This window comes from Procambarus clarkii, chromosome 34 (genome assembly GCF_040958095.1).
Source record: "Procambarus clarkii isolate CNS0578487 chromosome 34, FALCON_Pclarkii_2.0, whole genome shotgun sequence".
Lineage (NCBI taxonomy): Eukaryota > Metazoa > Arthropoda > Malacostraca > Decapoda > Cambaridae > Procambarus > Procambarus clarkii.
The window spans coordinates 7,811,724-7,883,812 of record NC_091183.1 but is presented as its reverse complement, the minus strand read 5'-3'; the positions used below and the strand labels follow the sequence as shown (position 1 = coordinate 7,883,812).

Sequence of the window (72,089 nt, the reverse complement as noted above, 5' to 3'; positions counted from 1 at the left end):
TCTTCAGAAGGAATAATTTTTTATATAAATTAAATTAAAAAAAATCATTCCTCCATGGTCTGACACTCATATATATATATATATATATATATATATATATATATATATATATATATATATATATATATATATATATATATATATATATATATATATATATATATATATATATATATATATATATATATGCAATTTGACGATCACAAAACACTGATCATTTTATGCGGAAAATCCACAGAGAAATATGAAATGAGGTGAACGTTTCGGCTTGTTAAAGCCTTTGTCAACACCAGACTAACGAAAGTCTGGTCAGTCTGGTGTTGACAAAGGCTTTAACAAGCCGAAACGTTCACCTCATTTCATATTTCTCTGTGGATTTTCCGCATATATATATATATATATATATATATATATATATATATATATATATATATATATATATATATATATATATATATATATATATATAATGTGTGTGTGTGTGTGTGTACTCACCTAGTTGTGCTTGCGGTGGTTGAGCTCTGGCTCTTTGTCCTGTATGTATGTATTCATATATATATATATATATATATATATATATATATATATATATATATATATATATATATATATATATATATATATATATATATATATATATATATGTGAGTGTGTGTGTGTGTATGTGTGTGTACTCACCTAGTTGTGCTTGTGGTGGTTGAGCTCTGGCACTTTGTCCCGTATGTATGTATTCATAATATATATATATATATATATATATATATATATATATATATATATATATATATGTGTGTGTGTGTATATCACGAAAATAAACACGTGATTAAGAATGTGACAATGTCAGACCACGGAGGAAAATGAAACAGGAAATTTCCTTAAGTACTTTCGTATATTAAATACATCTTCAGAAGGAATGTAAATTCCTTCTGTTGTAAGGAATGTAAATTCCAATGTTGATGATATCTTGTGTATTTGGCCTTCAGATGTTAACACAGACGAATTTGTAGCCAAACTTAATGACCAAGTCACCTCCATAAAATTTACTATGGAGACTGAAATTGATAAATGTTTGCCATTCTTAGATGTGCTTATTCATAGGGAAAACTCTTCATTAAAGTTTAGTGTTTACAGAAAACCTACGAACAATTTATCTTATGTTCATTATTTTTCAGGGCATAGATACAATGTAAAAAAGTCAATTTTTTCTTCAATGTATCTAAGAGCTCTTCGAGTTGTGAGTCCAAAATTCTTAGACGAAGAATTTAAGAATATTGATTCGATTGGTCTTAAGCTTTGTTACCCACTGAATTTTTTGGAAGTTTGTCGTAACAAAGCACGTCGTACATATTATAATAATGTATGCAGTGAAAGGATTCGCCCAAAGAATGTGTTATGCTTACCATATTTCTCTGGGTTTGAGAATATTGTCAAGGCCTTGAAACTTTTGAATATAGATGTAATGTTTAGCTACGAAAACACTGTTGGTAAGCTATTAGTTAGGAACAGCCCTCGTAGTGATAATTGCGTCATTTATAAAATACCTTGTAAGGAATGTAATAAGTTCTATGTCGGGCAAACATCTAAAGATTTAAAATGTAGAATATCGCAACATAAATACTCTGTAAGACATGGCCAATTGTCTAATGCTTTGTTTGTGCATTTGTCAGAAAAAGCTCACCAAATTGATTGGGAGAGTGGTTCTTCAATAACAAATTGTAAAAGCACCTATAACAGAAACATAATTGAATCTGCTTTGATACAGATCACCAAAGAAAGTAATTTGAATATTAGCAGTGGTCTATATAACTTAGATCCATTTCTAATAGATCAGCTAAAGGGCGATTTAAGTAGGATCATTGAAAAACATTTGTCTCACTAATTCATTGCATATATTTACCTCTTTATGTTATAATTACCTATGTATTATGCTTGTATGTCTGCTGTATCAGATGGGCCATTGGGCTTCATCGGATGGGCCAATTGGGTGCATCTGATGGGCCAATGGGCCGTCTGCGTTGTCCAAGTATTGTACCTCACCCCACTTCACCACTCTCTCCTGCCTATTTATACCCATCACTCGATCTGTAAAATCATTCCTTCTGAAGATGTATTTAATATGCGAAAGTACTTAAGGAAATTTCCTGTTTCATTTTCCTCCGTGGTCTGACATTGTCATATATATATATATATATATATATATATATATATATATATATATATATATATATATATATATATATATATATATATATATATATATAAATATATATATATATATATATATATATATATATATATATATATATATATATATATGTCGTACCTAGTAGCCAGAATGCACTTCTCAGCCTACTATGTAAGGCCCGATTTGCCTAGTAAGCCAAGTTTTCATGAAATAATTGTTTTTCGACTACCTAACCTACCTAACCTAACCTAACCTAACTTTTTCGGCTACCTAACGGAACCTAACCTATTGAGATAGGTTAGGTTAGGTTAGGTAGGGTTGGTTAGGTTCGGTCATATATCTACGTTAATTATAATTCCAATAACAAAAAATTGACCTCATACATAATGAAATGGGTAACTTTATCATTTCATAAGAAAAAAATTTGAGAAAATATATTAATTCAGGAAAACTTGGCTTATTAGGCAAATCAGGCCTTGCATAGTAGGCTGAGAAGTGCGTTCTGGCTACTAGGTACGACATATATATATATATATATATATATATATATATATATATATATATATATATATATATATATATATATATATATATATATATATATTTTATATATCCTGCCTGAAATGTTGCGTGTACTAGTAGCTTTACAAGATAGTTCTTATAAAGATAGCATTTTGTGGTTATTCTCTTTGTCTGGTTCACCTAACAGTAAATAAGTACCTGGGAGTTAGACAGCTGCTATGGGCTGCTTCCTAGGGATGTGTGTGTGTGTTTGTATTCATGTTGAATTTTACAAAGTAGGAAGAGATGTTTGTAAAAAAAAAAATCAAATATTTTTGAAAGTATAAGTAGATTTGATATTTTTCTTTAATTGTTTATGTCTGCTGTCTCGCCTCCTTTATAAAATGGCATCATTCTTGTTTTTTTAAGGATATCAGGAAAAGTAAGGCACTCCAGAGATTTGTTGACTCCTTCCTAGTGTTGCCTAGCCCAGCCTAGACAAGGCAGGCTGGGCATCCTAGCCTCACGCAGCTTAGCCCCAACCAACATGTAGCATCCCAATCCATCCTAAGTGACCATTACCTTACTGGCTGTGTTTTCTCTAAAGCCCTGAATGTAATGTGGTGGAACATAAGCAGATACATATCAGGTCTTAGAGAATCTGTACTTCATACATTTCTTAATAATGTCTCACAAATATTTAAATAATTAAAAAAAATTGTATAATAACTTCATATTATTCTTGCAATTTATTTTTGCATTTTTTTATACAAAATTTACATTTTAAAAGATTACCTCTATTTTTAGATTGATGACTTGAAGACTACAGTGCCATCGACAGCAAATCATGGTCTTAAAATATCTCCTAGCAATGACGAGACCAATTTTCACAGAGATCAAATTTTTGCTAAGCAGTAGTCACAGGAAAATATATATTATATATATATAATATTATATATATAAAATTAATTACTTCATTGCTCAAAGCACCTTTAGACATTCTGAGAGTTGTGCTATTTTGTTAATTAATTAATTAGGCTATATTTTAATGTTTTGTAATGTTTTCATTACTTTTTTTGTTTTGAAATATAAATTGTTGAGTTTTGAAACATTTTGACATTAACTATACCTGAATATTTATAAACAAAAAAATACCAGAACTATGTCCTTGACAATTGCACTAAGAAGTCTTTGCCAAAATCAGGTGCTCAGTGCAGTAGTTAAAAACTTAAAAGTTGTACCACCTCTGGTGCAAGATTAGGGACCCATAGCCTCAGAGAAGAAAATAAAGAGTACTCAGAGAAGGCCTTGAGGCAGGCTGTTTGTGTGTGTTTCGACGGTAAGCTTGCTGACACCATATGTAATTACCTAAGTGTAGTTACAGGATTAGAGCTACGCTCGTGGTGTCCCGTCTACCCAGCACTCTTTGTCACATAATGCTTTGAAACTACTGACGGTCTTGGCCGCCACCACCTTCTCACTTAACTTGTTCCAACTGTGTACCACTCTGTATGCGAAAGGAAATTTTTGTATATTTCTTTGGCATCTTTGTTTAGTTAGTTTAAATCTATGACCTTTTGTTCTTGAAGTTCCAGGTCTCAGGAAATCTTCCCTATCGATTTTATCAATTCCTGTTACTATTTTGTACATAGTGATTTGATCACCTCTTTTTGTTGTCTTCTAGTTTTGGCATATATAATGCCTCTGACCTCTCCACATAGCTCTTGCCCTTTAGTTCTGGGAGCCACTTAGTAGCATGTCTTTGCACCTTTTCCAGTTTGTTGATGTGCTTCTTAAGATATGGGCACCACACAACCGCTGCATATTCTAGCCTTGGCCGAACAAAACTCGTGAACAATTTCTTTAGTATTTCGCCATCCATGTATTTAAACGAAATTCTGAAGTTAGAAAGCGTGGCATAGGCTCCTCACACAACGTTCTTTATGTGGGCCTCAAGTGATAGTTTTCTATCTAGAATCAACCCTAGACCTCTTTCTTTTATCAGAATTATATAAAGATTTCTCACATAATTTGTAGGTTGTGTGGGATCTATGTTCTATTCCACATTCCATAACATGGCATTTATTCACATTAAATTTCATTTGCCAAGTGGTGCTCCATATACTTATTTTGCCCAGGTCTTCTTGAAGGGCATGACAATCATCTAAATTTCTTATCCATCCCATTATCTTAGCATCATCAGCAAACATGTTTATATAATTCTGTATTCCAACTGGTAGATCATTTATGTAGACAATGAACATTTCTGGTGCATGTACTGTGGTACTCCACTTGTGACACTTCTCCAGTCCGTTTGCCTCTGATTACTGCCCTCATTTTTCTATCAGTCAGAAAATTTTCCTTCCATGTTAGAAGCTTACCTGTCACCCATCCAAAATTTTCTAGTTTCCAGAACAACCTCTTATGTGGAACTCTGTCGAAAGCCTTTTTTATGTCTAGATAGATGCAGTCAACCCAACTACCTTTTTCCTTTAAAATCTCTGTGGCTCAATCATAGAAACTGAGTAAATTCGATACACAGGATCTTCCAAATCGAAAACAATACTGTCTGTGTGATATTATATAATTTCTCTCCGGGTGTTCTACCCATTTAGTTTTTATTATTTTTTTTTTCAATCTTTTCACTGTTACACTTGTCAATGATTCAGGTCTATAACTGAGAGGGGTGGGGTCTTCCCTGTTGCCACTTTTGTTGATTGGAACTATGTTAGCCTTTTTCCACATGTTTGCTATGACTCCTGCACACAGGGATGCCTGAAAGATCAGGTGAAGTGGAAGGCTGAGCTCAGATGCACATTCTCTCAGAACCCATGGTGAAACTCCATCTGGACCAATTGCTTTGTTCTTACTTAGCTCCTTTAGCATATTTTCCACTTCATCTCTAGACACCTCTATACGCTCTATGATGTTCTCAGAAATTCTTATTGTGTCTGGTTCTCTAAAGATTTCATTTTGTATAAACACACTTTGGAACTTTTGGTTTAATGATTCACACATTGCATTATCATTTTCTGTGAATCTGTTTCCTATTTTCAACCTCTGGATATTATCCTTTACATGCAATTTGTTTTTTATGAATTTGTAGAATAGGCCCAGTTCTGTTTTACATTTATCCATTATCCCTTTTTAAAAATTTCTTTCTGCCTCTCCCCTTACTGCTGTATAGTTGTTTCTCGCATCTTTGTATCGCCGGTATGATTGGGGGTTTGGCTTCTTTCTATATTGATACCTGCTTGCTGGGGTTATCTTGAGTTATTTTGAGATGATTTCGGGGCTTTTAGTGTCCCCGCGGCCCGGTCCTCGACCAGGCCTCCACCCCCAGGAAGCAGCCCGTGACAGCTGACTAACACCCAGGTACCTATTTTACTGCTAAGTCACAGGGGCATAGGGTGAAAGAAACTCTGTCCATTGTTTTTCGCCGGCGCCTGGGATCGAACCCAGGACCACAGGATCACAAGTCCCGCGTGCTGTCCGCTCGGCAGACCGGCTCCCCGGTCGGTTCTGCTCTTCTACTCCCCAAGCCCGGCCCGAGGCCAGGCTCGACTTGTGAGAGTTTGGTCCACCAGGCTGTTGCTTGGAGCGGCCCGCAGGGCCACATTCCCACCACAGCTCGGCTGATCCGGAACTTCTCTTAGAAAACAGTCCAGTTTTCTCCTGAAGATGTCCACGGTTGTTCCGGCAATATTTCTTATAGTCGCTGGGAGGATGTTGAACAACCGCGGACCTCTGATGTTTATACAGTGCTCTCTGATTGTGCCTGTGGCACCTCTGCTCTTCACTGGTTCAATCTTGCATTTTTTTCCATATCGTTCACTCCAGTACGTTGTTATTTTACTGTGTAGATTTGGGACCTGGGCCTCCAGTATCTTCCATGTGTATATTATTTAGTATCTCTCTCGTCTCCTTTCTAGAGAGTACATTTGGAGAGCTTTGAGACGATCCCAATAATTTAGGTGTTTTATCTCGTCTATGCGTGCCGTATATGTTCTCTGTATTCCCTCTATTTCAGCAATCTCTCCTGCTCTGAAGGGGAAAGTGAATACTGAGCAGTACTCGAGACGGGACAACATAAGTGACTTGAAGAGTACAACCATTGTGATGGGATCCCTGGATTTGAAAGTTCTCATAATCCATCCGATCATTTTTCTGGCTGACGCAATATTTGCTTGGTTATGCTCCCTAAACATTAGATCGTCGGACATCATTATTCCCAAATCCTTGACATGCTGTTTTCTACTATGGGAAGATTCGATTGTGTTTTGTACCCTGTATTATGTTTCAGATCCTCATTTTTGCCATACCTGAAATTTATCACTGTTAAACATCATGTTATTTTCTGCTGCCCAATCGAAAACTTTGTTGACATCTGCTTGTAGTTTTTCAATGTCTTTCATTCCATTTTTGTGTCTTTTGGTCTGTGGCCCTCTCTCAATTTCTGTTGAACCAATCCTGTTTTCTGGCCCTGCATCTCTGTTTTGGTATGAATGTTTGTGTGCCTTCATTGTATATTTTGCAAAATTTGGCATACATTTAATTTACTTCCCTGTCTAGCAACAAGTCTGCCTAATTACTTATTAAAAAAATTTTGAAGTTCCCCATAGTGACCTCTCTCTCTCTCTTGAAATCAAGTTTATCAACTGTTTCAATGTCCCCATTTTCTGTGTGTGTGTGTGTGTGTTTGGAGGCTATGCTTGCTGATACCATGTGTGTGTGTGTTTGGAGGCTAAGCTTGCTGATACCATGTGTGTGTGTGTTTGGAGGCTATGCTTGCTGATACCATGTGTGTGTGTGTTTGGAGGCTAAGCTTGCTGATACCATGTGTGTGTGTGTGTTTGGAGGCTAAGCTTGCTGATACCGTGTGTGTGTGTGTGTGTGTGTGTGTGTTTGGAGGCTAAGCTTGCTGATACCATTTGTGTGTGTGTGTTTAGAGGCTAAGCTTGCTGCTACTGTTTGTGTGTGTGTGTGTGTGTGTTTAGAGGCTAAGCTTGCTGATACCATGTGTGTATTTGGAGGCTAAGCTTGCTGATACCATGTGTGTATTTGGAGGCTAAGCTTGCTGATACCATGTGTGTGTGTGTGTTTGGAGGCTAAGTTTGCTAACACTGTGTGTGTACTCACCTATTTTTACTCACCTGTTTAAATAATAATAGGGGTGTGTACCACCCTGTTGCAATTGTAGGGACCCACAGCCTTGAAGAAAATAAAGAGTATTCAGAGAAGACCTTGTGGATTCTCACTGAACACTAATCTTTTCTTCTCCTACCACCCCTCTTATTTTGTTTTATGTTGTATTCTATTATATATCATATAAATACATAGCCAAATGGCAATATTTATTATGTCTATACAAAAAGAAGACATCCACTTTATTTTTTTTCTCTCCTTTGTTTCTATGTGGATTTTGTTGTGACTAAAGATTCTCCTCCTTTCCCATCAACAGGTCTTCCTCACTGGGCTTGCTCGGCTTTTGTGTTACTGTGAGGGTGCCATCATCGTTTACCCTTCAAGACTGACTCATGCTGGCATTGCATTTGTGGACTTCCCTTCACAGTAAACAGTCCTTCTCCATATGGTGATTGTCCAGGGCAAGCAGGGTGTGACTGCCATCTTGGAGAAGCAGGGTCTTTTAATATGAAGAATCTTCCGTCTTCTCTACTTACGCCAGCTTGTGCCGGCCTTGCATTCTTGTTACTTCATGGCCCTTGGGCCTTTTTTATTTATTTTACATAATAAATTTTTGTATTAATACCCGTGTTTCACAAGAGATCCTTAACATTTTTAGCACCAATTGTATTGACTAATGTACGTCTTGTAACCTTTAAGACATAAATAGACAAGACATAGATAAATGAGTGAATAATACTGAGTGACTAGGTTAGGGCGAGGAACATAGTACAGTGTCTGACTTTGGAAGAATGCCTACTGTTTTAGAAACCTTATTGCCATGATCATAATCGTATGGGTTAAAAAAGCATTTGTTGTCACTCCTACACTGTGGCTTGTTGAGCTTGAAACCTTTGCTCCTTGTTCGTGTTACATCTGACCTTTTGAAGAAATTGTATGAATCAATATCCTCCAAATTGTTCAGTATTTTAAAGGTTTCGCTCTATTACTCTCTCATTTGCATATATCTAAGCATATAGATTTAGATTAGATTTTTTATTCAGGTAAAGGTACATACATTGAAGATGAGTTACAAAGGTAAAGACAATGACTAGAGTTCACTAGCTCTAGTGGAAGAGAAACGTCTGCAAGACAAGTGTGGGCAAAAATTAAATTAGCTAAGGGGAGCAGAGCCCGGCCTGCAGCTCACAACGACCCCCAGGGTAAGGCTGAAGAACTAATTCACAAGTGGAGTGATGCAGCATCATCCTCCTCCCTCCCTGCATAAGTAAGCAGGGAACAGCTCCTCCGACATAATGACAGAAGGATTAGGATAAAAAGAGCACAATCTAGTGATGACGAGTATGGGGAACCAATTACAGCCAAGGAAGTAAAGGGGGCTATGAAAAGGGTAAAAATACAGCACCTGGTGAAGATGGCGTCACCTTCGACATACTCAATGCACTGTGTGAAGTGTCTGGCAATCCACTACTCCACCTGTTTAACAAGTCATTCCTATGTGGAGTGTTGCCCACACAATGGAAACATGCAATAATGGTCCCAATACCGAAACCCAATGACCCTGGCAATTACAGACCTATCAGTCTCATGTAATGCACTTGGAAGATTCTTGAAAGGATCATCCTAAACCGACTATTGCACAAAATAGGCAGGTTAGGGGAGGGGTCAATGGATTTGTTAAAGGACGGAGCACAGCAAACTATAGTTAATTACCTTGCTAATGATACAGCTAAGTACTCCCAATAAACTCGCTCCTCGGGGCAAAATTGTAAAATTTAAAATACAATACCTAAAGCCACTAATACGCATAGCGTTTCGGGCAAATATATACGAAGTAAAACCCAAACAAAGAACTGACTCCGTAGGACCCATAAAAGATGAGACTAACAATTTTAAGTTGTATGATAAAAGGGCGGCAAACACTCTCAATGAATACCTAACATCAGTGTACACACTAGAAAGCTTGAATGACATCCCATCACCAACACAAATGTTTGTCGGAGGTAAGGAGAATGAATTAAGAGAAATACCAATTACACGCGACACAATCAGGAAGAGCATTGACAAACTAAAAGACTCAGAAGCCCAAAGTGTAAATGGATTTAAGTCCCAAGTCGTAAAGGAACTGGCAAATTAATTGGGTGGTTGTAGGTAGGAGCTGCCTCGTATGGGCCGGTGGGCCTTCTGCAGTTGCCTTTGTTCTTGTGTTCTTGTGTTCTTATGTTGAGTAGCAACATTTGCAAATTTGCAGATGATACAAAAATAGGTAGGGAAATTAACACGGAAGAAGACTCACTATCACTTCAAGTTGATCTAAATAGGGTTTTGAAATGGTCAAAAGATTGACAGATGCAGTTTAATGCTGATAAATGTAAAGTTTTGAGACTAGGTAATGATGATAGTTACAAGATACGAGCTAGATGGTGTTGAGATTGCGAAGTCGGATTGTGAAAGGGATCTGGGAGTTATGATTAGTAAAAATTTAAAACAAAAGGATCAATGCATGAATGCTCGTGATAAGGCAAATAGGACACTGGGATTTATTAATCGAAGTGTTAGTAACAAGACACCTGGTGTGGTTCTTCAGCTATATCTTGCTCTGGTTAGGCCCCATTTACATTATGCAGTTCAGTTTTGGTCGCCGTATTATAGAATGGATATAAATTCACTTGAACGTGTCTAGAGTAGGATGACTAAGTTAATTCCCCTAAATAGAAATCTTTTATATGAAGAAAGATTAACAAAGCTTAAATTGCATTCACTGGAAAAGCGAAGAGTTAGGGGTGATATGATAGAGGTTTACAAGTGGATGAATGGACATAACAAAGGGGATATTAGTAGGGTATTAAAAGTATCAACACAAGACAGAACACAAAACAATGGGTATAAATTGGATAAGTTTAGATTTAGGAAAGACTTGGGTAAATACTGGTTTGGCAAAAGGGTTGTTGATTTGTGGAACCAATTACCGCGTAACGTGGTGGAGGTGGGGTCCCTCGATTGTTTCAAGCGTAGGTTGGACATGTATATGAGTGGGTTTGGGTGGTTATAGATAGGAGCTGCCTCGTATGGGCCAATAGGCCTGCTGCAGTTCTCATTACTACTATCCCCTACACCTGACTTTCCTCCTCAGCTCTCTCTTGCCTATTTAATTCCTGTCCCTACCTGTCCTCATCACAATCGACTTGAGAATGGTCCAGGACGGACCGAAACGTCGTCGTCTCTTCAATTTCTAGTGTGTGGTCTGGTCATCATACTTCAGCCACGTTATTGTGACTCATCGCCTGCATACAGGTAACGGTTTTCCACCCTTCTATATCTTACTGTGAGGTGTCGTCACCGTACATAAGCAAGCGACTTGAGAATAGCACATTACGGGCTATTCATGCCCGTGCCACCTCTTGGGTGGCTTAATCTTTATAAATAAATCAGAATAGCACACACCATTTGGTCCGGGAGCCATCTCCCGTCACGCAGGGTCCAGTTGCGCCTCCACAGATCTCCGGTATCATCTTTTGATACTGGTAATGGCTCAAAAGGGCCACCACTTACGGGTTATTCATGCCCGTGTCACCTCTTGGGTGGCTTAATCTTCATCAATCAATCGAATAGCACACAGTACAATCTCCAGTCAAGAATGTAGCACTCAGCGTGTACAGTTCTAATATATCCAAGACGCTACAGCCTCGACACAGAGCAGACAGCAGACTACGACCGTTGTTCAGGTCCATGTAAACTACATCTACCCGAAGTCCTTCGTCTGAATAGCCAGTTACCAGTTACAGGAGATACTTTTTCACCCACAGAGTTATTAACTCATGGAACCGCCTACCCACCGAAGCGGTACGTGGCAAAACGATGCTGATTTTCAAAATATACCTGGAAAAGATCATTCCTCCCTACACCTGGGGGGTACCTTCGTTAAAGTAAAAAGGTATACAGAAATAACAAAGAAAATATATATGAATACTATTACCTTCGATGTTAGTAGTAGTTGTGCAAGTGAGGAGAAAGAAAAAATATTACGGAGTTGGAAGGAAGTTTCTAAGGTACTCTCGTATCTCATGGAATGTGACGGACAGGGCAAAGGTAGTTTTATTATTAATCATGGATGAAAGTAGATTGATAATATTATCTTGGAACGTTAATGGATTAAAAACTAGAGCGGTGGATGTACACTATTATACTCTTAGAGAGAATATTAACATAGTAGCACTCCAGGAAACTGGGGATAGGGATGGTAACATTCTGAACATGAAGATGAACATGTTGAACATGAAGATGTTCAACTGCTGGGCGAGCCCTCTCCTACTCATCTGAGGGGAGGGAGATTAGATTATGCTTGTTTGATAAATGCTGAGGGCATAGAGGAGAATTGTCTTACTGTGGATGAAATGCTAAGAGATTTTGCATTACAAATACAGCTTAAACTAGATAAAAAGCATGCCTGCCTTCAGAGGAAAAGCTTAAAGTTTAATAAGGGAGAATTAAGGGGTCTTGTTGGTCATATTAAGTCTTGGTATGATACTTATAAGCCAGTTTCGGCAGAAGCATTTTATTAAGATTTAATTAAGGAGGTAGATGTATTTAATGCAACATTGAACCGGAAAACATCTGGTATAGAAAAGCATCCCCCCAGAAAAGTGTGCGGAGAAGAGAAAGGAAATTTGGAGCAAGTATTGGCAGGAGTTTGCAGAGAAAGTTAGGAGTAACAAACTTGAAGGAAATCTGGCAAGACATAAATGAAATAAGGGGTAAAAAGCATAATTTTGTTGCACATCCTGACCCGTAAGGAATTGCAAAAGGTCTCGTAAATAAATGGGCGGAAGCTGCCAAACTTAGTTCATTTAATTACCCGCTGTAACGAGAGAGTCGTTTGATTCTTGGAAAGATCTAAGAAAGGATTTTATACTTACAGCAGGTAACAGTGGTGATATCACTTGCACAGGTATTACCAGAGAAGAACTAATAACGGCGATTAAAGTTGGGAAATCTACCGCCCCCTGGGGAGGATGGAGTAACTTATGAAATACTTAATGAACTTGCCATTATGACGAAAAGCCCGCTGTTAGACCTCTTTAATATTAGTTATAAAGAGGGCAGAATTCCCAGTAAATGAAAAAGAACTATGATCATCCTTATCCCTAAAGCCAATGGAGAGTACAGACCTGTGTCTTTAACCTCGTGTTTTTGTAAAATGATGGAGAGGATCATTTTAAATAAACTTTTGTATATAATAGGTGATCAGCTGTCTAACAATTTTTCGGGTTCCTCAGAGGAAAAAGACTGACTGTATTATTAAATGTCTAGCTAATGGTAATGATTATTATAAATTTTTTATTGATTTACAAGGAGCTTTTGATAAAGCCAACAAAGAGGTTATTTTATATGAATTAGCTGGTCTTGGTGTTGAAGGGAGATTATTGCGCTGGATAGGGGATTATCTTCAGGAAAGGAAGGCTCAGGTGTGGTATCAAGGTTGTATGGTTCAAGGTTCAAGGTATCAAGGTCAAGAACTCTGCACACCTCAGGGAGGAGTGTTGAGTCTCACCCTGTTTAATGTACTAATGAATAAGATAGCATCTGAGAAATGCTCAAATTGGCTAACTCCAATCATATATGCCGATGATATTTTGTTTCAGGGCAAAGATATTTCAAAGGTTCAAACAGTGTTGGACAATTTCGGAAACCAGTGTCACCACATGGGACTAGTGGTTAATGAAGACAAAACTAAAGTTTGAATGTAGAAGTCGGAGGCCCATTATATTGGAAATAAACGGTAAAAATATAGAGAGAGTTAATATATATAAATATTTAGGCATATATGTTGGATATACCCATGAGAGTTTGGAAACTGAGATGAACAGACTGTTGAGTCAATGTCGGAAGAGATTACAACTTCTGAAGGCCTTGGCATGCTGTGGAAAGGAGTGGGAGTCCAAGTGCTACGAATGATGTACTTGAGTACTGTAAGATTTCTTATTGATTATGCTGCACCTGACATTTCTTGTTTTGGTAAAGGTAGGATGGGCAAGTTGGAGAAGATACAAAATGAAGCCGTTGGGGGTCGTTGTGAGCCGCTGCTACCTTAATTTTTGCCCACACTTGTCTTGCAGACGTTTCTCTTCCACTAGAGCTAGTGAACTCTAGTCATTGTCTTTCCCTTTGTAACTCATCTGCAATGTATGTACCTTTACCTGAATAAAAAATCTAATCTAAATCTATATGCTTAGATATATGCAAATGAGAGAGTAATAGAGCGAAACCTTTAAAATACTGAACAATTTGGAGGATATTGATTCATACAATTTCTTCAAAAGGTCAGATGTAACACGAACAAGGAGCAAAGGTTTAAAGCTCAACAAGCCACAGTGTAGGAGTGACAACAAATGCTTTTTAACCCATACGATTATGATCATGGCAATAAGGTTTCTAAAACAGTAGGCATTCTTCCAAAGTCAGACACTGTACTAAGTTCCTCGCCCTAACCTAGTCACTCAGTATTATTCACTCATTTATCTATGTCTTAAAGGTTACAAGACGTACATTAGTCAATATAATTGGTGCTTAAAATGTTAAGGATCTCTTGTGAAACACGGGTATTAATAAAAAAAATTATTATGTAAAATAAATAAAAAAGGCCCAAGGGCCATGAAGTAACAAGAATGCAAGGCTGGCACAAGCTGGCGTAAGTAGAGAAGACGGAAGATTCTTCATATTAAAAGACCCTGCTTCTTCAAGATGGCAGTCACACCCTGCTTGCCCTGGACAATCACCATATGGAGAAGGACTGTTTACTGTGAAGGGAAGTCCACAAATGCAATGCCAGCATGAGTCAGTCTTGAAGGGTAAACGATGATGGCACCCTCACAGTAACACAAAAGCCGAGCAAGCCCAGTGAGGAAGACCTGTTGATGGGAAAGGAGGAGAATCATTAGTCACAACAAAATCCACATAGAAACAAAGAAGAGAAAAAAAATAAAGTGGATGTCTTCTTTTTGTATAGACATAATAAATATTGCCATTTGGCTATGTATTTATATGATATATAATAGAATACAGCATAAAACAAAATAAGAGGGGTGGTAGGAGAAGAAAAGATTAGTGTTCAGTGAGAATCCACAAGGTCTTCTCTGAATACTCTTTATTTTCTTCAAGGCTGTGGGTCCCTACAATTGCACCAGAGGTGGTACACACCCCTATTATTATTTAAACAGGTGAGTAAAAATAGGTGAGTACACACACAGTGTTAGCAAACTTAGCCTCCAAACACACACACACACATGGTATCAGCAAGTTTAGCCTCCAAATACACACATGGTATCAGCAAGCTTAGCCTCCAAATACACACATGGTATCAGCAAGCTTAGCCTCTAAACACACACACACACACACAAACAGTAGCAACAAGCTTAGCCTCTAAACACACACACACAAATGGTATCAGCAAGCTTAGCCTCCAAACACACACACACACACACACGGTATCAACAAGCTTAGCCTCCAAACACACACACACACACATGGTATCAGCAAGCTTAGCCTCCAAACACACACACACACACACATGGTATCAGCAAGCATAGCCTCAAAACACACACACACATGGTATCAGCAAGCTTAGCCTCCAAACACACACACACATGGTATCAGCAAGCATAGCCTCCAAACACACACACACACAGAAAATGGGGACATTGAAACAGTTGATAAACTTGATTTCAAGAGAGAGAGAGGTCACTATGGGGAACTTCAAATTTTTTTTAATAAGTAATTAAGCAGACTTGTTGCTAGATAGGGAAGTAAATTAAATGTATGCCAAATTTTGCAAAATATACAATGAAGGCACACAAACATTCATACCAAAACAGAGATGCAGGGACAGAAAACAGGCTTGGTTCAACAGAAATTGAGAGAGGGCCACAGACCAAAAGACACAAAAATGGAACGAAAGACATTGAAAAACTACAAGCAGATGTCAACAAAGTTTTCGATTGGGCAGCAGAAAATAACATGATGTTTAACAGTGATAAATTCCAGGTACTCAGGTACGGTAAAAATGAGGACCTTAAACATAATACAGAGTACAAAACACAATCAAATGTACCCATAGTAGGAAAACAGCATGTAAAGGATTTGGGAATAATAATGTCTGACGACCTAACGTTTAAGGAGCATAACCAAGCAAATATTGCGACAGCCAGAAAAATGATAGGATGGATTACGAGAACTTTCAAATCCAGGGATCCCATCACAATGGTTGTACTCTTCAAGGCACTTGTGTTGTCCCGTCTTGAGTACTGCTCAGTACTCACTTCCCCCTTCAAAGCAGGAGAGATTGCTGAAATAGAGGGAATACAGAGAACATATACGGCACGCATAGACGCAATAAAGCACCTAAATTATTGGGATCGTCTCAAAGCCCTCCAAATGTACTCACTAGAAAGAAGACGAGAGAGATATCAAATAATATACACCTGGAAGATACTGGAGGGCCAAGTACCAAATCTACACAGTAAAATAACAACGTACTGGAGTGAACGACATGGAAGAAAATGTAGAATAGAACCAATGAAGAGCAGAGGTGCCATAGGCACAATCAGAGAACACTGTATAAACATCAGAGGTCCGCGGTTGTTCAACGTCCTCCCAGCAAGCATAAGAAATATTGCCGGAACAACCGTGGACATTTTCAAGAGGAAACTAGATTTATTCCTCCAAGGAGTGCCGGACCAACCGGGCTGTGGTGGGTATGTGGGCCTGCGGGCCGCTCCAAGCAACAGCCTGGTGGACCAAACTCTCACAAGTCGAGCCTGGCCTCGGGCCGGGCTTTGGGAGTAGAAGAACTCCCAGAACCCCATCAACCAGGTATCAACCAGGGGGTCACTAGCAGTTACTGCTGTCACTAGCAGACACTGGGGGTCACTAAGAGTCACTGGGGTCACTAGCATTCACTAGGGTCACTAGCAGTCACTGGGGTCACTAGCAGACACTTGGGTCACTAGCAGTCACTGGGGTCACTAGCAGTCACTGGGGTCACTAGCAATCTCTGGGGTCACTAGCAGTCACTGGAGTCACTAGCAATCACTGGAGTCACTAGCAGTCACTGGGGTCACTAGCAATCACTGGAGTCACTAGCAATCACTGGGGTCACTAACAGTCACTGGGGGTCACCAGCAGTCATTGGGGGTCACTAACAGTCACTGGGGTTACTAGCAGTCACTCGGGGCACTAGGAGTCACTGTGGGTCACTAGCAGTCACTGGGGGTCACTAGCAGTCACAGGGGTCGCTAGCAGTCACTGGGGTACCAGAAGTCACCGGGGGTCACTAGCAGTCACTGGGATCACTAGCTGTCACTGGGATCACTAGCAGTCACTGGGGTCACTAGCAATCACTGGAGGTCACTAGCTGTCACTGGGGGTCACTGGCAGTCACTGGGGGTCACTAGCAGTTACTGGGGTCGCTAGCAGTAACTGGGGTACCAGAAGTCACCGGGGGTCACTATCAGTCACTGGGGTCACTAGCAGTCACTGGAGTCACTAGCAGTCACTGGGGTCAATATGAGTCACTGGGGTCAATAGCAGTCACTGGTGTCACTAATGGTCACTGGGGGTCACTATCAATCACTGGGGGTCACCAGCAGACACTGGGGGTCACTAGCAGTCACTGGGGGTCACTAACATTCACTTGGGGTCACTAGCAGTCACTGGGGTCACCAGCAGTCACTGGGGTCACTAGCAATCGCTGTGGGTCACCAGCAGTCACTGGGGTCACTAATAGTCACTGGGGGGTCACAAGCAGTCACTGGGGGTCAATAGCAGTCACTGGGGGTCACTAACAGGCACTGGGGGGCCACTAACCGTCACTGAGGGTCACTAGTAGTCACTGGGGTCACTAGGAGTCACTGCGGTTCACTAGGAACAACTGGGGGTTACTAGCAGTCACGGGGTCACTAGCAATCGATGTGGGTCACCAGCAGTCACTGGGGTCACTAATAGTCACTGGGGGGTCACCAGCAGTCACTGGTGGTCACCAGCAGTCACTGGGGTCACTAGCAGTCACTAAGGGGTCACTAGCAGTCACTGGGGTCACTAGCAGTCACTGGGGTCACTAGCAATCACTGGGGACACTAGCAGTCACTGCGGGTCACTAGCAGTCACCGGTGTCACTAGCAGACACTTGGGGTCACTAGCAGTCACTGGGGTCACTAGCAGTCACTGGGGTCACTAGCAATCACTGGGGACACTAGCAGTCACTGCGGGTCACTAGAAACCACTGGAGGACACTAGCAGTCACTGAGGTCAACAGCAGTCAATAGGGTCACCAGCAGTCACTGGGGGTCACTAGCAGTCACTGGGGGTCACTAATAGTCACTAGCAGTCACTGGGGTCAATAGCAGTCACTGGGGTCACTAGCAGTCACTGGGGTCACTAGCAATCACTGGGGTCACTAGCAGTCACTGGAGTCACTAGCAGTCACTGGGGTCACTATCAATCACTGGAGTCACTAGCAATCACTGGGGTCACTAACAGTCACTGGGGGTCACCAGCAGTCATTGGGGGTCACTAACAGTCACTGGGGTTACTAGCAGTCACTCGGGGCACTAGGAGTCACTGTGGGTCACTAGCAGTCACTGGGGGTCACTAGCAGTCACAGGGGTCGCTAGCAGTCACTGGGGTACCAGAAGTCACCGGGGGTCACTAGCAGTCACTGGGATCACTAGCTGTCACTGGGATCACTAGCAGTCACTGGGGTCACTAGCAGTCACTGGAGGTCACTAGCTGTCACTGGGGGTCACTGGCAGTCACTGGGGGTCACTAGCAGTTACTGGGGTCGCTAGCAGTAACTGGGGTACCAGAAGTCACCGGGGGTCACTATCAGTCACTGGGGTCACTAGCAGTCACTGGAGTCACTAGCAGTCACTGGGGTCAATATGAGTCACTGGGGTCAATAGCAGTCACTGGTGTCACTAATGGTCACTGGGGGTCACTATCAATCACTGGGGGTCACCAGCAGACACTGGGGGTCACTAGCAGTCACTGGGGGTCACTAACATTCACTTGGGGTCACTAGCAGTCACTGGGGTCACCAGCAGTCACTGGGGTCACTAGCAATCGCTGTGGGTCACCAGCAGTCACTGGGGTCACTAATAGTCACTGGGGGGTCACAAGCAGTCACTGGGGGTCAATAGCAGTCACTGGGGGTCACTAACAGGCACTGGGGGGCCACTAACCGTCACTGAGGGTCACTAGTAGTCACTGGGGTCACTAGGAGTCACTGCGGTTCACTAGGAACAACTGGGGGTTACTAGCAGTCACGGGGTCACTAGCAATCGCTGTGGGTCACCAGCAGTCACTGGGGTCACTAATAGTCACTGGGGTCACTAATAGTCACTGGGGGGTCACCAGCAGTCACTGGTGGTCACCAGCAGTCACTGGGGTCACTAGCAGTCACTAAGGGGTCACTAGCAGTCACTGGGGTCACTAGCAGTCACTGGGGTCACTAGCAATCACTGGGGACACTAGCAGTCACTGCGGGTCACTAGAAACCACTGGAGGACACTAGCAGTCACTGAGGTCAACAGCAGTCAATAGGGTCACCAGCAGTCACTGGGGGTCACTAGCAGTCACTGGGGGTCACTAATAGTCACTAGGGGTCACTAGCAGTCACTGGAGTCACTAGCAGTCACTGGGGTCACTAGCAGTCACTGGGGGTCACTAGCAGTCACCGGTGTCACTAGCAGACACTTGGGGTCACTAGCAGTCACTGGGGTCACTAGCAGTCACTGGGGTCACTAGCAGTCACTGGGGTCACTAGCAATCACTGGGGTCACTAGCAGTCACTGGGGTCACTAGCAATCACTGGAGTCACTAGCAGTCACTGGGGTCACTATCAATCACTGGAGTCACTAGCAGTCACTGGGGTCACTATCAATCACTGGAGTCACTAGCAGACACTGGGGGTCACTAAGAGTCACTGGGGTCACTAGCATTCACTAGGGTCACTAGCAGTCACTGGGGTCACTAGCATTCACTAGGGTCACTAGCAGTCACTGGGGTCACTAGCAGACACTTGGGTCACTAGCAGTCACTGGGGTCACTAGCAGTCACTGGGGTCACTAGCAATCTCTGGGGTCACTAGCAGTCACTGGAGTCACTAGCAATCACTGGAGTCACTAGCAGTCACTGGGGTCACTAGCAATCACTGGAGTCACTAGCAATCACTGGGGTCACTAACAGTCACTGGGGGTCACCAGCAGTCATTGGGGGTCACTAACAGTCACTGGGGTTACTAGCAGTCACTCGGGGCACTAGGAGTCACTGTGGGTCACTAGCAGTCACTGGGGGTCACTAGCAGTCACAGGGGTCGCTAGCAGTCACTGGGGTACCAGAAGTCACCGGGGGCCACTAGCAGTCACTGGGATCACTAGCTGTCACTGGGATCACTAGCAGTCACTGGGGTCACTAGCAGTCACTGGAGGTCACTAGCTGTCACTGGGGGTCACTGGCAGTCACTGGGGGTCACTAGCAGTTACTGGGGTCGCTAGCAGTAACTGGGGTACCAGAAGTCACCGGGGGTCACTAGCAGTCACTGGGGTCACTAGCAGTCACTGGAGTCACTAGCAGTCACTGGGGTCAATATGAGTCACTGGGGTCAATAGCAGTCACTGGTGTCACTAATGGTCACTGGGGGTCACTATCAATCACTGGGGGTCACCAGCAGATACTGGGGGTCACTAGCAGTCACTGGGGGTCACTAACATTCACTTGGGGTCACTAGCAGTCACTGGGGTCACCAGCAGTCACTGGGGTCACTAGCAATCGCTGTGGGTCACCAGCAGTCACTGGGGTCACTAATAGTCACTGGGGGGTCACAAGCAGTCACTGGGGGTCAGTAGCAGTCACTGGGGGTCACTAACAGGCACTGGGGGGCCACTAACCGTCACTGGGGGTCACTAGTAGTCACTGGGGTCACTAGGAGTCACTGCGGTTCACTAGGAACAACTGGGGGTTACTAGCAGTCACGGGGTCACTAGCAATCGCTGTGGGTCACCAGCAGTCACTGGGGTCACTAATAGTCACTGGGGGGTCACTAGCAGTCACTGGGGTCACTAGCAGTCACTGGGGGTCACTAGCAGTCACCGGTGTCACTAGCAGACACTTGGGGTCACTAGCAGTCACTGGGGTCACTGGGGTCACTAGCAGTCACTGGGGTCACTAGCAGTCACTGGGGTCACTAGCAATCACTGGGGTCACTAGCAGTCACTGGGGTCACTAGCAATCACTGGAGTCACTAGCAGTCACTGGGGTCACTATCAATCACTGGAGTCACTAGCAGTCACTGGGGTCACTATCAATCACTGGAGTCACTAGCAGACACTGGGGGTCACTAAGAGTCACTGGGGTCACTAGCATTCACTAGGGTCACTAGCAGTCACTGGGGTCACTAGCATTCACTAGGGTCACTAGCAGTCACTGGGGTCACTAGCAGACACTTGGGTCACTAGCAGTCACTGGGGTCACTAGCAGTCACTGGGGTCACTAGCAATCTCTGGGGTCACTAGCAGTCACTGGAGTCACTAGCAATCACTGGAGTCACTAGCAGTCACTGGGGTCACTAGCAATCACTGGAGTCACTAGCAATCACTGGGGTCACTAACAGTCACTGGGGGTCACCAGCAGTCATTGGGGGTCACTAACAGTCACTGGGGTTACTAGCAGTCACTCGGGGCACTAGGAGTCACTGTGGGTCACTAGCAGTCACTGGGGGTCACTAGCAGTCACAGGGGTCGCTAGCAGTCACTGGGGTACCAGAAGTCACCGGGGGTCACTAGCAGTCACTGGGATCACTAGCTGTCACTGGGATCACTAGCAGTCACTGGGGTCACTAGCAGTCACTGAAGGTCACTAGCTGTCACTGGGGGTCACTGGCAGTCACTGGGGGTCACTAGCAGTTACTGGGGTCGCTAGCAGTAACTGGGGTACCAGAAGTCACCGGGGGTCACTAGCAGTCACTGGGGTCACTAGCAGTCACTGGAGTCACTAGCAGTCACTGGGGTCAATATGAGTCACTGGGGTCAATAGCAGTCACTGGTGTCACTAATGGTCACTGGGGGTCACTATCAATCACTGGGGGTCACCAGCAGACACTGGGGGTCACTAGCAGTCACTGGGGGTCACTAACATTCACTTGGGGTCACTAGCAGTCACTGGGGTCACCAGCAGTCACTGGGGTCACTAGCAATCGCTGTGGGTCACCAGCAGTCACTGGGGTCACTAATAGTCACTGGGGGGTCACAAGCAGTCACTGGGGGTCAGTAGCAGTCACTGGGGGTCACTAACAGGCACTGGGGGGCCACTAACCGTCACTGGGGGTCACTAGTAGTCACTGGGGTCACTAGGAGTCACTGTGGTTCACTAGGAACAACTGGGGGTTACTAGCAGTCACGGGGTCACTAGCAATCGCTGTGGGTCACCAGCAGTCACTGGGGTCACTAATAGTCACTGGGGGGTCACCAGCAGTCACTGGTGGTCACCAGCAGTCACTGGGGTCACTAGCAGTCACTAAGGGGTCACTAGCAGTCACTGGGGTCACTAGCAGTCACTGGGGTCACTAGCAGTCACTGGGGACACTAGCAGTCACTGCGGGTCACTAGAAACCACTGGAGGACACTAGCAGTCACTGAGGTCAACAGCAGTCAATATGGTCACCAGCAGTCACTGGGGGTCACTAGCAGTCACTGGGGGTCACTAATAGTCACTAGGGGTCACTAGCAGTCACTGGGGTCACTAGCAGTCACTGGGGTCACTAGCAGTCACTGGGGGTCACTAGCAGTCACCGGTGTCACTAGCAGACACTTGGGGTCACTAGCAGTCACTGGGGTCACTGGGGTCACTAGCAGTCACTGGGGTCACTAGCAGTCACTGGGGTCACTAGCAATCACTGGGGTCACTAGCAGTCACTGGGGTCACTAGCAATCACTGGAGTCACTAGCAGTCACTGGGGTCACTATCAATCACTGGAGTCACTAGCAGTCACTGGGGTCACTAACAGTCACTGGGGGTCACCAGCAGTCACTGGGGGTCAGTAACAGTCACTGGGGTTACTAGCAGTCACTCGGGTCACTAGAAGTCACTGTGGGTCACTAGCAGTCACTGGGGTACCAGAAGTCACCAGGGGTCACTAGCAGTCACTGGGATCACTAGCAGTCACTGGGATCACTAGCAGTCACTGGGGTCACTAGCAGTCACTGGAGGTCACTAGCTGTCACTGGGGGTCACTGGCAGTCACTGGGGGTACACTAGCAGTTACTGGGGTCGTTAGCAGTAACTGGGGTACCAGAAGTCACCTGGGGTCACTAGCAGTCACTGGGGTTACGAGCAATCACTGGGATCACTAGCAGTCACTCAGATCACTAGCAGTCACTGGGGTCACTAGCAGTCACTGGGGGGTCACTAGCAGTCACTGGGGGTCACTAGCAGTCACTGGGGGTCACTAGCAGTCACTGGGGTCATTAGCAGTCACTGGGGTCGCTAGCAGTCACTGAGGTACTAGAAGTCACCGGGCGTCACTAGCAGTCACTGGGGTCACTAGCAGTCACTGGGGTCAATATGAGTCACTGGGGTCACTAGCAGTCACTGGAGTCACTAATAGTCACTGGGGGTCATTAGCAGTCACTGGGGGTCACCAGCAGACTGTAACAGGGGGTGGGGGAAATAGCTCTATCTTGTCCATTATTCCACCCCCCAGTTAACTAACGAGGCCGGGGGAAACAGCTCTCTCTAGTCCGTTATTCCGTCCCCAGTTAGCTAACTAGTCTAGAGCACCTCCAGAGTCCCTAGGGCAATGTTACGGACCCGAATCCAGAGTCCGAGCCTGGAGCAGTGACGACCACGCCATCTGTGGGTCAGCTCCCGAAACCCCCTCCAAATGGATGCCGCCACCTAGTGAGGACGAGATATACTGGCCGCAAGGGCTAGTTTCCCGTCCTGATCAGCTCATAACACAGCCGCTGCTGACCTCTGGTGAGGTGGAGCTTAGACAGCAACGCCAACTATGTTGTGGATACGTCGGGCGTTTGTGTCTAAGCCTGTAAGTGAGGTGCCCTAGAGTGTCCCTCTCACTGATGACGTGTTTGATTACAGTTACAGAGGGCCAATTATGTTACGGCCCTCTCGGGTCGCAACCGGGTTCTTTCTCTGATGTTAGTAGAGTAAGGGTATCCGGCCCCAAGCTAGTAGTGGCTTTCAAGGGATGTGATCTGTAATGCAAGTAAAATAAAAGGGGAAGGGAAATAAAGGCAAAAACTTAATAATGTAATTATCACCATCACCTTAAATACTATATAAAAGATTACACGGGGGGGATATAAACACTAGAATGTACAACAATGTCTTCTTCTGAAGACTCTAGACGTTCACGGTGCTCACGATGCTAAGCTCTTGGTGCTCTTGTGGCCTCACTATGAATCGTTCGATTCTCTGAGTCTACCCGGGCCACAGGCCAGCCAAATCACAGTTCCACTGGGGCCACCGTCGTGGAGGCCATCAACCACAAGTCCAGCCGGTAGCTGGCAGGTTCCAAATCAGCAACGCTGGTTAGGCCACTCCACGACCGATACTAGGGTAGCAAGCCCTAGTCAGGAGCCTCGTGTGATCCCACAGACCACTCTCCTTGCCACAACGCCCCAGTGGTTAAGCGTCTCCACCAGTCTGTCCCGGGTACGACAATCCTTCAGCTGCCATGTCACAGGCAGGTTAACACCACAGTGTTCATCCGGGGGGCGACTCACAGCTGCTGCAGCAAATACCTGGAGACAAAAAGGCTGCCTTGGGTAGACTGATCCCACGCTCGTATCATTATTCCACCCCCCAGTTAACTAACGAGGCCGGGGGAAACAGCTCTCTCTAGTCCGTTATTCCGTCCCCAGTTAGCTAACTATTCTAGAGCACATCCAGAGTCCCTAAGGCAATGTTACGGACCCGAATCCAGCGTCCGAGCCTGGAGCAGTGACGACCACGCCATCTGTGGGTCAGCTCCCGAAACCCCCTCCAAATGGACGCCGCCACCTAGTGAGGACGAGATATACTGGCCGCAAGGGCTAGTTTCCCGTCCTGATCAGCTCATAACACAGCCGCTGCTGACCTCTGGTGAGGTGGAGCTTAGACAGCAATGCCATCTATGTTGTGGATACGTCGGGCGTTTGTGTCTAAGCCTGTAAGTGAGGTGCCCTAGAGTGTCCCTCTCACTGATGACGTGTTTGACTACAGAGTCGACCTCGGACTGCTGTAATGAGCATTGGATCAGTCTACCCAAGGCAGCCGTCTTGTCTCCAGGTATTTGCTGCAGCAGCTGTGAGTCGCCCCCCGGATGAACACTGTGGTGTTAACCTGCCTGTGACGTGGCAGCTGAAGGATTGTCGTACCCGGGATTGACTGGTGGAGACGCTTAACCACTGGGGCGTTGTGGCAAGGAGAGTGGTCTGTGGGATTACACGAGGCTCCTGACTAGTGCTTGCTACCCTAGTATCGGTCGTGGAGTGGCCTAACCAGCGTTGCTGATTTGGAACCTGCCAGCTACAGGCTGGACTTGTGGTTGATGGCCTCCACGACGGTGCCCCCAGTGGAACTGTGATTTGGCTGGCCTGTGGCCAGGGTAGACTCAGAGAATCGAAGGATTCGTTGTGAGGCCACAAGAGGACCAGGACCTTAGCATCGTCGAGTACCGTGGAACACTCCGCGTCTTCAGAAGAAGACTACTTTGTTGATAATAGTGTTTATACCCCTCCCCCTGTGTAACCTTTTATATATTATTTATTGGTGGCGGTAATTATATTATTAAGTTTTTGCCTTTATTTCCCTTCCCCTTTTATTTACTTGCGTTACGGATCACATCCCTTGAAAGCCACTACTAGCTTGGGGCTGGATACCCAAACTCTACTTACATCAGAGAAAGAACCCGGTTGCGACCCGAGAGGCCGTAACATAATTGGTATCCCCAGCGGGATACCATCCGCCATCGTTGTCGGGAAACCGACACACACACACAACCACACACACAAATAACACAGTCTCCCCTAGTCTATACTCCCTTCAGGATGGAAAATGGGAGACTCCGTGACGTCATCGACTCCGTGACGTCATCAAAGTCATCGTATATTTACATTATGAAACATTGTTAATAGATTAGTTTAGTATCTAAAGTTAACAAAAAAGTAATCACTAAGAATGAATATAATTATTTACATCAAATAGTAGCTAGGTTCCCTTGTTAATGTAAAATTACTTTGAGTGAAGAACCAGAGCATAAGAGCGTCTCCCCGGAGAGGAAGGCGTCTATACAATAACAACAAAACATGGGATGAGCATACCACGCTGTCTTAACTGGTGTAAACAGCTAGACACCCCATTTACGTGTCAACACCAGCCACACAGCCTAACAACATCACAACAACTACTGTATCCGTCTACCAAGTATTGTTTATTATTCAAGTGCACTGATTAATATAAATATGTAGATGGTTATGTCGTAGGACATCCCCAAAAACACCGTACGTGTACCCCATAACAGCCCCCACAGTTCATGTCATACCTGTAATTGATATGTTTAGGGAACTTTGATTAATTCCTTGCATCCCATACAGGTAAATTGTGAGAGGAGCTTCAAGAATCTGTGCAGACAGTTGGTTCATACACATAATTAACTACTTGTTTGCCAAGCCTTGTCCTTCCCACCAGCCGCCATTACGTGGCACAAAGAGGCAGGGCCACACCCATCTTGAGGCTACACCTACACGCCTTACTAGGCCCATTCTACTGGCACAGCTAAGACATTATAGCAGTAGCAGTAGTTATAATTAATTACTTATAATGAAATAACTGAAATAATAGTTTTAAAGGTAAACAATTGGTAGTTTAAGAAGGAACCATAACAAAGTGGTTTAGGCTACCAATTGTCCCTCCAAATAGTGTGTAAGAAGATTTCAGGCAGTTTACCAGTACATACAGTCCACTTAATTAATACTTGCTTACTAAGAAAATAAATAAGACATAACTTTATTTTATTAAATCAATTTGAAAAAGAGAGATTAGCTGCCTGGAATTTACCCCACATTGTTTGGTCCTACGGAACCGGATTATATTTAGTTCTTTGAACTAGATATTATACATACATATAGTGATAGTGCAATATTACCTACACACATTATAGCAGGAAGACACTGCTATATTTTTTGCATATTTTCTAGCCTAACTTTTCAATCTCATAGCAAACAGAACTTACAACAAGCACTATTATTGTTCTGACAGTACTAAAGGAACAATTGTGTTTTTTTTTCATTTCATTACAAGAGGTTGATAAGAGGCTACTTTACTTATAAGTTACTTATATATGTTTTTTTGTATTATTGCATTATTATTGCCATTACTGTAACATTTACTGCATGCCACATCATTTACTACTAATTCTTGCACAAGGGTAGAACATTTTAGGCTGGTGTTGTACAGCAACCTAGTCTAATTTATTGTGCTAACCTGGTGTAAGGGTAAGAATTTTACACTTGTCTAGAGTTGAACACATATTACAACCTAGCAAGTACATATTTTTATGCAGTATTTAAGACAACCCGAGTTGTGTTGTCAATATGATATCAATATAACATTAGTACAATTTAACTATAATCATTACACCTTTGAGTGTTAACCTGTGTCTCTGTACCAACCAAGAGTGATAATGATGGGCTAACTCGCGGATACCAGCATTGATACAGGTCTACCACTCAAATTATAGTGTGTATGATTTTACAGTGTATATTTAAATATAGTCTATACGACTAACAAGTACTTCCAAAATGTCTACTGTCAAAAATGTCCAAATAACCCTCACAGGATTGAGGGATCATTTATCACGGCAGATTAGCACATGTGATGACATAAGTAAACAAACACCAGTTAACTATGTAGCATTGGAAAATTATCTTAGGCTTGCACGGAACAAATATGACCGTGTGTTGCAACAAATGAAAGAATATCAAGTTTTACTTCAGAATACCAGTGTTGGTGGAGAAACATTACAAGATGTTATACAAGAACATTCCGATTATGAAGATACAATGTTTACACAGTTGCAATACTTTGATGATATCATACATGCCCATAAAGCCAATATAAATATTGTAACCACAACTTCCCAGAAACAGACAGCACCAGAAGTCAAATTGCCATCACTTAGTTTACCAACTTTTTCTGGAAGAGAAGACGAGAGTTGGGACGGTTTCTGGAGCAAATTTGTCGATTCTGTGGATTCTAATGCTAATGTGCCAAAAACAACAAAGTTTACATACTTACAGAGTGTCTTGAAGGATGAAGCGTATCAGGTAGTCTGTAATCTAAATCACACAGATGATGATTATGACAATGCAGTGCAACTCCTGAAAGATAATTACGCTAAACCTGAAAGGACTATCAGAATTCTAACACAGAGACTGTTAGACATTAAACCTCCAAATAATACTGCAGTCTCACTCCAAACCTTCAGATTGGAGCTTGAGTCCATACTCAAGGCACTTAAAAATAAAGTGAACCTGGATGAGTCAGACTGGATAATACAAGTCCACATGACACGGAAATTACCCAGGGACATACTGGATAAGTTGTTTGTATTAGTAGGTAAGTCATCCTTGACTGTAAATGAGATTACAAAGGGTTTACAAACCATCATAGAACGAGAAAGAGTTAATCCAGAAGAAAAAACATCTAAACCCACATCTGCTACTAATAGTAAACAACAGAGTACAAACAGTGCTCCAAACAAAGCTAAAACATCTTCCCCCTCCACAAAGTGGAATCAGGGCAGTGTAGGAACATATGCAGTTGGTCCTTCCAAACCTACAGTCAACGCATCACCCAAGACGGTGACTCTTCAAGATACTGATAATGTCTGGAAACCATGTGTGTTTTGTGAGCAATCACATTCCATGTACAATTGCAAACGCTACCCTGATCGTGCAACACGCATAAAACGACTCAAGGAGTTATATAGATGTAGCAAGTGTATAAGGGAACATCATCCCGACAATTGCACAACAGCAATGCGCATCTGCACTAAGTGCCATAAGGGTCAACACCATACTGCACTTTGTGGGGACACAAGTATAAAGTCTCCCAAACCACAGGAGGAGGAAGGAGCTACAGCATCAGTAAAACTTTGTACTGTGTTACCTGACATAAGTGTCTTCACAACCAGGTCTAACCATAAATCAGCTCTACCTACTGCACGATTGATCATTAGAAATGGAAAGAATAAAGCCACCGTACGTGGATTATTTGATCAGGGGTCCCAACTGACCTTTATATCCAAGGAGTTGGTAGATAAACTGAAACTTACACCTGTAGAGGAGACACGGATAAACATAAAGGGATTCCTGACTAACTCGGGAACCCGAACTTACGGGGTAGTACGACCCACAGTACGACTAGGAGGTTATGTACGAAAGGTACCAGCACTAGTAGTAGATAGATTTCCAACAGACCTGTATATAGAAGGTCTAGGAACAACAGCCAAATTCCTGGAAGAAAAGGGAATTCCTTTGGCTGATAACATTACATCGGACAACCTTTCCGATATTGGAATCCTTATGGGATCAGATGTCTACCATAAGTTTATCATAGGAAAGGAAGATTACCACGGTATGAATGTGTTACCATCTGCAGGTGGCTATTTACTAACAGGCCCAGTATTACGGCTAAAACAACCCGCACCTGTGGATCACCAACATGCCAACACAGTAATGGTTGCATGACTAGGAGAACAGTCTCCACTGCAACTCAGAGACATTTCCGAGGATGAGCTTGATCCCCCAGTATATAAGTTATGGGACCTGGCAACTCTCGGCATTGTCCCTGAACAACCTAGTCCAGATGATGACTGGACTTATAAACAATACCTAGACTCAGTTATCTACAGAGATAATCAGTACTGGGTCAGGTTACCATGGAAGCTGAATCACCCTCAGCTACCCATCAACTACTTCATGGCACAAAATCAATTAAGATCACAGGTGTTACGTTTACAAAGGCAACCTGAGAACTTGAAGTTGTACCATGAAATAATACAGAAGCAGCTCGATGACAAATTTATCGAAGTTGTAACAAATGATAACCCAAAGGAAGGACATTATCTGCCACACCACCATGTTCAGAAGGATTCTGCGACTACCCCACTACGGATAGTATTTAATTGCAGTGCTAAGATGGGGCAGAATAGTGTTTCGTTAAATGACTGCCTTCAAACAGGCCCAAGCCTAACACAAAGGCTTTATGACGTGCTGTTAAAGTTTCGTATAGGGACTTATGCATATACGGCCGACATCAGCAAGGCATTCCTTAGGGTAGGTCTTCAAGAAGAAGACCGGAACTACACAAAGTTCCTATGGATTAAGGATCCTAATGATCCAAACAGTGAAATAATCACTTATAGGTTTGCGTCTGTTTTGTTCGGAGCCACGAGCTCACCATTTCTGCTTCAAGCTACCTTGGATACGCACTTGAAGAAGTCCAATAGCCCGAACAAGACAGAAATTAGCGAAAACCTGTATGTGGATAACTTTCAAGGAACAGCCAACAGTGAAAGTAAGCTGTTGGACATATACCATGAGGCCAATCGAGAATTAATGGGAGCCAATATGCCTCTCCAGTCTTGGGTCTCTAACAATGATAAATTAAAACAACTGATCACAACTGAATTTCCCGACTACCAAGTACCCGAGATGACAAAGGTTCTAGGTGTCCAATGGAACACGACAACCGATCAGTTGACAATCAAGTCAGTGGAAACAGATACCACTAACTTAACAATGAGAAAATTGCTATCACAAGTCAGCAAACCCTTCGACCCATTAGGCTTATTAAGTCCAATACTAATTAATGGGAAGATGATAATACAGGAATGTTGGCAACAAAAGATAGGCTGGGATGATCTACTAACACCTGCCCTACAAGAAAAATGGCAAGGGTTAGTGAAAGATTTAAGTATCCTAGAGTCTGTCAAGTTCCCTAGGAACACAACAGTAAATGAAAAGGAACCAATTAAGCTGCATGTATTTTGTGATGCCTCAGGAAAGGCTTATGGTACAGTAGCTTACCTGGTCTCAAATGGGCAAGCCAATTTGCTCACATCAAAGGCCAGAGTGGCACCTTTAAAGAAAAGATCACTGCCACAACTGGAATTAACAGCCTTACTGCTAGGTGTAAGATTGGCTCATTATCTGATCAAGGCCTTAAGCCACATCCACTTTACAGAAACAGTAGTATGGTCAGATAATGAGGCAGTGCTACAGTGGGTTAAAAACAATAACAGTAAGAATCCTTACGTGAGTAACCGCGTTAAGGAAATACGAGAGTTGTCAGCAGGGTATAAACTAAGATATGTACCTACTAAAGAGAATCCAGCTGACTATCTCTCCCGAGGCCTGACTTTACGGCAATTAACAAAGGCAGAAATGTGGTTCAACGGACCTCAGTGGCTAATCAGCGACCAGTGGCCTGAACAAAAGCCACAAGTCATTGTGACCAATGTCACTGTTCCCACTGAGAACCCGGAACTACCTCGGACTTTGGTAATTGATCCTGCACGGTACTCTGAACTGAACAAACTTGTAGGTGTCACCCAAGTAGTGTTTGATTTTCTAAAGAAAATAGGAATCAAGCATAATTTCCCTAGTGCCTTAAGGTACTGGGTTAAAAGAGCTCAGACCGACACATTCGGGACAGAAATTGACAATGTTCCTAAGAAGCTACAACATGATCTGGGTCTCTGGTTAGACACTGACAATTATAACTTGATAAGATGCGGAGGACGCTTACAACATGCTGACATAGATCTGGAAGCAAAAAATCCAATATTGCTCCCTCGTCACCACATAGTAAGCAAACTAATTGTGTTACATATACACAAATACTGCACTCTGCATGGTGGGGTATTAGATACTCTCACAGAATTAAGACAACAGTACTGGCTACCCCAAGGTAGACAGACAGTAAAATCCATAATCAAATCCTGTGTTGTATGCCGGAGATACGATGCCAGAGTGTGTCCATATCCTGGCCCTCCTCCACTTCCGAAGGAACGAGTCGTACATATTCATCCTTTTGAGACAACAGGAGTAGATTTCACAGGAGCACTAACACTGACAGGCACTAAAGACAAGAAACCAGTAAAGGCCTATATCTGTCTTTTTACTTGTGCCACAACAAGGGCAGTCCATCTAGAAGTGACTCCCGATATGAGTGCCGAAGCATTCTTACAGGCTTTCCGCAGGTTTGCTTCACGTAGATCTTGTCCCAAGTTAATGATTTCAGACAATGGGTCCAACTTGGTGGCAGGAGAAGCATGCCTGAGGAAAATCTGGACACACCCCAAGGTACGCACAGCCCTAACTCAACGGCAGTGCTATTGGAAATTCATACCTCCCAGAGCACCATGGCATGGAGGCTTCTATGAACGGATGGTTGGTACGGTGAAACGGTCTTTACGGAAAACCCTACACCGCCAAAAGATTGACCTTCAGGAGCTTCAAACAGTAATCATAGAAATAGAAGCACGAGTTAACAACCGACCACTTACCTACCTCTCTGATGATGCTTTGCAGCGTGAACCATTAAGTCCAGCTCATTTGATGTATGGGAGACCTCTCAAAACACTTGTGTCCCTTACGGATGAGGAACCAGAGGATCCTTCATATGTCAAAGAGAGTGATTTGGTTCAACGTTTCAAACATCTTTCAGGGGTGATAAGTCGGTGGAATGACGTATGGACTCGTGAATACCTAACAGCTCTGAGGGAGTATCATTACGGGGCAAACAGTCCCTATAACAGAATTAACTTGAACCCTGGTGACATAGTTCTGGTGGATAGTGACGGACCACGCTCGGAGTGGCCTATAGGAGAAATAGTCTCTGTTCATCCAGACAGCCAGGGCATCTTGAGAATAGTGAAAGTAAAATGCAAAGGCAACACTACTCTCAAAACTTTAGAGAAATTAGTACCTTTAGAACTGGCCAGGAAAGAAGACGTACAACGACTTCCAGCACCCGATACGCCAGTACGGGACATACGTCCCCAACGGACTGCTGCACAACAATGTAAACTCAAATTAAAGCAGCACTATAATTCTGAGGGAGAAGAATAAAGTGATCGCAGTCCTTACCGGGACTTCGACCCGTGTTCTGCCCCTGGGAATTATGTCGGGAAACCGACACACACACACAACCACACACACAAATAACACAGTCTCCCCTAGTCTATACTCCCTTCAGGATGGAAAATGGGAGACTCCGTGACGTCATCGACTCCGTGACGTCATCAAAGTCATCGTATATTTACATTATGAAACATTGTTAATAGATTAGTTTAGTATCTAAAGTTAACAAAAAAGTAATCACTAAGAATGAATATAATTATTTACATCAAATAGTAGCTAGGTTCCCTTGTTAATGTAAAATTACTTTGAGTGAAGAACCAGAGCATAAGAGCGTCTCCCCGGAGAGGAAGGCGTCTATACAATAACAACAAAACATGGGATGAGCATACCACGCTGTCTTAACTGGTGTAAACAGCTAGACACCCCATTTACGTGTCAACACCAGCCACACAGCCTAACAACATCACAACAACTACTGTATCCGTCTACCAAGTATTGTTTATTATTCAAGTGCACTGATTAATATAAATATGTAGATGGTTATGTCGTAGGACATCCCCAAAAACACCGTACGTGTACCCCATAACAGCCCCCACAGTTCATGTCATACCTGTAATTGATATGTTTAGGGAACTTTGATTAATTCCTTGCATCCCATACAGGTAAATTGTGAGAGGAGCTTCAAGAATCTGTGCAGACAGTTGGTTCATACACATAATTAACTACTTGTTTGCCAAGCCTTGTCCTTCCCACCAGCCGCCATTACGTGGCACAAAGAGGCAGGGCCACACCCATCTTGAGGCTACACCTACACGCCTTACTAGGCCCATTCTACTGGCACAGCTAAGACATTATAGCAGTAGCAGTAGTTATAATTAATTACTTATAATGAAATAACTGAAATAATAGTTTTAAAGGTAAACAATTGGTAGTTTAAGAAGGAACCATAACAAAGTGGTTTAGGCTACCAATTGTCCCTCCAAATAGTGTGTAAGAAGATTTCAGGCAGTTTACCAGTACATACAGTCCATTTAATTAATACTTGCTTACTAAGAAAATAAATAAGACATAACTTTATTTTATTAAATCAATTTGAAAAAGAGAGATTAGCTGCCTGGAATTTACCCCACAATCGTCACTTGGTACACTAGCACTTAACACACCGCTTCACTTTAGCACTTAACGCACCGAGCACTGTTCTACGTCAACATTGCACTTTATCGCACCAAACACTGCACTTGCCAATATTGCATGTAATTACTCCGGGCACCGCACTACACAATATTGTACTTAATCGCAGCGAGCACATCGCTCTACAATATTGCACTTAATCACACCGAGCACCGCACTACACAATATTGCACTTAATCACAGCGAGCACCGCACTGCACAATATTGCACTTAGTCACTCCGAGCAACGCACAGGACGTATAACGTCCTAATAGTCACACACAGGGGGAATTATTTACAGGGATTACGCCACTTCACCACCCCTGTCAAACATACTTGACAAGGGGTCGGATCCCGCTGGGGATGGCAATTATGTTACGGCCCTCTCGGGTCGCAACCGTGTTCTTTCTCTGATGTAAGTAGAGTTTGGGTGTCCGGCCCCAAGCTAGTAGTGGCTTTCAAGGGATGTGATCCGTAACGCAAGTAAATAAAAGGGGAAGGGAAATAAAGGCAAAAACTTAATAATATAATTACCGCCACCAATAAATAATATATAAAAGGTTACACAGGGGGAGGGGTATAAACACTATTATCTACAAAGTAGTCTTCTTCTGAAGACGCGGAGTGTTCCACGATGCTCGACGATGCTAAGGTCCTGGTCCTCTTGTGGCCTCATGACGAATCCTTCGATTCTCTGAGTCTACCCTGGCCACAGGCCAGCCAAATCACAGTTCCACTGAGGGCACCGTCGTGGAGGCCATCAACCACAAGTCCAGCCTGTAGCTGGCAGGTTCCAAATCAGCAACGCTGGTTAGGCCACTCCACGACCGATACTAGGGTAGCAAGCCCTAGTCAGGAGCCTCGTGTGATCCCACAGACCACTCTCCTTGCCACAACGCCCCAGTGGTTAAGCGTCTCCACCAGTCAGTCCCGGGTACGACAATCCTTCAGCTGCCACGTCACAGGCAGGTTAACACCATAGTGTTCATCCGGGGGGCGACTCACAGCTGCTGCAGCAAATACCTGGAGACAAGACGGCTGCCTTGGGTAGACTGATCCAATGCTCGTTACAGCAGTCCCAGGTCGACTCTGTAATCAAACACGTCATCAGTGAGAGGGACACTCTAGGGCACCTCACTTACAGGCTTAGACACAAACGCCCGACGTATCCACAACATAGATGGCGTTGCTGTCTAAGCTCCACCTCACCAGAGGTCAGCAGCGGCTGTGTTATGAGCTGATCAGGACGGGAAACTAGCCCTTGCGGCCAGTATATCTCGTCCTCACTAGGTGGCGGCGTCCATTTGGAGGGGGTTTCGGGAGCTGACCCACAGATGGCGTGGTCCGTCACTGCTCCAGGCTCGGACACTGGATTCGGGTCCGTAACAGGCAACCTCTCTCGTTCCACACCTTGTAACCTAGGTATTTGACTACCTAGGTGCTAAGACTACAAGGCGCCGTAATTTGATCAGTTACCCGAAACTCTAGAGAGAACTCTAGAATACATGTCACTGCCACAAACGTATAAGAGAAAACGAAAGGAAAGAAATGAATAGTGAAGTAATTAGTGAGGGTTTGGGGTGAGAGGTATAGAGGTGGGAGGAGCGAGGAGGGTCATTAGTTGCAAGTGAGAGTTTAGAGAGGGGTGGAGGGAAAGGTGTAGATAGGTAGAAGCAGAAGAATAGATAGTAGAAGTAGAAGAGTAGATAGTAGAAGACGAAATGCTGCCACCATCCATTCTAGACCATTACCTACAAGACAAGGAATGGAACTTGTCTGTATCACAATATTCACAAAAGATGTTATCAAGGTCATTATTAGTATGTCCCATCTTTATCATATACTCAGTAAAATCATGGAACCAGTAACCACAGAGGCTTTCTCATCTCAACTCAAAACTCTAGGAAACAAAGACAATTTAAATAATAAATTCATAATTATATTTCAGATACTAAGTATCATAATTTAAGTAATGTTCAAGATATATATGTGTAAAGTGAGTCATCCTCCAAGAATCTGAGAACACTACAACTGACTGCCCCTGATCATCACACAACACTTGTAAAACATGACCAAGTCACCTTAATGTTCAACTCACCAAGTGTCTGCCTATAGCTGGATAGAGGGGGGGGGGGGGTGTCCCGCCCTGCCCGCCGACAGCCTCTCTGCTAGGCCGTCTTCTCTGCTCTCCTAGCTGCTGTTGTTCTCTTAATGCTCTCGAATCGATCGCTCTCCGAGTATATATTGAGGAACCCAGTAACTAACTCCGCCCACAAGTAGATAGCCTGAGGCACTCTACCAAGCCTCTCCTTAAGCGTCAGCATGTTTGAAGGCTACCAGGCCAAAATTATAAGATTAGTAGAAGTAAGGTGAAATTCGCATGATCTGACCTCAGGTCACTTGGGGTCATTAACTCTTAGAGGTGTGAAACTTCGGCCGACAATTTGGCGCTTCTCAAATCCCTGTCTGTGACTCATGTACTCTATGTATGTATTAAATACAACTAAACCAAACACTTTTACAGTGTTACAAGACACCGGGGGTCACTAGCAGTCACTGGGGGTCACTAGCATTCACTTGGGGTCACTAGCAGTCACTGGGGTCACCAGCAGTCACTGGGGTCACTAGCAGTCACTGTGGGTCACCAGCAGTCACTGGGGTCACTAATAGTCACAGGGGGTCACTAGCAGTCACTGGGGGTCAATAGCAGTCACTAAGGGTCACTAACAGTCACTGGGGTCACTAACAGTCACTGGGGTCACTAATAGTCACCGGGGGTCAATAGCAGTCACTGGGGGTCACTAGCAGTCACTGGGGGTCACTAGCAGTCACTGGGGGTCACTAACAGTCACTGGGGGGTCACTAGCAGTCACTGGGGTCACTAGCAGTCACTGGGGTCACTAGCAGTCACTGGGGTCACTAGCAGTCATAGGGGTCACTAGCATTCACTGGGGTCACTAGCAGTCTCTGGGGTCACTAGCAGTCAATAAGGTTACTAGTAGTCGCTGGAGGTCACTAGCAGTCACTGGGGTCACTAGCAGTCACTGGGGTCACTAGCATTCACTGGGGTCACTAGCAGTCACTGGGGATCACTAGCAGTCACTGGGGTCACTAGCATTCCCTGGGGTCACTAGCTGTCATTGGGGTCACTAGCAGTCACTGGGGGTCACTAACAGTCACTGGGGTAACTAGCAGTCACTGGGCGTCACAAGCAGTCACTGGGGTCACTAGCAGTCACTGGGGTCACCAGCAATCACCAGGGGCACTAGCAGTTACTGGGGTCACTAGCAGTCACTGAGGTCATAAGCAGTAATTGGGGTCATTAGCAGTCACTGGGGGTCACTAGCAGTTACTGGGGTCACTAGCAGTCACTGGTGTCACTAGCAGTCACTGGGGTCACTAGCAGTCACTGGGGGGTCACTAGCCGTCACTGGGGTCACTAGCAGTCACTGGGATCACCAGCAGTCACTGAGGGTCACGTCACTTGCAGTCACTGGGGTCACCAGAAGAAACTGGGGTCACCAGCAGTCACTGGGGGTCAGTAGCAGTCACTGGGGGTCACTAGCAGTCACTGGGGTCACTAGCAGTCACTAGGGGTTACTAGCAGTCACAGGGGTCACTAGCAGACACTGGGGGTCATTAACAGTCACTGGGGTCACAAGCATTCACTAGGGTCACTAGCAGTTACTGGGGTCACTAGCAGTCACTGGGGTCACTAGCAGTCACTGGGGGTCACTAGCAGTCACCGGTGTCACTAGCAGACACTGGGGGTCACTAGCCGTCACTGGGGTCACTAGCAGTCACTGGGGTCACTAGCAGTCACTGGGATCAATAGCAGTCACTGGGGTCACTAGCATCCACTGGGGTCACTAGCAGTCACTGGGGTCACTAGCAATCACTGGAGTCACTAGCAGTCACTGGGGTCACTAGCAATCACTGGAGTCACTAGCAGTCTCTCGGGTCACTAACAGTCACTGGGGTCACTAGCAATCACCGGAGTCACTAGCAGTCACTGGGGTCACTAGCAATCACTGGAGTCACTAGCAGTCACTCGGGTCACTAACAGTCACTGGGGTTATTAGCAGTCACACGGGTCACTAGCAGTCACTGGGGGTCACTAGCAGTTACTGTGGGTCACTAGCAGTCACTGGGGGTCACTAGCAGTTACTGGGGTCACTAGCAGTCACTGGTGTCACTAGCAGTCACTGGGGTCACTAGCAGTCACTGGGGTCACCAGCAGTCACTGGGGGTCACATCACTAGCAGTCACTGGGGGTCACTAGCAGTCACTGGGGTCACCAGAAGACACTGGGGTCACCAGTAGACACTGGGGGTCACTAGCAGTCACTGGGGTCACTAGCAGTTACTGAGGTCACTAGCAGTCACTGGGGTAACTAGCAGTCACTGGGGTCACCGGCAGACACTGGGGGTCACTAGCAGTCACTGGGGTAACTAGCAGTCACTGGGGTCACCGGCAGACACTGGGGGTCACTAGCAGTCACTGAGGTCACTAGCAGTCACTGGGGTCACTAGCAGTCACTGGGGTCACCAGCAGTCACTGGGGGTCACTAGCATTCACAGAGGGGTCACTAGCTGACACAGGGGGTCACTAGCAGTCACTGGGGGTCACTAGCAGTCACTGGGGTCACTAGTAGTCACTGGGGTCACTAGCAGTCACTGGGGTCACTGGCAGTCACTGGGGTCACCAGCAGTCACTGGGGACACTAGCAGGCACTGGGGGACACTAGCAGTCACTGGGGGTCACTATCAGTCACTGGGGGTCACTATCAGTCACTTTGGGTCCCTAGCAGAAACTGGGGTCAATAGTAGTCACTGGGGGTCACTAGCAGTCACTGAGGGTCACTAGCAGTCACTGGGGGTCACTAGCAGTCACTGGGGTTCACTAACAGTCACTGGGGGGTCACTAGCAGTCACTGGGGTCACTAGCAGTCACTGGGGTCACTAACTGTCACTGGTGTCTCTAGCAGTCATTGGGGTCACTAGCAGTCACAGGGTCACTAGCAGTCACTGGGGTCACAAGCAGTCACTGGGGTCACTTGCAGTCACTAGGGTCACTAGTAGACACTGAGGTCACTAGCAGTCACTGGGGTCACTAGTAGACACTTGGGGTCACTAGCAGTCACTGGGGTCTCGAGCAGTCACTGGGGGTCACTAGCAGTCACTGGGGGTCACTAGCAGTCACTGGGGTCACCAGCAGTCACTGGGGCCACTAGCAGTCACGGGGGTAACTAGCAGTCACTCGGCGTCACGAGCAGTCACTGGGGGTCACTAGCAGTCACTGGGGGTCACTAACAGTCACTGGGGGGTCACTAGCAGTCACTGGGGTCACAAGCAGTCACTGGGGTCACTAACAGTCACTGTTGTCTCTAGCAGTCATTGGGGTCACCAGCAGTCACTGGGGCCACTAGAAGTCACTGGGGTCACTAGCAGTCACTGGGGGTCACTAGCAGTCACTGGGGTCACTAGCAGTCACTGGGGATCACTAGCAGTCACTGGGGTCACTAGCATTCCCTGGGGTCACTAGCATTCCCTGGGGATCACTAGCAGTCACTCGGCGTCACAAGTAGTCACTGGGGTTACAACTAGTCGCTGGAGGTCACTAGCAGTCACTGAGGATCACTAGCAGTCACTGGGTTCACTAGCATTCCCTGGGGTCACTAGCTGTCACTGGGGTCACTAGCAGTCACTGGGGTCACTAGCAGTCACTAGGGGTTACTAGCAGTCACAGGGGTCACTAGCGGACACTGGGGGTCATTAACAGTCACTGGGGTCACTAGCATTCACTAGGGTCACAAGCAGTCACTGGGGTCACTAGCAGTCACTGGGGTCACTAGCAGTCACTGGGGGGTCACTAGCAGTCACCGGTGTCACTAGCAGACACTGGGGGTCACTAGCAGTCACTGGGGTCACTAGCAGTCACTGGGGTCACTAGCAGTCACTGGAGGGTCACTAGCAGTTACTGGGGTCACTAGCAGTCACTGGGGGTCACTAGCAGTCACTGGGGTCACTAGCAGTCACTGGGGTCACTAGCAGTCACTGGGGATCACTAGCAGTCACTGGGGTCACTAGCATTCCCTGGGGTCACTAGCTGTCACTGGGGTCACTAGTAGTCACTGGGGGTCACTAACAGTCACTAGGGTAACTAGCAGTCACTGGGCGTCACGAGCAGTCACTGGGGTCACTAGCAGTCACTGGGGTCACTAGCAGTCACTGGAGGGTCACTAGCAGTTACTGGGGTCACTAGCAGTCACTGGGGTCACTAGCAGTCACTGGTGTCACTAGCAGTCACTGGGGTCACTAGCAGTCACTGGGGGTCACTAGCAGTCACTGGGGATCACTAGCAGTCACTGGGGTCACTAGCATTCCCTGGGGTCACTAGCTGTCACTGGGGTCACTAGTAGTCACTGGGGGTCACTAACAGTCACTAGGGTAACTAGCAGTCACTGGGCGTCACGAGCAGTCACTGGGGTCACTAGCAGTCACTGGGGTCACTAGCAGTCACTGGAGGGTCACTAGCAGTTACTAGGGTTACTAGCAGTCACTGGGGTCACTAGCAGTCACTGGTGTCACTAGCAGTCACTGGGGTCACTAGCAGTCACTGGGGGTCACTAGCAGTCACTGGGGATCACTAGCAGTCACTGGGGTCACTAGCATTCCCTGGGGTCACTAGCTGTCACTGGGGTCACTAGTAGTCACTGGGGGTCACTAACAGTCACTAGGGTAACTAGCAGTCACTGGGCGTCACGAGCAGTCACTGGGGTCACTAGCAGTCACTGGGGTCACTAGCAGTCACTGGGGGTCACTAGCAGTTACTGGGGTCACTAGCAGTCACTGGGGTCACTAGCAGTCACTGGTGTCACTAGCAGTCACTGGGGTCACTAGCAGTCACTGGGGGTCACTAGCAGTTACTGGGGTCACTAGCAGTCACTGGGGTCACTAGCAGTCACTGGTGTCACTAGCAGTCACTGGGGTCACTAGCAGTCAATGGGGGTCACTAGCAGTCACTGGGGTCACTAGCAGTCTCTGGGGTCGCCAGCAGTCACTGGGGGTCACGTCACTTGCAGTCACTGGGGGTCACTAGCAGTCACTGGGGTCACCAGAAGACACTGGGGTCACTAGCAGTCACTGGGGGTCACTAGCAGTCACTCGGGTCACTAGCAGTCACTAGGGGTTACTAGCAGTCACAGGGGTCACTAGCGGACATTGGGGTCATTAACAGTCACTGGGGTCACTAGCATTCACTAGGGTCACTAGCAGTCACTATGGTCACTAGCAGTCACAGGGGTCACTAGCAGTCACTGGGGGGTCACTAGCAGTCACCGGTGTCACTAGCAGACACTGGGGGTCACTAGCAGTCACTGGGGTCACTAGCAGTCACTGGGTTCACTAGCAGTCACTGGGGTCACTATCAGTCACTGGGGTCACTAGCAATCACTGGGTCATTAGCAGTCACTGGGGTCACTAGCAATCACTGGAGTCACTAGCAGTCACTAGGGGTTACTAGCAGTCACTGGGGTCACTAGCAATCACTGGAGTCACTAGCAGTCACTCGGGTCACTAACAGTCACTGGGGGTCACCAGCAGTCACTGGGGGTCACCAGCAGTCACTGGGGGTCACTAGCAGTCACTGGGGTTATTAGCAGTCACTCGGGTCACTAGCAGTCACTGTGGGTCACTAGCAGTCTCTGGGGGTCACTAGCAGTTACTGGGGGTCACTAGCAGTCACTGGTGTCACCAGCAGTCACTAGGGTCAGTAGCAGTCACTGGGGTCACCAGCAGTCACTGGGGGTCACATCACTTGCAGTCACTGGGGTCACTAGCAGTCACTGGGGTCACCAGAAGACACTGGGGTCACCAGCAGAAACTGGGGGTCACTAGCAGTCACTGGGGTCACTAGCAGTCACTGGGGTCACCGGCAGACACTGGGGGTCACTAGCAGTCACAGGGTTCACTTGCAGTCACTAGGGGTCACTAGCAGTCACTGAGGTCACTAGCAGTCACTGGGGTCACTAGCAGTCAATGGGTCACCAGCAGTCACTGGGGGTCACTAGCAGTCACAGAGGGGTCACTAGCAGACACAGGGGGTCACTAGCAGGCACTGGGGGTCACTAGCAGTCACTGGGGTCACTAGCAGTCACTGGGGTCACTAGCAGTCACTGGGGTCACTAGCAGTCACTGGGGGGTCACTAGCAGTCACCGGTGTCACTAGCAGACACTGGGGGTCACTAGCAGTCACTGGGGTCACTAGCAGTCACTGGGGTCACTAGCAGTCACTGGAGGGTCACTAGCAGTTACTGGGGTCACTAGCAGTTACTGGGGTCACTAGCAGTCACTGGTGTCACTAGCAGTCACTGGGGTCACTAGCAGTCACTGGGGGTCACTAGCAGTCACTGGGGTCACTAGCAGTCACTGGGGTCGCCAGCAGTCACTGGGGGTCACGTCACTTGCAGTCACTGGGGGTCACTAGCAGTCACTAGTGTCACCAGAAGACACTGGGGTCACCAGCAGTCACTGGGGTCACCAGCAGTCACTGGGGGTCACTATCAGTCACTGGGGGTCACTAGCAGTCACTGGGGTCACTAGCAGTCACTAGGGGTTACTAGCAGTCACAGGGGTCACTAGCGGACACTGGGGGTCATTAACAGTCACTGGGGTCACTAGCATTCACTAGGGTCACAAGCAGTCACTGGGGTCACTAGCAGTCACTGGGGTCACTAGCAATCACTGGGGGGTCACTAGCAGTCACCGGTGTCACTAGCAGACACTGGGGGTCACTAGGAGTCACTGGGGTCACTAGCAGTCACTGGGTTCACTAGCAGTCACTGGGGTCACTATCAGTCACTGGGGTCACTAGCAATCACTGGGGTCATTAGCAGTCACTGGGGTCACTAGCAATCACTGGAGTCACTAGCAGTCACTGGGGTCACTAGCAATCACTGGAGTCACTAGCAGTCACTCGGGTCACTAACAGTCACTGGGGGTCACCAGCAGTCACTGGGGGTCACCAGCAGTCACTGGGGGTCACTAGCAGTCTTTGGGGTTATTAGCAGTCTCTCGGGTCACTAGCAGTCACTGTGGGTCACTAGCAGTCTCTGGGGGTCACTAGCAGTTACTGGAGTCACTAGCAGTCACTGGTGTCACTAGCAGTCACTGGGGTCACTAGCAGTCACTGGGGTCACCAGCAGTCACTGTGGGTTACATCACTTGCAGTCACTGGGGGTCACTAGCAGTCACTGGGGTCACCAGAAGACACTGGGGTCACGAGCAGAAACTGGGGGTCACTAGCAGTCACTGGGGTCACTAGCACTCACTGGGGTCACCGGCAGACACTGGGGGTCACTAGCAGTCACTGGGGTCACTTGCAGTCACTGGGGGTCACTAGCAGTCACTGAGGTCACTAGCAGTCACTGGGGTCACCAGCAGTCACTGGGGGTCACGTCACTTGCAGTCACTGGGGGTCACTAGCAGTCACTGGGGTCACCAGAAGACACTGGGGTCACTAGCAGTCACTGGGGGTCACTAGCAGTCACTAGCAGTCACTAGGGGTTACTAGCAGTCACAGGGGTCACTAGCGGACATTGGGGTCATTAACAGTCACTGGGGTCACTAGCATTCACTAGGGTCACTAGCAGTCACTATGGTCACTAGCAGTCACAGGGGTCACTAGCAGTCACTGGGGGGTCACTAGCAGTCACCGGTGTCACTAGCAGACACTGGGGGTCACTAGCAGTCACTGGGGTCACTAGCAGTCACTGGGTTCACTAGCAGTCACTGGGGTCACTATCAGTCACTGGGGTCACTAGCAATCACTGGGTCATTAGCAGTCACTGGGGTCACTAGCAATCACTGGAGTCACTAGCAGTCACTAGGGGTTACTAGCAGTCACTGGGGTCACTAGCAATCACTGGAGTCACTAGCAGTCACTCGGGTCACTAACAGTCACTGGGGGTCACCAGCAGTCACTGGGGGTCACCAGCAGTCACTGGGGGTCACTAGCAGTCACTGGGGTTATTAGCAGTCACTCGGGTCACTAGCAGTCACTGTGGGTCACTAGCAGTCTCTGGGGGTCACTAGCAGTTACTGGGGTCACTAGCAGTCACTGGTGTCTCTAGCAGTCACTGGGGTCACTAGCAGTCACTGGGGTCACCAGCAGTCACTGGGGGTCACATCACTTGCAGTCACTGGGGTCACTAGCAGTCACTGGGGTCACCAGAAGACACTGGGGTCACCAGCAGAAACTGGGGGTCACTAGCAGTCACTGGGGTCACTAGCAGTTACTGGGGTCACCGGCAGACACTGGGGGTCACTAGCAGTCACTGGGTTCACTTGCAGTCACTAGGGGTCACTAGCAGTAACTGAGGTCACTAGCAGTCACTGGGGTCACTAGCAGTCACTGGGGTCACTAGCAGTCACTGGAGGGTCACTAGCAGTTACTGGGGTCACTAGCAGTTACTGGGGTCACTAGCAGTCACTGGTGTCACTAGCAGTCACTGGGGTCACTAGCAGTCACTGGGGGTCACTAGCAGTCACTGGGGTCACTAGCAGTCACTGGGGTCGCCAGCAGTCACTGGGGGTCTCGTCACTTGCAGTCACTGGGGGTCACTAGCAGTCACTGGGGTCACCAGAAGACACTGGGGTCACCAGCAGTCACTGGGGTCACCAGCAGTCACTGGGGGTAACTATCAGTCACTGGGGGTCACTAGCAGTCACTGGGGTCACTAGCAGTCACTAGGGGTTACTAGCAGTCACAGGGGTCACTAGCGGACACTGGGGGTCATTAACAGTCACTGGGGTCACTAGCATTCACTAGGGTCACAAGCAGTCACTGGGGTCACTAGCAGTCACTGGGGTCACTAGCAGTCACTGGGGGGTCACTAGCAGTCACCGGTGTCACTAGCAGACACTGGGGGTCACTAGGAGTCACTGGGGTCACTAGGAGTCACTGGGTTCACTAGCAGTCACTGGGGTCACTATCAGTCACTGGGGTCACTAGCAATCACTGGGGTCATTAGCAGTCACTGGGGTCACTAGCAATCACTGGAGTCACTAGCAGTCACTGGGGTCACTAGCAATCACTGGAGTCACTAGCAGTCACTCGGGTCACTAACAGTCACTGGGGGTCACCAGCAGTCACTGGGGGTCACCAGCAGTCACTGGGGGTCACTAGCAGTCTTTGGGGTTATTAGCAGTCTCTCGGGTCACTAGCAGTCACTGTGGGTCACTAGCAGTCTCTGGGGGTCACTAGCAGTTACTGGAGTCACTAGCAGTCACTGGTGTCACTAGCAGTCACTGGGGTCACTAGCAGTCACTGGGGTCACCAGCAGTCACTGGGGGTTACATCACTTGCAGTCACTGGGGGTCACTAGCAGTCACTGGGGTCACCAGAAGACACTGGGGTCACGAGCAGAAACTGGGGGTCACTAGCAGTCACTGGGGTCACTAGCACTCACTGGGGTCACCGGCAGACACTGGGGGTCACTAGCAGTCACTGGGGTCACTTGCAGTCACTGGGGGTCACTCGCAGTCACTGAGGTCACTAGCAGTCACTGGGGTCACTAGCAGTCAATGGGGTCACAAGCAGTCACTGGGGTCACCGGCAGACACTGGGGGTCACTAGCAGTCACTGGGGTCACCAGCAGTCACTGGGGGTCACGTCACTTGCAGTCACTGGGGGTCACTAGCAGTCACTGGGGTCACCAGAAGACACTGGGGTCACTAGCAGTCACTGGGGGTCACTAGCAGTCACTGGGGTCACTAGCAGTCACTAGGGGTTACTAGCAGTCACAGGGGTCACTAGCGGACATTGGGGTCATTAACAGTCACTGGGGTCACTAGCATTCACTAGGGTCACTAGCAGTCACTATGGTCACTAGCAGTCACAGGGGTCACTAGCAGTCACTGGGGGGTCACTAGCAGTCACCGGTGTCACTAGCAGACACTGGGGGTCACTAGCAGTCACTGGGGTCACTAGCAGTCACTGGGTTCACTAGCAGTCACTGGGGTCACTATCAGTCACTGGGGTCACTAGCAATCACTGGGTCATTAGCAGTCACTGGGGTCACTAGCAATCACTAGCAGTCACTAGGGGTTACTAGCAGTCACTGGGGTCACTAGCAATCACTGGAGTCACTAGCAGTCACTCGGGTCACTAACAGTCACTGGGGGTCACCAGCAGTCACTGGGGGTCACCAGCAGTCACTGGGGGTCACTAGCAGTCACTGGGGTTATTAGCAGTCACTCGGGTCACTAGCAGTCACTGTGGGTCACTAGCAGTCTCTGGGGGTCACTAGCAGTTACTGGGGTCACTAGCAGTCACTGGTGTCACTAGCAGTCACTGGGGTCACTAGAAGTCACTGGGGTCACCAGCAGTCACTGGGGGTCACATCACTTGCAGTCACTGGGGTCACTAGCAGTCACTGGGGTCACCAGAAGACACTGGGGTCACCAGCAGAAACTGGGGGTCACTAGCAGTCACTGGGGTCACTAGCAGTCACTGGGGTCACCGGCAGACACTGGGGGTCACTAGCAGTCACTGGGTTCACTTGCAGTCACTAGGGGTCACTAGCAGTCACTGAGGTCACTAGCAGTCACTGGGGTCACTAGCAGTCAATGGGTCACCAGCAGTCACTGGGGGTCACTAGCCGTCACAGAGGGGTCACTAGCAGACACAGGGGGTCACTAGCAGGCACTGGGGGTCACTAGCAGTCACTGGGGTCACTAGCAGTCACTGGGGTCACTAGCAGTCACTGGGGTCACCAGCAGTCACTGGGGGTCACGTCACTTGCAGTCACTGGGGGTCACTAGCAGTCACTGGGATCACCAGAAGACACTGGGGTCACCAGCAGTCACTGGGGTCACCAGCAGTCACTGGGGACACTAGCAGGCACTGGGGGTCACTAGCAGTCACTGGGGGTGACTATCAGTCACTGGGGGTCATTATCAGTCACTTTGGGTCCCTAGCAGTCACTGGGGTCAATAATAGTCACTGGGGGTCACTAGCAGTCACTGAGGGTCACTAGCAGTCACTGGGGGTAACTAGCAGTCACTAACATTCACTGGGGGTCACTAGCAGTCACTGGGGTCACTAGCAGTCACTGAGGTCACTAGCAGTCACCGGTGTCTCTAGAAGTCTCTGGGGTCACTAGTGTTACCTATCGTTCGTTACGGCTCGTGACCCTACAGCAGCCAAGCTTTAGTTACGTCTAGGGATACCACTGCTGCTCTCTAAAGCGGGTCACCAGTATAACCCCATGAATGATAACAGGCTAAGACTTAAAAGTATTTCTCCCTTAGGACTGAAGAATTATACATATAACTTATAATATATATATTCAAAACAGTATAATATAAACACACAGATGGTAAAGTTAACTTATCCAACAAACCAAAAAAGTATTGTCATTTCACTTAATATAACATAATAAAATATGGCACAACAAGTAAACAGACTTATCTCCCACATGTTATTCCTTCGAGTCCTTTTCAGCTACTGAACTCTCGCTCTATGGCTACCCATAATTCTCTCCCGTCTGCCTCATCCAGGATGAGGGATGGAAACTAAAGATATTTTAATATTTAAAACTAATTGAACAACCACTTGTTCTCAAAACACATAAGAATGCAAATTACAGATAATAGTTACTTACAAAATATATAAGTACAATGCCACCTGTTTAATTACAGAAAATAAACAATTATATATACTAAATAAAAGTGACATCTGGAACTTCCAAACTGAACAGGTCCAGCTTCCCGAATCTAACAGGTATTAGACGTGTGCAAAGCAACCGCGCTCCTGTCTCCACTGACGCTGCCACACCACACGATAATTTACAAAAACACAATGTGTGTACATATACAGGCAATGATATAATGGAACAAAGCAAGTTATTTTAAATTTATATACGTATTCAGCTAGGAGTACGTAACACTTCCACCTCCAAGAAAAAAAATGCAATAGATTGAAGATCAATGGCATTTTTTCAAAGGAAAATGTATGACACTTGAGATTTATGGTATTAATTACGCCAAACATGTAAAAGTAATTAGAACACATTTCTGGACAAAAATTAAAACACTCCAAATATAGTCTTACAGGAAACTCAGAAATTTCAGTCTTATGACTATGTTCTACATATGTGTCACTGGAGTATGCAAATTTATCTCTCCAGGGTACTATCTCATTTATTTCACTTTGTTTCAGATCATATTTCACACTTCTATCTACAACAGTATCATTAGTAGCATGAATAGAATTGTCAATAAAGGTAGCTGCTTTCACACAGTTATCATGGCAATTTAGCTTTTCATTTGTTTCTACTATTTCTCTAAGATCAGTCCCGTATTTCCATGTGATTCCTTTTCCACATGGTGAATTTTTCCAAAACAGACTCCATTTTCCATTACTCCCCTTTTCTGGAGCTGAACTGCTTAAGTGAAGCTGACTGGATGGTGGGTAGATTTGGGACTTCTCCTGGGTATGCTCTGACACAGACATCTGCTCTTCATCACTCTTGATCCTCTGTGGAACACATACTCTCGCCCAATGGATACTAAAATTAGAAAAATTAGCATTAAACCTCACAATTATGTATAAAACTTTCCCATTCATAGAACCTTCCGAAACACAAGACACCGACTTAGCAAACCTTTGACCTTCAAACCAAGAAAAACAACCCAAGATAAGTGCAAAGACTACCTGATCGAATTGACTCAGATGATCCATAAGGAACACAGAAATCAATTTCCTCATAACTCTGTCATAACGATCAGTGAAAGAAAACAGGCATATGCCTAGGCACCATATCTCAATCATAACTCCGAAGACAAGTTCACACCTCCTGATGGTGAACTTGAACACAACACACACTTTCATCAACCGTCTAGTCTGCCAAAAGACTAACATACCGAAAACTTGACAACCCTCACCATCACTTCCCAAGTGATTTACGTCTGATGATAACCAATCAACCAAAAGGTTTAAGGGTCTTAACATCTTGAAGATGCACAGCAGATTACCTGGGAAACACCCAAGGACAATCTGAAACCCTTCACAATGATTAACTCTAGGTAGGATAACCTTATCCTCCAACTTGAAATACACACCTGGAGCCTCAAACACCTGCTCCCCAGTATGATTTAATCCTTCACCCACAATATGACTCTGAAAGTCAACACCACACTTGAGTGGAACATACACTTTTATTACTCGTGCATCAAATTTAACTGGATCTGAATATTGAGACACTGCTCTAGCATAACTCACCACTTCCTCAGAACTGCTGGGTGCACAACCTACTTGAGTAAACTCTCTCTGCTCAACCACAAGGCTTGACAAAGATGTCCCACAGTCCATTACTTCACAAGAAAATGGCTCCTGCAGAATAAAAGTAGATTTCAACATCCTACACACACTCTGACTCAATGTACCCAATGAGAAATACTTACTCCACATGGAATAAGAATCACAACTCCGCAACTTAGATCCAAATGCTACTTTACCACTCTTAATGATTTTACCAAAATTTCCTCCCATGACTTCTGGAGCTGCTTGGAGTACTGTCTGCTCACAATCAATAATATCACTACCAAGCTGGGTCACATCCTCACAGACAACTGAAGAGGGAGGCTCAATGGGTCTCCATCTACTCAACAGAAGCTGATCCTCTGGCTGCTTTCCCACACTCTCCAAAACTGGATCTACAGTACAGACTGTCTCCTTGCTTCTCTCTGAAATCTTAGGGTCAGTTCTACTCAATGCACTTAAATTAAGGGAATCTGAAACGAGCGGGCAAGTAACAGGTAGTTTGACCTCCTCCCCTATACTATCACCTTGACTAGGGTGAGGCGGGGCCTCTACAACGGACTTACTCTCGACAACTGATTCTAAACTTGGAGTGAGCGGGAATACTTCTGCCAACCCGACATCTTGTCCTAAACCATTCACTTGGCTGGAATACAGAGTCGTGGCTTTTAAGTTTCTCTCAACTCCTGGCACAACGTTCGTAGTGAGCGGGCAAGACAATGGTACATGGACATCCTTTCCCAATTTATTGGAATAAAGCAGAGTCATAGTATCAGGCTTACTCTCAACAACTAAATCGGCCACACAGGAATCTGGAACAACCACATCCCACTTCTCCACTGAAGGGGTACTGGTTACTGGAACAAATGCTTGAGTAACAACATCAGAACTGACAACTGGATTTATATTAGTACTGACATCAGCACAGGTAGAATGGACAAAACCATCTTCTACAACAGATTGTTCATTCATAGAACTAACTTCAGCACAGACAGAATAAACATGGTCTGCAACTGTCTGTTTACACAAACGGGGATCAATCTCACCCACAACATGATTTATGGCCACATCATTACCCAATATAACATCCACACCTGGGATGGGCAACTGTGTACTAACACCCACAGTGCATAAACTTGGTGTAATGGTGGATCTGAAATTAATGTCTATTAGAGGTACAGTTTTACATCCTGCAACACTCTGAAGAACAACAAACTTTCCAGTCTCTCTCTGTTCAACATCAGAAAGAATACTGGATGAAATTATGGTTTGGGAAGCACCTGTATCACGAAGAATAACCACTGGCTTCCACTTCCCATTAATACACAAAACTTCACCTGAAGACATATATGGTGAATACTGTTTCACCCAATTGGGGTTTACAGTTACATGTTTATTAGTAAGTTTATTTTGCACACCTCTGCAATAAATGAGACCAGTTGGTCGTAACTCAGGGTGCAATATAAAACAGGAATTAACTCCATGGCCTTTTCTCTTACAATGGGAACAAGACCTTACAGTGGACACACTGGTAGAACCAACTGTAGGTTTAGAAATAACCTTATTATTATTTGACATTCCTGACAATGAAGTAGCAGGGTTAGGTTTTGTAAGAGAAGAGCTCATGGGAGTAACTGGAGCACTAGGACTGGAGGGATTCTGATAAGGAGTTCGGTGAGCATTATAATTTACTCTACGACTAGACTTAGGTGAAGTGGCCGTAAACTGGGCCTTAGTCAACAACTCATGCTCATCCGCGAGCTTTGACAGCTCATAAATGTCTGTTACATTCTTGTGTTCTGCCATAAAAGTAGACAACTTGTCTGGGAGACATGACAATACTTCTTCCATTATAAGAAGATTCTTTAGAGCATCAAAGTCAGTGACTGAAAGTGACTTTAACCATCTGTTGCAAAAATTCGTCTTCTGACGAGTAAAATCTGCTATTGTCTGATCACTTACCCTCCTTAGGTTCCTAAACTTTTGCCTGTGTGCCTCTGGATTTATTTGATATGCATTTAAGATGCTTTTCTTTACAAATTCGTAATCAAAACTATGAGCGTCAGGTAGGGATGTAAAAACCTCCTGACTACGCCCCTTAAATTGAGACTGCATAATGGCTACCCACTGATCCCTTGGCCAGTTCATACTGATGGCAATTTTATAAAAATGTGCAAAGAAAACCTCAGGATCCTCCTCATTGAACTTGGGCAACTCTATATACTTATGCGTCCTGATGGGATTATTATCACTATTTGTTGAAACATTACTAGTATTTCCATGCCCAGCTGCCATACGCTGTGATTCAAGCCTGAAGTTAGTGTCAGCCATTTGTTGTTGAATCTCTAATTGTTGCTTCTTTGTGGCTTCTAGTTGCAACTCAATTAAACATCTCTGGTTTTGTGCCGCAATTTCTAAACGCCTAGTCTCAAGCTCCCTTTGCTGAGCTTCAGCCTCTAATATTTTCTGTTCCTTTTGAGCTTCAAGCTCTAATTGGCGAGCTTCTAACTCAATACGCTTTAACGTCATCTGATCACTCGACTCCTCTCTTAACTCCTCTAGAATTTCTTCTTCTAACTCCCCATTCTCAACAAAATGCGTCACAATGACTTTCAATATTTGGGCTTTAACCATTCTATTGTTGGCGGTCAATTCCAACTGATTTGCCATTTGTATTAACTCAGTCTTTTTAAGGCTCTGAATCCCTTCAAAGTCTGGGTGAGCCAACAACGATGCAACTTTCTCCTCCATCGTTACTAACACTTGGCACTTGATTCACAATAATAATTAAGAACAATGGCACTGCAATACACTTCACTGTAAAATTGTCACCACATTGAAATTTTGCTTGGCCTCACTGCACAAACAAAATATATAGGATGACTTACCTCAAAATCGTGAAACGTTGTTGACACACAGGAAAGCTTGCTTGGCACATAGAATAGTTCTTAAGAAACACACAGACACTTAACACACTGTTACCTAGGAAGGCAACGTTAGATTAGCACAGTTAAGTTTAAATGGGAACAATATCTCCCGGACAGGCCCCCATAACTCTTTGTTACCTATCGTTCGTTACGGCTCGTGACCCTACAGCAGCCAAGCTTTAGTTACGTCTAGGGATACCACTGCTGCTCTCTAAAGCGGGTCACCAGTATAACCCCATGAATGATAACAGGCTAAGACTTAAAAGTATTTCTCCCTTAGGACTGAAGAATTATACATATAACTTATAATATATATATTCAAAACAGTATAATATAAACACACAGATGGTAAAGTTAACTTATCCAACAAACCAAAAAAGTATTGTCATTTCACTTAATATAACATAATAAAATATGGCACAACAACAAGTAAACAGACTTATCTCCGACATGTTATTCCTTCGAGTCCCTTTCAGCTACTGAACTCTCGCTCTATCGCTACCCATAATTCTCTCCCGTCTGCCTCATCCAGGATGAGGGATGGAAACTAAAGATTTTTTAATATTTAAAACTAATTGAACAACCACTTGTTCTCAAAACACATAAGAATGCAAATTACAGATAATAGTTACTTACAAAATATATAAGTACAATGCCACCTGTTTAATTACAGAAAATAAACAATAATATATACTAAATAAAAGTGACATCTGGAACTTCCAAACTGAACAGGTCCAGCTTCCCGAATCTAACAGGTATTAGACGTGTGCAAAGCAACCGCGCTCCTGTCTCCACTGACGCTGCCACACCACACGATAATTTACAAAAACACAATGTGTGTACAAATACAGGCAATGATATAATGGAACAAAACAAGTTATTTTAAATTTATATACGTATTCAGCTAGGAGTACGTAACAACTAGCAGTCACAGGGGTCACTAGCAGTCACTGGGGTCACTAGTAGACACTGAGGTCACTATCAGTCACTGGGGGTCACTATCAGTCACTTTGGGTCCTTAGCAGTCACTGGGGTCAATAGTAGTCACTGGGGGTCACTAGCAGTCACTGAGGGTCACTAGCAGTCACTGGGGGTCACTAGCAGTCACTGGGGGTCACTAACAGTCACTGGGGGGTCACTAGCAGTCACTGGGGTCGCTAGCAGTCACTGGGGTCACTAGCAGTCACTGGTGTCACTAGCAGTCACTGGGGTCACTAGCAGTCACTGGGGGTCACTAGCGGTCACTGGGGTCACTAGCAGTCACTGGGGTCACCAGCAGTCACTGGGGGTCACGTCAATTGCAGTCACTGGGGGTCACGTCAATTGCAGTCACTGGGGGTCACTAGCATTCACTGGGGTCACCAGAAGACACTGGGGTCACCAGCAGTCACTGGGGTCACCAGCAGTCACTGGGGGTCACTAGCAGTCACTGGGGGTCACTAGCAGTCACTGGGGTCACTAGCAGTCACTAGGAGTTACTAGCAGTCACAGGGGTCACTAGCAGACACTGGGGGTCATTAACAGTCACTGTTGTCACTAGCATTCACTAGGGTCACTAGCAGTCACTGGGGTCACTAGCAGTCACCGGTGTCACTAGCAGACACTGGGGGTCACTAGCAGTCACTGGGGTCACTAGCAGTCAGTGGGTTCACTAGCAGTCACTGGGGTCACTAGCAGTCACTGGGGTCACTAGCAATCACTGGGGTCACTAGCAGTCACTGGGGTCACTAGCAATCACTGCAGTCACTAGCAGTCAATGGGGTCACTAGCAATCACTGGAGTCACTAGCAGTCACTCGGGTCACTAACAGTCACTGGGGGTCACCAGCAGTCACTGGGGGTCACCAGCAGTCACTGGGGGTCACTAGCAGTCACTGGGGTTATTAGCAGTCACTCGGGTCACTAGCAGTCACTGTGGGTCACTAGCAGTCACTGGGGGTCACTAGCAGTTACTGGGGTCATTAGCAGTCACTGGTGTCACTAGCAGTCACTGGGGTCACTAGCAGTCACTGGGGTCACCAGCAGTCACTGGGGGTCACATCACTTGCAGTCACTGGGGGTCACTAGCAGTCACTGGGGTCACCAGAAGACACTGGGGTCACTAACAGAAACTGGGGGTCACTAGCAGTCACTGGGGTCACTAGCAGTCACTGGGGTCACCGGCAGACACTGGGGGTCACTAGCAGTCACTGGGGTCACTTGCAGTCACTGGGGGTCACTAGCAGTCACTGAGGTCACTAGCAGTCACTGGGGTCACTAGCAGTCAATGGGGTCACCAGCAGTCACTGGGGGTCACTAGCAGTCACAGAGGGGTCACTAGCAGACACAGGGGGTCACTAGCAGTCACTGGGGGTCACTAGCAGTCACTGGGGTCACTAGCAGTCACTGGGGGTCACTAGCAGTCACTGGGGTCACTAGCAGTCTCTAGGAGTTACTAGCAGTCACAGGGGTCACTAGCAGACACTGGGGGTCATTAACAGTCACTGTGGTCACTAGCATTCACTAGGGTCACTAGCAGTCACTGGGGTCACTAGCAGTCACTGGGGTCACTAGCAGTCACTGGGGGGGCACTAGCAGTCACCGGTGTCACTAGCAGACACTGGGGGTCACTAGCAGTCACTGGGGTCACTAGCAGTCAGTGGGTTCACTAGCAGTCACTGGGGTCACTAGCAGTCACTGGGGTCACTAGCAATCACTGGGGTCACTAGCAGTCACTGGGGTCACTAGCAATCACTGCAGTCACTAGCAGTCAATGGGGTCACTAGCAATCACTGGAGTCACTAGCAGTCACTCGGGTCACTAACAGTCACTGGGGGTCACCAGCAGTCACTGGGGGTCACCAGCAGTCACTGGGGGTCACTAGCAGTCACTGGGGTTATTAGCAGTCACTCGGGTCACTAGCAGTCACTGTGGGTCACTAGCAGTCACTGGGGGTCACTAGCAGTTACTGGGGTCATTAGCAGTCACTGGTGTCACTAGCAGTCACTGGGGTCACTAGCAGTCACTGGGGTCACCAGCAGTCACTGGGGGGCACATCACTTGCAGTCACTGGGGGTCACTAGCAGTCACTGGGGTCACCAGAAGACACTGGGGTCACTAACAGAAACTGGGGGTCACTAGCAGTCACTGGGGTCACTAGCAGTCACTGGGGTCACCGGCAGACACTGGGGGTCACTAGCAGTCACTGGGGTCACTTGCAGTCACTGGGGGTCACTAGCAGTCACTGAGGTCACTAGCAGTCAATGGGGTCACCAGCAGTCACTGGGGGTCACTAGCAGTCACAGAGGGGTCACTAGCAGACACAGGGGGTCACTAGCAGTCACTGGGGGTCACTAGCAGTCACTGGGGTCACTAGCAGTCACTGGGGTCACTAGCAGTCACTGGGGTCACTGGCAGTCACTGGGGTCACCAGCAAATACTGGGGACACTAGCAGGCACTGGGGGTCACTAGCAGTCACTGGGGGTGACTATCAGTCACTGGGGGTCATTATCAGTCACTTTGGGTCCCTAGAAGTCACTGGGGTCAATAATAGTCACTGGGGGTCACTAGCAGTCACTGAGGGGACTAGCAGTCACTGGGGGTAACTAGCAGTCACTGGGGGTCACTAACATTCACTGGGGGTCACTAGCAGACACTGGGGTCACTAGCAGTCTCTGGGGTCACTAGAAGTCACCGGTGTCTCTAGAAGTCACTGGGGTCACTAGCAGTCACAGGGGTCACTAGTAGTCACTGGGGTCACTAGCAGTCACTGGGGTCACTAGCAGTCACTGGGGTCACTAGCAGTCACAGGGGTCACTAGCAGTCACTGGGGTCACTAGTAGACACTGAGGTTACTATCAGTCACTGGGGCTCACTATCAGTCAGTTTGGGTCCCTAGCAGTCACTGGGGTCAATAGTAGTCACTGGGGGTCACTAGCAGTCACTGAGGGTCACTAGCAGTCACTGGGGGTCACTAGCAGTCACTGGGGGTCACTAACAGTCACTGGGGGGTCACTAGCAGTCACTGGGGTCACTAGCAGTCACTGGGGTCACTAGCAGTCACTGGTGTCTCTAGCAGTCATTAGGGTCACTAGCAGTCACAGGGGTCACTAGCAGTCACTGGGGTCAAAAGCAGTCACTGGGGTCACTTGCAGTCACTGGGGTCACTTGCAGTCACTAGGGTCACTAGTAGACACTGAGGTCACTAGTAGTCACTTGGGTCACTAGTAGACACTGGGGGTCACTAGCAGTCACTGGGTTCTCGAACAGTCACTGGGGGTCACTAGCAGTCACTGGGGGTCACTAGCAGTCACTGGGGTAACTAGCAGTCACTGGGGTCACTAGCAGTCACTGGGGTCACTAGCAATCACTGGGGTCACTAGCAGTCACTGGGGTCACTAGCAATCACTGGAGTCACTAGCAGTCACTCGGGTCACTAACAGTCACTGGGGGTCACGAGCAGTCACTGGGGGTCACTAACAGTCACTGGGGTTATTAGCAGTCACACGGGTCACTAGCAGTCACTGGGGGTCACTGGCAGTCACTGGGGGTCACTAGCAGTTACTGGGGTCACTGGCAGTCACTGGTGTCACTAGCAGTCACTGGGGTCACTAGCAGTCTCTGGGGTCACCAGCAGTCACTGGGGGTCACATCACTAGCAGTCACTGGGGGTCACTTGCAGTCACTGGGGTCACCAGAAGACACTGGGGTCACCAGCAGACACTGGGGGTCACTAGTAGTCACTGGGGTCACTAGCAGTTTCTGAGGGTCACTAGCAGTCACTGGGGGTAACTAGCAGTCACTGGGGGTCACTAACATTCACTGGGGGTCACTAGCAGACACTGGGGTCACTAGCAGTCTCTGGGGTCACTAGAAGTCACCGGTGTCTCTAGAAGTCACTGGGGTCACTAGCAGTCACAGGGGTCACTAGCAGTCACTGGGGTCACTAGCAGTCACTGGGGTCACTAGCAGTCACTGGGGTCACTAGCAGTCACAGGGGTCACTAGCAGTCACTGGGGTCACTAGTGGACACTGAGGTCACTATCAGTCACTGGGGCTCACTATCAGTCACTTTGGGTCCCTAGCAGTCACTGGGGTCAATAGTAGTCACTGGGGGTCACTAGCAGTCACTGAGGGTCACTAGCAGTCACTGGGGGTCACTAGCAGTCACTGGGGGTCACTAACTGTCACTGGGGGGTCACTAGCAGTCACTGGGGTAACTAGCAGTCACTGGGGTCACTAGCAGTCACTGGTGTCTCTAGCAGTCATTAGGGTCACTAGCAGTCACAGGGGTCACTAGCAGTCACTGGGGTCACAAGCAGTCACTGGGGTCACTTGCAGTAACTGGGGTCACTTGCAGTCACTAGGGTCACTAGTAGACACTGAGGTCACTAGTAGTCACTTGGGTCACTAGTAGACTCTGGGGGTCACTAGCAGTCACTGGGTTCTCGAGCAGTCACTGGGGGTCACTAGCAGTCACTGGGGGTCACTAGCAGTCACTGGGGTCACTAGCAGTTACTGGGGTCACTAGCAGTCACTGGGGTCACTAGCAATCACTGGGGGTCACTAGCAGTCACTGGGGTCACTAGCAATCACTGGAGTCACTAGCAGTCACTGGGGTCACTAGCAGTCACTGGGGTCACTAGCAGTCACTGGGGTCACCAGCAGTCACTGGGGGTCACTTGCAGTCACTGGGGTCACCAGAAGACACTGGGGTCACCAGCAGACACTGGGGGTCACTAGCAGTCACTGGGGTCACTAGCAGTTACTGAGGTCACTAGCAGTCACTGGGGTAACTAGCAGTCACTGGGGTCACCGGCAGACACTGGGGGTCACTGGGGTAACTAGCAGTCACTGGGGTCACCGGCAGACACTGGGGGTCACTAGCAGTCACTGTGGTCACTAGCAGTCACTGGGGTCACCGGCAGACACTGGGGGTCACTAGCAGTCACTGAGGTCACTAGCAGTCACTGGGGTCACTAGCAGTCACTGGGGTCACTAGCAGTCACTGGGGTCACCGGCAGACACTGGGGGTCACTAGCAGTCACTGAGGTCACTAGCAGTCACTGGGGTCACTAGCAGTCACTGGGGTCACCAGCAGTCACTGGGGGTCATTAGCTGTCCCTGGGGTCACTAGTAGTCACTGGGGACACTAGCAGGCACTGGGGGTCACTAGCAGTTACTGGGGGTCACTATCAGTCACTTTGGGTCCCTAGCAGTCATTGGGGTCAATAATAGTCACTGAGGTGACTCAGTGTCTCAGTCTGTTACTCAGATCACAACTTAATTGAAGTTATGACAACCATGGGGAGTAGACCTTCAAAACCAGTCCAGATTCCCGGTGGAGGAGATTTCAGCAAATTCAACTTCAATAATAAACAGATAAACTGGGAGCGAATAAACCAGGACTTCACAGAAATAAACTGGGAAGAACAGCTAGGAAATGCAAACCTGAACCAGTGCCTGGAAAAAATAAGCTCAGTAGCACTGGAAATATGTTCAAACCGCATACCTCTAAGAAAAAAGAGGAAGAGATGCAGATTGGAACGGGAACGTCGTTCCCTATATAGGCGAAGAAAACGAATCGCGGAACAACTTGAGAGTCGCACCCTATCTCAAGAACGGCGAAGAAGGTTAGGTAGAGAAATAGAAACAATTGAACGGAAGCTACAAGAATCATACAGAACCCAGGAGAGGCAAAGTGAGCAAAAGGCCATCAGTGAAATAGAAAGAAATCCGAAATATTTTTTCTCCTATGCAAAATCAAGATCAAAAACCACATCTAGTATCGGGCCCCTGCGAAAGGGAGATGGAACTTTCACCGATGACAACAAAGAAATGAGCGAGCTACTGAGGACGCAGTACGACTCTGTTTTCAGCGAGCCATTAAACACACTAAAGATTGATAACCCAAATGAATTTTTCATGGATACGATACCAACATCAAATCATATATCAGACGTCACCCTATCCCCACTGGATTTTGAAGAAGCCATAAACAGTATGCCTATGCACTCTGCACCAGGCCCGGGTTCTTGGAACTCCATATTCATAAAGAACTGTAAAAAACCACTATCGCAGGCCCTCCACATTCTGTGGAGACAAAGCCTAGATACTGGCGTTATTCCTGATATACTAAAAACAGCAGAGATAGCACCACTTCATAAAGGAGGAAATAAGGCAGAGGCAAAAAATTACAGACCGATAGCGCTAACATAAAAATCATAATAAAAATTATTTGAGAGAGTGCTAAGAAGTAAAATCACAAAATACATGGAATCACAGCAACTCCATAACCCCGGACAACATGGTTTCAGAACAGGGCGCTCTTGCCTGTCGCAGTTGCTGGACCACTATGATATGGCATTAGATGCTATGGAAGACAAACATAACGCGGATGTAATTTACACAGATTTCGCAAAAGCTTTTGATAAATGTGACCATGGTGTTATTGCACATAAAATGCGTTCAAAAGGAATTACCGGAAAAATAGGCAGATGGATCTACAATTTCCTGACCAACAGAACCCAATGTGTAATAGTCAACAAAATAAAATCCAGCCCATCAACCGTGAAGAGCTCAGTCCCCCAGGGTACTGTGCTTGCTCCAGTACTTTTTCTCATCCTCATTTCGGACATAGACAAGAACACAACCTATAGCACTGTATCATCCTTTGCAGATGACACTAAGATCTTCATGAGAGTAGGCAACATAGAGGACACGGCGAACCTACAGTCAGATGTAGATCAGGTCTTTCTATGGGCTACAGAAAATAATATGGTGTTTAACGAAGATAAGTTCCAGCTCATGCGCTATGGAAAAAATGAAAATATAAAAACGGAAACCACGTACAAAACTCAGGCAAATCATAACATAGAACGAAAAGGCAATGTAAAGGATCTGGGTGTACTCATGTCGGAAGACCTTACCTTTAAAGAACACAATAAAGTAGCCGTCACAACTGCAAGAAAAATGACAGGTTGGATAACAAGAACTTTTCACACTAGAGATGCTATACCGATGATGATACTTTTCAAAACGCTTGTGCTCTCTAGAGTGGAGTACTGCTGCACCTTTCAAAGCTGGAGAAATTACTGACCTGGAGAGCGTGCAGAGATCCTTTACTGCTAGAATCCACTCAGTAAAACATCGAAACTATTGGGACCGACTAAAGAGCCTAAAACTGTACTCCCTTGAGCGCAGGCGGGAGAGGTACATAATAATTTACACGTGGAAAATATTAGAGGGGCTGGTCCCAAACCTGCACACAGAAATAACATCACATGAGACCAGAAGACATGGCAGGATGTGCAGAATACCCCCGTTGAAAAACAGAGGTGCAACTGGTACTCTGAGAGAGAACTCTATCAACATCAGAGGCCCGAGACTGTTCAACACGCTTCCACTACACATAAGGGGCATAACTGGCCGACCCCTCACAGTGTTCAAGAGAGAACTGGATAAGCACCTCCAAAGGATACCTGATCAACCAGGCTGTGACTCGTACGTCAGGCTGCGAGCAGCCGCGTCCAACAGCCTGGTTGATCAGTCCGGCAACCAGGAGGCCTGGTCGACGACCGGGCCGCGGGGACGCTAAGCCCCGGAAGCACCTCAAGGTAAGGAGGTCACTAGCAGTCACTGAGGGTCACTAGCAGTCACTGGGGGTCACTAGCAGTCACTGGGGGTCACTAACAGTCACTGGGGGGTCACTAGCAGTCACTGGGGTCACTAGCAGTCACTGGGGTCACTAGCAGTCACTGGTGTCTCTAGCAGTCATTGGGGTCACTAGCAGTCACAGGGGTCACTAGCAGTCACTGGGGTCACAAGCAGTCACTGGGGTCACTTGAAGTCACTAGGGTCACTAGTAGACACTGAGGTCACTAGCAGTCACTGGGGTCACTAGTAGACACTGGGGGTCACTAGCAGTCACTGGGGTCTCGAGCAGTCACTGGGGGTCACTAGCAGTCACTGGGGGTCACTAGCAGACACTGGGGGTCACTAGCAGTCACTGGGGTCACCAGCAGTCACTGGGGTTACTAGTAGTCGCTGGAGGTCACTAGCAGTCACTGGGGTCACTAGCAGTCACTGGGGTAACTAGCAGTCACTCGGCGTCACGAGCAGTCACTGGGGTTACTAGTAGTCGCTGGAGGTCACTAGCAGTCACGGGTCACTAGCAGTCACTGGGGTCACTAGCATTCACTGGGGTCACTAGCAGTCACTGGGGATCACTAGCAGTCACTGGGGTCACTAGCATTCCCTGGGGTCACCCTGCTGTCACTGGGGTCACTAGCAGTCACTGGGGGTCACTAACAGTCACTGGGGTAACTAGCAGTCACTGGGGTCACCAGCAGTCACCGGGGTCACTAGCAGTTACTGGGGTCACTAGCAGTCACTGGGGTCACTAGCAGTCACTGGGGGGTCACTAGCAGTTACTGGGGTCACTAGCAGTCACTGGGGTCACTAGCAGTCACTGGTGTCACTAGCAGTCACTGGGGTCACTAGCAGTCACTGGGGGTCACTAGCAGTCACTGGGGTCACTAACAGTCACTGGGGTCACCAGCAGTCACTGGGCGTCACGAGCAGTCACTGGGGTCACTAGCAGTCACTGGGGTCACCAGCAGTCACCGGGGTCACTAGCAGTTACTGGGGTCACAAGCAGTCACTGGGGTCACTTGCAGTCACTAAGGTCACTAGTAGACACTGAGGTCACTAGCAGTCACTGGGGTCACTAGTAGACACTGGGGGTCACTAGCAGTCACTGGGGTCTCGAGCAGTCACTGGGGGTCACTAGCAGTCACTGGGGGTCACTAGCAGACACTGGGGGTCACTGGGGTCACCAGCAGTCACTGGGGCTCACTATCAGTCACATTGGGTCCCTAGCAGTCACTGGGGTCAATAGTAGTCACTGGGGGTCAATAGCAGTCACTGAGGGTCACTAGCAGTCACTGGGGGTCACTAGCAGTCACTGGGGGTCACTAACAGTCACTGGGGGGTCACTAGCAGTCACTGGGGTCACTAGCAGTCACTGGGGTCACTAGCAGTCACTGGTGTCTCTAGCAGTCATTAGGGTCACTAGCAGTCACAGGGGTCACTAGCAGTCACTGGGGTCAAAAGCAGTCACTGGGGTCACTTGCAGTCACTGGGGTCACTTGCAGTCACTAGGGTCACTAGTAGACACTGAGGTCACTAGTAGTCACTTGGGTCACTAGTAAACACTGGGGGTCACTAGCAGTCACTGGGTTCTCGAACAGTCACTGGGGGTCACTAGCAGTCACTGGGGGTCACTAGCAGTCACTGGGGTCACTAGCAGTCACTGGGGTCACTAGCAGTCACTGGGGTCACTAGCAGTCACTGAGGTCACTAGCAGTCACTGGGGTCACTAGCAGTCACTGGGGTCACTAGCAGTCACTGGGGTCACCGGCAGACACTGGGGGTCACTAGCAGTCACTGAGGTCACTAGCAGTCACTGGGGTCACTAGCAGTCACTGGGGTCACCAGCAGTCACTGGGGGTCATTAGCAGTCCCTGGGGTCACTAGTAGTCACTGGGGACACTAGCAGGCACTGGGGGTCACTAGCAGTTACTGGGGGTCACTATCAGTCACTTTGGGTCCCTAGCAGTTATTGGGGTCAATAATAGTCACTGAGGTGACTCAGTGACTCAGTCTGTTACTCAGATCACAACTTAATGGAAGTTATGACAACCATGGGGAGTAGACCTTCAAAACCAGTCCAGATTCCCGGTGGAGGAGATTTCAGCAAATTCAACTTCAATAATAAACAGATAAACTGGGAGCGAATAAACCAGAACTTCACAGAAATAAACTGGGAAGAACAGCTAGGAAATGCAAACCTGAACCAGTGCCTGGAAAAAATAAGCTCAGTAGCACTGGAAATATGTTCAAACCGCATACCTCTAAGAAAAAAGAGGAAGAGATGCAGATAGGAACGGGAACGTCGTTCCCTATATAGGCGAAGAAAACGAATCGCTGAACAACTTGAGAGTCGCACCCTATCTCAAGAACGGCGAAGAAGGTTAGGTAGAGAAATAGAAACAATTGAACGGAAGCTACAAGAATCATACAGAACCCAGGAGAGGCAAAGTGAGCAAAAGGCCATCAGTGAAATAGAAAGAAATCCGAAATATTTTTTCTCCTATGCAAAATCAAGATCAAAAACCACATCTAGTATCGGGCCCCTGCGAAAGGGAGATGGAACTTTCACCGATGACAACAAAGAAATGAGCGAGCTACTGAGGACGCAGTACGACTCTGTTTTCAGCGAGCCATTAAACACACTAAAGATTGATAACCCAAATGAATTTTTCATGGATACGATACCAACATCAAATCATATATCAGACGTCACCCTATCCCCACTGGATTTTGAAGAAGCCATAAACAGTATGCCTATGCACTCTGCACCAGGCCCGGATTCTTGGAACTCCATATTCATAAAGAACTGTAAAAAACCACTATCGCAGGCCCTCCACATTCTGTGGAGACAAAGCCTAGATACTGGCGTTATTCCTGATATACTAAAAACAGCAGAGATAGCACCACTTCATAAAGGAGGAAATAAGGCAGAGGCAAAAAATTACAGACCGATAGCGCTAACATAAAAATCATAATAAAAATTATTTGAGAGAGTGCTAAGAAGTAAAATCACAAAATACATGGAATCACAGCAACTCCATAACCCCGGACAACATGGTTTCAGAACAGGGCGCTCTTGCCTGTCGCAGTTGCTGGACCACTATGATATGGCATTAGATGCTATGGAAGACAAACATAACGCGGATGTAATTTACACAGATTTCGCAAAAGCTTTTGATAAATGTGACCATGGTGTTATTGCACATAAAATGCGTTCAAAAGGAATTACCGGAAAAATAGGCAGATGGATCTACAATTTCCTGACCAACAGAACCCAATGTGTAATAGTCAACAAAATAAAATCCAGCCCATCAACCGTGAAGAGCTCAGTCCCCCAGGGTACTGTGCTTGCTCCAGTACTTTTTCTCATCCTCATTTCGGACATAGACAAGAACACAACCTATAGCACTGTATCATCCTTTGCAGATGACACTAAGATCTTCATGAGAGTAGGCAACATAGAGGACACGGCGAACCTACAGTCAGATGTAGATCAGGTCTTTCTATGGGCTACAGAAAATAATATGGTGTTTAACGAAGATAAGTTCCAGCTCATGCGCTATGGAAAAAATGAAAATATAAAAACGGAAACCACGTACAAACCTCAGGCAAATCATAACATAGAACGAAAAGGCAATGTAAAGGATCTGGGTGTACTCATGTCGGAAGACCTTACCTTTAAAGAACACAATAAAGTAGCCGTCACAACTGCAAGAAAAATGACAGGTTGGATAACAAGAACTTTTCACACTAGAGATGCTATACCGATGATGATACTTTTCAAAACGCTTGTGCTCTCTAGAGTGGAGTACTGCTGCACCTTTCAAAGCTGGAGAAATTACTGACCTGGAGAGCGTGCAGAGATCCTTTACTGCTAGAATCCACTCAGTAAAACATCGAAACTATTGGGACCGACTAAAGAGCCTAAAACTGTACTCCCTTGAGCGCAGGCGGGAGAGGTACATAATAATTTACACGTGGAAAATATTAGAGGGGCTGGTCCCAAACCTGCACACAGAAATAACATCACATGAGACCAGAAGACATGGCAGGATGTGCAGAATACCCCCGTTGAAAAACAGAGGTGCAACTGGTACTCTGAGAGAGAACTCTATCAACATCAGAGGCCCGAGACTGTTCAACACGCTTCCACTACACATAAGGGGCATAACTGGCCGACCCCTCACAGTGTTCAAGAGAGAACTGGATAAGCACCTCCAAAGGATACCTGATCAACCAGGCTGTGACTCGTACGTCAGGCTGCGAGCAGCCGCGTCCAACAGCCTGGTTGATCAGTCCGGCAATCAGGAGGCCTGGTCGACGACCGGGCCGCGGGGACGCTAAGCCCCGGAAGCACCTCAAGGTAAGGAGGTCACTAGCAGTCACTGAGGGTCACTAGCAGTCACTGGGGGTCACTAGCAGTCACTGGGGGTCACTAACAGTCACTGGGGGGTCACTAGCAGTCACTGGGGTCACTAGCAGTCACTGGGGTCACTAGCAGTCACTGGTGTCTCTAGCAGTCATTGGGGTCACTAGCAGTCACAGGGGTCACTAGCAGTCACTGGGGTCACAAGCAGTCACTGGGGTCACTTGAAGTCACTAGGGTCACTAGTAGACACTGAGGTCACTAGCAGTCACTGGGGTCACTAGTAGACACTGGGGGTCACTAGCAGTCACTGGGGTCTCGAGCAGTCACTGGGGGTCACTAGCAGTCACTGGGGGTCACTAGCAGACACTGGGGATCACTAGCAGTCACTGGGGTCACCAGCAGTCACTGGGGTTACTAGTAGTCGCTGGAGGTCACTAGCAGTCACTGGGGTCACTAGCAGTCACTGGGGTAACTAGCAGTCACTCGGCGTCACGAGCAGTCACTGGGGTTACTAGTAGTCGCTGGAAGTCACTAGCAGTCACGGGTCACTAGCAGTCACTGGGGTCACTAGCATTCACTGGGGTCACTAGCAGTCACTGGGGATCACTAGCAGTCACTGGGGTCACTAGCATTCCCTGGGGTCACCCTGCTGTCACTGGGGTCACTAGCAGTCACTGGGGGTCACTAACAGTCACTGGGGTAACTAGCAGTCACTGGGGTCACCAGCAGTCACCGGGGTCACTAGCAGTTACTGGGGTCACTAGCAGTCACTGGGGTCACTAGCAGTCACTGGGGGGTCACTAGCAGTTACTGGGGTCACTAGCAGTCACTGGGGTCACTAGCAGTCACTGGTGTCACTAGCAGTCACTGGGGTCACTAGCAGTCACTGGGGGTCACTAGCAGTCACTGGGGTCACTAACAGTCACTGGGGTCACCAGCAGTCACTGGGCGTCACGAGCAGTCACTGGGGTCACTAGCAGTCACTGGGGTCACCAGCAGTCACCGGGGTCACTAGCAGTTACTGGGGTCACAAGCAGTCACTGGGGTCACTTGCAGTCACTAAGGTCACTAGTAGACACTGAGGTCACTAGCAGTCACTGGGGTCACTAGTAGACACTGGGGGTCACTAGCAGTCACTGGGGTCTCGAGCAGTCACTGGGGGTCACTAGCAGTCACTGGGGGTCACTAGCAGACACTGGGGGTCACTGGGGTCACCAGCAGTCACTGGGGCTCACTATCAGTCACATTGGGTCCCTAGCAGTCACTGGGGTCAATAGTAGTCACTGGGGGTCAATAGCAGTCACTGAGGGTCACTAGCAGTCACTGGGGGTCACTAGCAGTCACTGGGGGTCACTAACAGTCACTGGGGGGTCACTAGCAGTCACTGGGGTCACTAGCAGTCACTGGGGTCACTAGCAGTCACTGGTGTCTCTAGCAGTCATTAGGGTCACTAGCAGTCACAGGGGTCACTAGCAGTCACTGGGGTCAAAAGCAGTCACTGGGGTCACTTGCAGTCACTGGGGTCACTTGCAGTCACTAGGGTCACTAGTAGACACTGAGGTCACTAGTAGTCACTTGGGTCACTAGTAAACACTGGGGGTCACTAGCAGTCACTGGGTTCTCGAACAGTCACTGGGGGTCACTAGCAGTCACTGGGGGTCACTAGCAGTCACTGGGGTCACTAGCAGTCACTGGGGTCACTAGCAGTCACTGGGGTCACTAGCAGTCACTGAGGTCACTAGCAGTCACTGGGGTCACTAGCAGTCACTGGGGTCACTAGCAGTCACTGGGGTCACCGGCAGACACTGGGGGTCACTAGCAGTCACTGAGGTCACTAGCAGTCACTGGGGTCACTAGCAGTCACTGGGGTCACCAGCAGTCACTGGGGGTCATTAGCAGTCCCTGGGGTCACTAGTAGTCACTGGGGACACTAGCAGGCACTGGGGGTCACTAGCAGTTACTGGGGGTCACTATCAGTCACTTTGGGTCCCTAGCAGTTATTGGGGTCAATAATAGTCACTGAGGTGACTCAGTGACTCAGTCTGTTACTCAGATCACAACTTAATGGAAGTTATGACAACCATGGGGAGTAGACCTTCAAAACCAGTCCAGATTCCCGGTGGAGGAGATTTCAGCAAATTCAACTTCAATAATAAACAGATAAACTGGGAGCGAATAAACCAGAACTTCACAGAAATAAACTGGGAAGAACAGCTAGGAAATGCAAACCTGAACCAGTGCCTGGAAAAAATAAGCTCAGTAGCACTGGAAATATGTTCAAACCGCATACCTCTAAGAAAAAAGAGGAAGAGATGCAGATTGGAACGGGAACGTCGTTCCCTATATAGGCGAAGAAAACGAATCGCTGAACAACTTGAGAGTCGCACCCTATCTCAAGAACGGCGAAGAAGGTTAGGTAGAGAAATAGAAACAATTGAACGGAAGCTACAAGAATCATACAGAACCCAGGAGAGGCAAAGTGAGCAAAAGGCCATCAGTGAAATAGAAAGAAATCCGAAATATTTTTTCTCCTATGCAAAATCAAGATCAAAAACCACATCTAGTATCGGGCCCCTGCGAAAGGGAGATGGAACTTTCACCGATGACAACAAAGAAATGAGCGAGCTACTGAGGACGCAGTACGACTCTGTTTTCAGCGAGCCATTAAACACACTAAAGATTGATAACCCAAATGAATTTTTCATGGATACGATACCAACATCAAATCATATATCAGACGTCACCCTATCCCCACTGGATTTTGAAGAAGCCATAAACAGTATGCCTATGCACTCTGCACCAGGCCCGGATTCTTGGAACTCCATATTCATAAAGAACTGTAAAAAACCACTATCGCAGGCCCTCCACATTCTGTGGAGACAAAGCCTAGATACTGGCGTTATTCCTGATATACTAAAAACAGCAGAGATAGCACCACTTCATAAAGGAGGAAATAAGGCAGAGGCAAAAAATTACAGACCGATAGCGCTAACATAAAAATCATAATAAAAATTATTTGAGAGAGTGCTAAGAAGTAAAATCACAAAATACATGGAATCACAGCAACTCCATAACCCCGGACAACATGGTTTCAGAACAGGGCGCTCTTGCCTGTCGCAGTTGCTGGACCACTATGATATGGCATTAGATGCTATGGAAGACAAACATAACGCGGATGTAATTTACACAGATTTCGCAAAAGCTTTTGATAAATGTGACCATGGTGTTATTGCACATAAAATGCGTTCAAAAGGAATTACCGGAAAAATAGGCAGATGGATCTACAATTTCCTGACCAACAGAACCCAATGTGTAATAGTCAACAAAATAAAATCCAGCCCATCAACCGTGAAGAGCTCAGTCCCCCAGGGTACTGTGCTTGCTCCAGTACTTTTTCTCATCCTCATTTCGGACATAGACAAGAACACAACCTATAGCACTGTATCATCCTTTGCAGATGACACTAAGATCTTCATGAGAGTAGGCAACATAGAGGACACGGCGAACCTACAGTCAGATGTAGATCAGGTCTTTCTATGGGCTACAGAAAATAATATGGTGTTTAACGAAGATAAGTTCCAGCTCATGCGCTATGGAAAAAATGAAAATATAAAAACGGAAACCACGTACAAACCTCAGGCAAATCATAACATAGAACGAAAAGGCAATGTAAAGGATCTGGGTGTACTCATGTCGGAAGACCTTACCTTTAAAGAACACAATAAAGTAGCCGTCACAACTGCAAGAAAAATGACAGGTTGGATAACAAGAACTTTTCACACTAGAGATGCTATACCGATGATGATACTTTTCAAAACGCTTGTGCTCTCTAGAGTGGAGTACTGCTGCACCTTTCAAAGCTGGAGAAATTACTGACCTGGAGAGCGTGCAGAGATCCTTTACTGCTAGAATCCACTCAGTAAAACATCGAAACTATTGGGACCGACTAAAGAGCCTAAAACTGTACTCCCTTGAGCGCAGGCGGGAGAGGTACATAATAATTTACACGTGGAAAATATTAGAGGGGCTGGTCCCAAACCTGCACACAGAAATAACATCACATGAGACCAGAAGACATGGCAGGATGTGCAGAATACCCCCGTTGAAAAACAGAGGTGCAACTGGTACTCTGAGAGAGAACTCTATCAACATCAGAGGCCCGAGACTGTTCAACACGCTTCCACTACACATAAGGGGCATAACTGGCCGACCCCTCACAGTGTTCAAGAGAGAACTGGATAAGCACCTCCAAAGGATACCTGATCAACCAGGCTGTGACTCGTACGTCAGGCTGCGAGCAGCCGCGTCCAACAGCCTGGTTGATCAGTCCGGCAACCAGGAGGCCTGGTCGACGACCGGGCCGCGGGGACGCTAAGCCCCGGAAGCACCTCAAGGTAAGGAGGTCACTAGCAGTCACTGAGGGTCACTAGCAGTCACTGGGGGTCACTAGCAGTCACTGGGGGTCACTAACAGTCACTGGGGGGTCACTAGCAGTCACTGGGGTCACTAGCAGTCACTGGGGTCACTAGCAGTCACTGGTGTCTCTAGCAGTCATTGGGGTCACTAGCAGTCACAGGGGTCACTAGCAGTCACTGGGGTCACAAGCAGTCACTGGGGTCACTTGAAGTCACTAGGGTCACTAGTAGACACTGAGGTCACTAGCAGTCACTGGGGTCACTAGTAGACACTGGGGGTCACTAGCAGTCACGGGTCACTAGCAGTCACTGGGGTCACTAGCATTCACTGGGGTCACTAGCAGTCACTGGGGATCACTAGCAGTCACTGGGGTCACTAGCATTCCCTGGGGTCACCCTGCTGTCACTGGGGTCACTAGCAGTCACTGGGGGTCACTAACAGTCACTGGGGTAACTAGCAGTCACTGGGGTCACCAGCAGTCACCGGGGTCACTAGCAGTTACTGGGGTCACTAGCAGTCACTGGGGTCACTAGCAGTCACTGGGGGGTCACTAGCAGTTACTGGGGTCACTAGCAGTCGCTGGGGTCACTAGCAGTCACTGGTGTCACTAGCAGTCACTGGGGTCACTAGCAGTCACTGGGGGTCACTAGCAGTCACTGGGGTCACTAACAGTCACTGGGGTCACCAGCAGTCACTGGGCGTCACGAGCAGTCACTGGGGTCACTAGCAGTCACTGGGGTCACCAGCAGTCACCGGGGTCACTAGCAGTTACTGGGGTCACAAGCAGTCACTGGGGTCACTTGCAGTCACTAAGGTCACTAGTAGACACTGAGGTCACTAGCAGTCACTGGGGTCACTAGTAGACACTGGGGGTCACTAGCAGTCACTGGGGTCTCGAGCAGTCACTGGGGGTCACTAGCAGTCACTGGGGGTCACTAGCAGACACTGGGGGTCACTGGGGTCACCAGCAGTCACTGGGGCTCACTATCAGTCACTTTGGGTCCCTAGCAGTCACTGGGGTCAATAGTAGTCACTGGGGGTCAATAGCAGTCACTGAGGGTCACTAGCAGTCACTGGGGGTCACTAGCAGTCACTGGGGGTCACTAACAGTCACTGGGGGGTCACTAGCAGTCACTGGGGTCACTAGCAGTCACTGGGGTCACTAGCAGTCACTGGTGTCTCTAGCAGTCATTAGGGTCACTAGCAGTCACAGGGGTCACTAGCAGTCACTGGGGTCAAAAGCAGTCACTGGGGTCACTTGCAGTCACTGGGGTCACTTGCAGTCACTAGGGTCACTAGTAGACACTGAGGTCACTAGTAGTCACTTGGGTCACTAGTAAACACTGGGGGTCACTAGCAGTCACTGGGTTCTCGAACAGTCACTGGGGGTCACTAGCAGTCACTGGGGGTCACTAGCAGTCACTGGGGTCACTAGCAGTCACTGGGGTCACTAGCAGTCACTGGGGTCACTAGCAGTCACTGAGGTCACTAGCAGTCACTGGGGTCACTAGCAGTCACTGGGGTCACTAGCAGTCACTGGGGTCACCGGCAGACACTGGGGGTCACTAGCAGTCACTGAGGTCACTAGCAGTCACTGGGGTCACTAGCAGTCACTGGGGTCACCAGCAGTCACTGGGGGTCATTAGCAGTCCCTGGGGTCACTAGTAGTCACTGGGGACACTAGCAGGCACTGGGGGTCACTAGCAGTTACTGGGGGTCACTATCAGTCACTTTGGGTCCCTAGCAGTCATTGGGGTCAATAATAGTCACTGAGGTGACTCAGTGACTCAGTCTGTTACTCAGATCACAACTTAATGGAAGTTATGACAACCATGGGGAGTAGACCTTCAAAACCAGTCCAGATTCCCGGTGGAGGAGATTTCAGCAAATTCAACTTCAATAATAAACAGATAAACTGGGAGCGAATAAACCAGGACTTCACAGAAATAAACTGGGAAGAACAGCTAGGAAATGCAAACCTGAACCAGTGCCTGGAAAAAATAAGCTCAGTAGCACTGGAAATATGTTCAAACCGCATACCTCTAAGAAAAAAGAGGAAGAGATGCAGATTGGAACGGGAACGTCGTTCCCTATATAGGCGAAGAAAACGAATCGCTGAACAACTTGAGAGTCGCACCCTATCTCAAGAACGGCGAAGAAGGTTAGGTAGAGAAATAGAAACAATTGAACGGAAGCTACAAGAATCATACAGAACCCAGGAG

At 47.0% G+C, this 72,089-nt stretch overlaps 1 protein-coding gene across 1 annotated transcript; it reads left to right on the top strand.

The window, feature by feature from the left end:
• The first annotated feature begins 31,467 nt into the window (after positions 1-31,467).
• Positions 31,468-33,948, top strand: LOC138371082 (uncharacterized). The gene is made up of 2 exons (XM_069335740.1): positions 31,468-33,599; positions 33,693-33,948. The coding sequence occupies exon 1, from the start codon at positions 32,113-32,115 to the stop codon at positions 33,016-33,018; it is 906 nt and encodes a 301-aa protein (XP_069191841.1). The 5' UTR covers positions 31,468-32,112; the 3' UTR covers positions 33,019-33,599; positions 33,693-33,948.
• The last annotated feature ends 38,141 nt before the right edge of the window (positions 33,949-72,089 follow it).

Bases quoted from the DNA above. Each gene is read 5' to 3' on its own strand.
- LOC138371082 (XM_069335740.1), top strand. From the start codon at position 32,113: ATGAGTGCCGAAGCATTCTTACAGGCTTTCCGCAGGTTTGCTTCACGT.